General features: G+C 36.7%; 1 protein-coding gene across 1 annotated transcript; it reads right to left on the reverse strand.

Moving 5' to 3' along the window:
• Nucleotides 1-6,246: 6,246 nt before the first annotated feature.
• SAMTOR (S-adenosylmethionine sensor upstream of mTORC1) lies at nt 6,247-56,744 on the reverse strand. Its single transcript, XM_080936409.1, has 5 exons — nt 56,530-56,744; nt 45,033-45,174; nt 22,880-23,050; nt 11,138-11,252; nt 6,247-9,686 (listed from the first exon to the last, which is right to left on the reverse strand). The coding sequence occupies exons 1-5, from the start codon at nt 56,681-56,683 to the stop codon at nt 9,057-9,059; spliced, it is 1,212 nt and encodes a 403-aa protein (XP_080792535.1). The 5' UTR covers nt 56,684-56,744; the 3' UTR covers nt 6,247-9,056.
• Between the last annotated feature and the right edge of the window lie 15,345 nt (nt 56,745-72,089).

Below are 72,089 nucleotides of genomic sequence, written 5' to 3' on the forward strand. Positions count from 1 at the left end.
ATGATCTTTTGCCATTCAGTGTAGCACTGGTTATAAGTTTCTCATATACTGCATCATTACTTTGGGTTACACATCATCTGTTCCTAATGTGTTCAGAACTTATCATGAAGGCATGTTGAACTTTGTCAAATGTCTTCTGGGAATCTATTGATATACTTACATGATTTATGACCTTACATTTACATATAGGGTGTATTATGTTTATTGGTTTGCATATGCTGAACTAATATTTTATCTCTGTTATGAAGCCTGATTGTTTGATATATGATCTTTCTAATATGCTTCTGAATTCTGTTTGCAAGTCCTTCTGAATTTTCATTTTATTGTGTGTGTGACCTACGGAGTTGAGAAGAGGGTGCTAATTACCCTGTAGATTTCTGAGAACCAAATTATGCCCCCCTGGAAGAGCAGGAAGCATGTCTAACCACCACTGAAACATCTCTCTATTCCCTTGTTGGTAATTTTGCACCAATGTTTATAAAAAATTGGTTAATTGATTTCTTTTTTTTTAAACCCTAAGACAATCCTCTTATAATTTCTTTAAAAAGATTTGTTTATTTATGTGAGTACAATGTAGCTGTCTTCAGACACACCAGAAGAGGGCATCAGATCCCATTACAGATGGTTGGGAGCTATCATGTGGTTGCTGGGAATTGAACTCAGTACCTCTGGAAGAGAAGTTGGTACTCTTAACCTCAGAGCCATCTCTTCAGCCCATTGCTTGATTTCTTAATGTGTAGTATGTTTATCCAGTTTTGCCATCAGGATAATACTGGCCTATAGAAAGATTTTGGTAGAGTCTCTCCATTAAGTTTTATGGAACAAATTGATTCCTGTATTAGACCTTACTTAAAAGTATGAGAGAAGACATGTGTATAGCAAATACTTTTAGTCCTAGCACTCAGGAGGCAGAAGCAGGTGTGGATCTCTATGTGTGGAGTCAGACTGGTTTACATAAAGTTTAGGCTAGCCAGGGCTACATAGTGATATCCTGTCTCAAAAAACAAGAACAACAAACAAACAAAGTTTGATAAAATTAAACAGAGAAATCTTCTGGTTCTAGGCTTTTCTTTTTCTTTGCACAGAGATTTAATTACAGCCTTCTTCTTATTGTCCTAATAGGCCAGATTATTTATAACACCTGGGTTTAATTGTGGGCAGCATAGTGTATTTAGAAATTCATATACTTTTCATAGGTTTTCTAGCTTTTTAATGTGTAAGGTTTCAAACAATTCCTCAATGATATCCTGGATTTCACTGAAGTCTGTTTTAATGACATACTTCACCTAGAATTTCCTCTTCTTTCTTTTTGTCATTTTTACTAAGGTTTGGTCAATCTTCTTAACTTTTGCAAAACACTGACTCTTTGGTTGACCTTGTATGTTGATTTTTATTTCAATAACCTTTTCCCAAATTTGCATTAGTATTGTTATCATTATCTGGCCATCTCCAGGGTTTGGGGATTAGCTGCTTCTTGTTTTTCAGAGCCTTGATGTACATCATTAGGGTATTTGAGATGGCTGTTCTGATATGAAAGCTTATAATTATAACTTGTCTTCTTAACATTCTCTTGGCTATGTCCTGGAAGTTCTGGTAACTTGTATTTTCTTTTCTGTTTGACACTAGGTATCTTTACATTTCTTCAGATTTCTTCAATGACATACTATTGCTTCAAATTTATTCATTAAACTTTGATTTATGACTCATAACATGAACAATTTTGGAGGAGGTACTATGTGCCACTTAGAAAAACATGTATATTATTTGTTGGGTAGATATCCTGTATGTACATATTAAGTTCAGACAATTGATGGTGTACTTTAGCCTTTTTAAAAACATTTTTTTAAATTATAATGCAATTACATCCTTCCCACCAAAACCTCACATGTAACCCCCCCCCCACACACACACACTTTGCTCTCTTTCAAATCATAGCTTTTTTTCTTCCTTTGCTGTCATATACATATGGGTATACCCTGGAAAACCTACAACTGCCTTTCTAGACCAGATAACCCCTAACTACTTTCTCAGTATATGTCCTTATTCACAGATAAATCACAGACAATTCTCAGTTCCTCATTAAGGAACTATTTCTTTGCAACAGATGTGAGACCAGTACAGAAAATAACTGAAGAGCTCTGACAGACCTGAACATGACAAACACAGCTTTAGCAGGCCATGCCCTTGCCCATTCCTAAACCACAGATTACATTCCTAAAGCTGGCCACTAAATTCTATTTCTTTATTAGCCACTTCTTCCTCTTGGGCTGATTACCAACGTCCAGCTATCAAAGTATTGAAGTCCAGCAATTAAAAGCTCATTTTTTGATTACACTTAATTAACATGCTCAATCAAAACCAATTAACTTACCCTACCACATAGTTTCCCTTTATAAACTGCTATCGGCCTATGGACCATGTCTGTCTTCTCTCTATCCAGAAGCAGTTCTTTTTCCCCTGGGGTAAATATCCCTTCCCCTTTTCTGTTTATTCCCTTTCTCTTCTCCCTTTACCTCTATCTCCTGTCTACCTTATTCCCTGTCCTTTGTCCTTCTGGGGTAAATACATCTCCTTTGTTCTGAAAACTTGGTTTTGTTGTGTCTTATCCTGATTCCTGTTATTTCCATCACAAAGAGTCAAAATGCAGTTTCGGAGAATAGTTTCCAAATGCCTCTGTGAGCACTATGTGCATGTAGTGCACCAACATACATGGAGGGAACCCCCCACACCCACAATTTATTTGCTTGTTTTTTATTTATTTAGTGACTTAAGCATGCCTATTGGTTGTGATTTGTTTGGGACTTGTTTAGGATGACATTTTGGTGAGACCTTATAGATTCATTTTTGGTGAATAAATGTTTACAAATATTACATTTCTTGGACTCTTCTTCCTTTATACTTAGTGCCCCTCTTTATCTCTTCAGATTAGTTGTGATTGGAAATCTACTTTGTCAGATATGGGGATAGTGGTGTCTGTTTGCTTGGCAATTTGACTCCATCTTTTGATACTAGATTTTATATGTCTTTGCTAGTGTACTTCATCAAGGTAACAACAACCAGATGGCTACTGTCTTGATCCAGAAAGCTCTGCATCTCTTTTAATGGTTAACTGAGGCCACTTAAAGATTACTGAAAGGAGCCTGCTAATGTCTCATGATTTGCTAGGTGATGCTCTGGTTTTTTTGGATTATTGGTACTTCTTTTCTTTCTCCCTTAGTTTCGATTGCTGTGTTAGACATAAATGATTCACTCCTGGTACTTTTTCATTTGTTCTTTCCTAGAGTGACCCTCTGATGTGTTCTCATAGAAGCTTCATTCTTCCTACTGTCAACAGAGAATACCTTTCAAAATTTTCTGCAACACTGGCTTGGTTATTATGAATTATTTGACATAGCATTTGTCTTGAAATTTCCTTATATGTACATCTGTTTTGAAAGTTCGTTGGGCATATCATTCTTGCTTCATACTTTCAGAGCTTTAAAAGAAACCCCATTCTGTGTTTGTTTTTTTTTTTTTTTTTTAGTTTTTAAGATTGCTGATTAAATTCCTGAAATCATTCTGATACCTAGCTTTGTATGTTAGTTGGTCATTGTTCTATTACCACATTTAGTATTTCATTTTTTGACATACTGATTGTGATGTGTCAGAGTTTCTTCTCTTGAAATATGTATTTGGGATTGCAAATGCCTCTTGTGGTTGGATGTCTACTTCATTCTCTAGGTTCGGGAATTTTTGCTGTATTTTATTTAAGAGCATATTTATTTTGATTTTAATCTCTACTTTTCTGTTACATTCAAGAGTCTTACTCTTGAAGGTGTCCTAAACTTTCTGGAAATACTAGTCAGGTTCTTTAAATTTTTCCCCCTATGCATACCTGTAAAATATTATTTCCTTTCCCTAAAACTCATTCTTCTGCATGGTACTGTCTGTTGATATTTTCTGATGCTTTTTATTGACCATTTCTTTCCAGTCACTTTGTTTGGTTCTTGTTCAATAATGTCCCCTCCATATTTCAGACTTTCTTCTCCAGTAACTGTTTAAAGTTCATTTTGGAGATTATCCTATCAAAGTCTTGGACAGATTTTCTTAGTTTGGGCAAGTGTCTGATTCTTTTATATGTTGTTAATTCTCTTACAAAGTAAGGTTCTGAATTCTGTATTAGGCATTTCAGCTATTTCTGTGATTTTGGATTCCATTATAGGGGAGTTGGGAGTTTGTGAATGTTTGTAGCTGATAGCTGTATATTGTATTTCCTTGTTGTGTTTTATAGATCTGTTTAACTGGGTTTTTCTTCCAGTCCTAACATTCCATTCTTCTGAATCTATTCGGTTGTATTCTGGGCATCTTAGTGAAACAGTTATGCACATAAGGTTTAGAGATGAAGACTGCTGGAGAGTGGAATTGGTTCCTAGATGGGATAGCTGAGATGATCTGGTCATAGCTGGGTGATGGCAACTTGCTGCTCGCCAGGGAATCGAGATGGAGTGGAAACTCTAGCCCAGTCATGGATTCTGACATTTCAAGAGCTAAAACACTGCTGCGGAGCACCACAGGAGACAAAGCTCTGTCCCTCTAATGAACTGAAGCGAAAACGGATTTCTATGATGATCCCTAACTTACAAACATGAAAATAAACTCTTTTAAAAAGTAACACTAAATTGGATTTTATTTCTGTTAAATACAAAGTATTAGTTATAAATAACAGGAATATTATCTCAACTAAGAAGCTAGGTGTGGTGGCATATGGCTGCAATTCTAAGTTATGAGGCTGAGGCCAAAGAATTCCTGGGAGTCTGACCTCATCTTAGACTACACAGTTAAGATCTTACAACAGAAATCAAATCTCAAAACATAGTGAACTTCTGAAATTGTGAACCTACTTTAGGACAATGCACTCTATTTTAAGATACTACATTCTAATAAAAGCTAAAGGTAAATAAATTACTTTATGATTGTTTAAGAAACCTAGCACTAAAGGAGACTTCATTTATAGGGCCTAAAAGTAACTGCAATTGTTGCTGTGGTAAAATTTCTACTCTCTGAGCATTGCCCAATGTACACTTCCACTAATACCATGGGATATTAGTGTTCATAGTGGAACATGTGACTTTCTCCATTATTACAGATGATAATATAAAGGTGAAATGATTAAGAATTATCATTTCTACCTGTATTATCTAACAATTTGAAACATTGATAAGAATTGGCTTTTATTTTATTTTTTAATGTAGTGCAGGAGACTGAAGCTAGGGCCTTGTCTGTGTTGCACACATTTTCTGTTCCCGAGCAATCTTCCCATCCCAGACCTTAAATCTACACTGCACTGACTGCTTACTGAGGAGGGCCGCTGCTGCACTCAACCCAGACAAGTGTGGGAAATGGACAAGTCCTCTAGTGCATTCTCAGTTCTTTTAGAATCAGAAAACCTGTTTAGCTTGTGCTTTTCTGGAATGGCAAGGATTGCAATTTGCTGAATAGTGGTGTGTGTTTGTGTGTGCGTGTGCACATGCATCTGTGCATGCATGCATGCTTGCACATGTGGTCAATGTTTAAAACCTTCTTCCTCAAAACTTCTATTCCTCCCTGGGAAATAAATAAAGGATTTTAAGTAATGCATAAAACCTATAGGATCAATAAGTCATCATTACTCACATACAAAGATACTTTTCATTCATATATATATATATATATACATATACATACATACATATATATATATATGTATATATATATATGTGTATATATATATATATATATATATATATATATATATATAATTTCATTATGATATATAATCTCCAAGAAAGCTAGACTATCACTTCAATACCTGCTTCCCAGCATATGGTACATGGTAAATACAGACAATTTACCTGAAAAAGTCTTTCATGAGAAAGCAGAATATACCCTGAAGGGATGTATATCCTTAACTATAATAATTGTGGCCACATTTCATTTGCTTTGTGAACCAATTACATATGGTGGACATAATGAGAATGTCTGCTGCTGTGTCATAAAGAACACAGAGGCATTTGTTAATGGGAAGTCACTTGCACTCTCTGGATCTGTGGGAATGAACTTATGAAGGGACACGACCAGGTGAGATGAAAATTTCTAAAAGTCAAAATCTAAATTATTCCCAACAATTCAAATTTTAGCAAAACACACCAAAGATCAAAAGCTCTTCATATACAAGTAACAGACAAAGAGTATTAGAAAATTTAAATTTTTTAATAAATGTGCTTTGTTCACAAAATGTGAAAAAATACATCAAACACAAACGTACATTTTCAGGTACTCGGCCTCCAGCCACTTTGCAGCTACGGTGAAAGCACTAGATCTGTTCACGATCCTGATGAGCCCAACTAGCCACATGATCATCTGGCTTTTCTTTCTTTCCTTCCTTCTTTCTATCCTTTCTTTCTTTTCATTCCTTTTTTGTTTTTGTTTTTTGGATTTTCAGAGTCAGGGTTTCTTTATATAGCCTTGATGTCCCAGAACATGCTTTAAAGACCAGGTTATGGCCTCCAGGTCATAGCGATCCACCTGCCTCCGCCTCCCACGTTCTGGGGTTAAAAGGCTTAAGCCATCAGCACTCAGCCCAATTATCATGTTTTTGAAATACCAAGTTATTCTGGAGAAATGGTGTGAATGAGACAGGAAGTCCCTTAAATTATCGATATCCAGATGAAATAATTTTAGCGTACCTATACAATATTTGAAGGACCTATTAACTCCACTGGGTATTACTTATATAATCTGACCTCACCCCACAATGACTGCTTATATTTCAACACTTACACATTGAACTGGCCTTGTGGATATGTATTGGTGTAAGTTCTAATTTGAGTAAGCTGCATTTACAGTAAAAAAACGACATCAAATCAAATTAATTTATACTAAGTAGTAGTAGTTCTTATAAAGAGATTTTTAAAGTACTACTTAACAAATATCATGCATACCTGGGACCAAAAGCAGACTCAATATCAGTAAACAATCAGAAGAATTTATAGCACCAACATTTTTGCTGTGACATAAAAGTTGTCTCAAAGGTGATACCTAGACTAACCTTCCTAAGTACTGTTTCATTTTCTTTCAAAGCAATTTCATTTGGTGTATTGTTTCCTTTGCTCTTAGGATTTTAATGAGTAACAAAACAAACAAGAAAACAGTATGGTAAGAGAGACGCTACCAGAATATAGTTTTGTTTTATCCTGAACACAGTGCCTTTTCAATCTTTTGTTTTATTTTCTTTTGAAGAAGTTTTAGCAAATCCTACAGGCATGCGCCATCACAACCGGCACTGAAGAAGTTTTAAACCATTATCCTGTAGTGCCTAAACGAAAGGAAACTCTAATAGTGACTGGACTATGCGTTACTGAAAGGAAATGAACATTTTCACGTTCCTTATGGCATATTTGAACAACTAATGTTTATTGCATCTAGACAACTGGCTTTTCTAAAGTTAGTCATAATCAAGTTACTTTCATTAATTTAGCATGTGAAACTGAACATGAAATATTGGATACATACAATGAACACATATCTTAAAGTGTAAGCTTATGTATTTCTAAATAAAATTTGACATTCAAAGTTAACTATAGCAATTCACAATAAGCACAAAACATCCATTTTACCAGAGTAAAGAAGTGCAGTTTATGAAATTTAGGATCAACTATTGAAAATGCAAGTTTCTTTTAAAAATACATATGCACACACACAACACACACATACACACACACTCCCACAACATTAACCATGAAATCTGAAAGTGTGATATTTCAGTGCAAAAACCTCAGTATGAGGTAATTTTAATGTAATAACCACTTGAAAAAAATCCACACAGTGGCACTCTTTAAAACGATAGTTTACATGACACATGACAATTGCTGGCATGGACAAGACAAAGTGGACTACATGTTCATAAGTGTTTAGACTTGTCTTGTCTGGACATAGATTTCTAGTCAATCATTTGCTTCTAACTCAGAGACGCAGAAAGGCATGTATCAATGTGGAAAGGGAAGTTTCCCACAGCCAGCTAATTGTTTATACTGTCAAAGGAACCTTTCTGCTAGGGCTTTGAAAGAATTAGGATGACAAAGGTCAAGACCATTTTATGCAATTTTCAGTAGAGGGTTAATCTCAAAAGTGTTAATGAAATTCCAGACTTGTAGTGCAGCGCCACCTGAACGGACAGGTGAGGACCCTATCTGAGTTGGTCACAGCAGAAAATAAACTTTTACAAGTGCAAACCCTTTCACAAAGGTGTTCCAGGTCAGTACTGAGTATTATACACTGCTTCTTGCTTAAACAGAACATTCTGTAAATGCAGCCTAAGTTTTAAAAAAATAAAAATTAGCTTTCACAGGTAAATATTCTGAACACCCAAGCCTAAATCATTAAGAACGTCATAGGAATACTACTTTGGCAATGGTGTTTGCTGTTCTGTGTTAATTAGAATACACACTTTGGGAAATATCTCTTCCAATATCTAATGTTTCTGAATGAGCTTAATATAAACATTTGTCACCAATTTCAAAAAGTTCAGGAATACTGGATTGTTAGATGAAACTGAGTGGAAACTGTTTTCTGCAAAGGTAACAATTTAAAGAAAAGACAGGTGCACCACAAACAACGACACCAGCCTACGTGTGACATATTCAACTTGTGAGTCATCAAAGTGCAATCTACAGCTTTCTACACGTCTTAAGGTTCCTCAGGACAAGGGCGGAAAGTCAACACTAAACTGAATAAGGAAATACATAGTAAATTAGGCTTTACAACAGCACTAAAGAGAGAAAAGGTACCTTTTAAATCTTAATGCAAAATGCTAATGTAACAGTGGCTTCTGCTAAGACAGAAGTCACTCTGCATGAAACTTTAAGCTTCCTATATAAGAATAAATTTTGAAATCCAGAAGTAGAAAAAATAGCAAACTCTGTAAATGTTTGCATTTCTTCTGTGCAAACCAGGTTTTAAATACTGAGTTCATGTTAGTATTCTGATTAGTGTAAGCATTTACTTTAGGAATCTGGAATGGAAGGGCTTTAGCTTTTACATCAGCTTAAAAGTAAGATGGGATCCTCTAGCTCATAGAATGGGATGGAGCTGGCTTGACTTTCTCCAGAATCGGAATCATAGGGAGCTTCAGGGAGCTCTGTGAAACCGTCTGCTAGTTGTTCGTCTTCTATATCTGATCGGACATAGCAGGAAGGGTTGGAGTACTCCTCATCATCTACACTGTTGAAATCTTGAGGAATATATAACATCCCTGGATAGTTCCTACTAACCAAGTCGCTTGTGGTTTTAAGGGAGGTTTTTCTAAAAGCCATGAGATGCATATGAGAAAATTTGGAATACTTGAAGCGCTTAAAGCCCAGGGATTCTATAGCAATCTTCCAGCTCTTCATCATCATGGCGTGCCGGTTCTGATGGGAGGAATCGGGAGTGATGATGAGCAATAAACCGTTCAGCACTAACAGCTCGTGGGCTTTCTTGCAGCAAATCCATCGCTGGTAGGGTGATGGAAAATAGGAAAGAAGGAGAGAAAAAACAACCACATGAAAAAGTTCTCCCGGAAGAGAATCAATAGGATTTTTCAGTTGCTTCAGAAAAGCATCTATAGCGTCTTGTGCAAGTTGGAGTGGCTGCTGAAGCTGCAAGTTCAGGAAGTCACACTTATACACACTCTGTAAAACAAAAACAACAACAGAGAAGGTGAGAATTACACAGGGTGATATGTATGCCAGTGATCCCAGAATTCAGGAACCTGAACTAAGGACTGTATGTTGGAAGCCAGTCTGAGTGACATAGTGAGACCCTACCTCAAAAAAGAAAAAATAGTAAAATAAAAAGAATGCCAAAAATATGTACACCTTAATACACAAGATTCACGCCATGATATTTAACATCTCACAGCTTTTATATAGAATTCAGCGTTGATTACTTATTCCTTCTAACTCTACAAAGATTTTCATTTCTTTCTATTTACTTATTCATTTTTTATTTACTTGAGACAAGGTCTCCAGTGGTTCAAGGCTAATACTAGGCTTCTAAACCCGTCTTCTTTTTTCAAGTGTTGGGACTGCACATGTGTACCACCATGCCCTGTCCTCAACTAAACTTAAAAAACGTGAGCAATTAAGTCTCCCAAATTTCTAATCATCATTCTGTTCATGCAAACAAATATATATAAACTCTCTCACACACCACTAAATTAGGGCTAATTTAAAGCTCTATTTAAAATTGATCCTTATTTGAAATTTAATTCGAGTAGGAACATACAAGAATAATTCATTTCTAATGTTCCTCACATTTGTGTTCAGTTTATTATCAATAGTTAACCAAGTAAGCACACACACACACACACACACACACACACACACACACACACACACATGTCAAGTGCTGTGTTGCAGTGACAGAAGTGTAAGCGATGAATAAACTTTGTATATGAACAATGATGCTAGCATTCTTTAAAGGTCAGTAAAATGTTCTTTACTGTACTAAATCCAAACATTTAAAAATGATAACATTATTTTTACGCTTAAAAACCTTCTGCCTTGAAGCATTTATTGCATATTAAATTTAATTAATGCCATCAAAGATTAAAGAAAACACAACAAAGGGATAAATATGTCAGACACTAAACTCTACAGAAAAATGGCATGAGAAAGCATACAGGGTTTAGGTGAAGGCTTCATGGGTAAAAGCACTCACCATGATAACCTGGGGACCTAAGTTTTATCCCTAGAATTCACATGAAAAGCTGATGCACACAACCTAGAACCTTAGCACTCCTAAAATAAGGCGGAAGGCTAAGACAGGAGACTCAGTACAAAGGCAGTCGTCTGTGAACCTAAGCAATGCAGATACACAGACATCTTTGTAACCTTCAGTTTTAAATTACAATGATTTTTATGACAGCATATTTCCATATCCTGCCTTCTAGATATACAGAAGGTACAAACCAAAGGAAATAAAATATGTTAATACTGGTTAGCTAAATGCTAAACATATCAGAAATGACTTGCTAGTTGGTAGAAAGTAAGTATATTTTTGCTATTTTAAGAATGTAAAGATTGTGCTTTTCCTTTTTAAGGATACAAGTTAAAAACAGTCTGTAAATAAAACCACATACCTCTACAGCAGGTACAATATCTATGCCAACAGTTAGAAATTCTTCAAACTTCAAAAATGGATTAAAGCAGCTGCCAACATCAAGTAATCTGATCTTTCCTGAGGCTTGAAGCAACCTAAAAACAGGGACATGGTTTAAAAAGCACACAGAAAGTAACACATGTGAAACTCCCATGCAGAAAGAACAGTTCGCCTGTAGCTTATATGCTCTGGAAGTCTTGTCTTAGGTAGGCTTGAAGAAATGCTGTTGATGTTGGTATGTCTATGCGTTCCATATTAAAGGAGAAACGCTTGCGACTTCCATATACTACCATTTCTACTACCTTTAAATAAGTATAGGGCTTCTGAGAACAGCAGTAAAAGGTGAGGCCATGTTTTCTATTTCTTGAACTGTTTTAATGTCTGGTATATAGTGGAGTCTAACAGCTGCTTCTTCATTTAAACTTCTGTAGAGTATCCCAGCAGGAAGCCTCTGAGAGCACTCTACACTTACAGAGAAAAGTAAAGACCAAACAAATAAAAACAGAAATAGCAATTTATTATTGTGAAAATATTTTTTTCATAGCCAAGAACCACATATTAGAATTTGAGAACATTTTGTATAAGAAAGAATGAACTTAACTTAATTCTAAATAGTCAATACATTTGGAATTTCATTTTAAATCAACAAAAGGAAAACAATTAATAAATAATAAGATGGAATTCTTTACAACACTGAATTTTCTTATTGTTTATAAGTATTTATAAGTATTCTTCATTTCCAAAACAACAGAAAATGTGATAGGAAGTATAATCATGAGTTCAGTACAGAACTATGAAGTAGACAGTCATCTTTGTTGGTCCCAAATTCAGGCTGAATAAAAACATTAAAATAATATGACTGTTTCAATTTTGAACAGGTGCCATTTTAACTAATATAATAATTTTCTCTACAAAATTTATGAGTACACCCTGAGTAAATCAAAAATATAAACAATTATGTAAAGGCAACATTTTTTTTAAGGCTAAAGTGTAGAGATTTGTCTAGCTTTGTTCTGCACCTTGGCTACTATATGGTTTACAATAGCTTTAAACTACAAATTAAAAAATGGTTTTTCTTTTTAGAGAAGAAATTTAATAAGTGGATTATATATTCAGCTAAGACCTTGATATACTAACACTTAATTGAAATAAAAAGTCATCTGTTCCATTTCAAATCATATATAATAGACTTCTTAACTATAGTACACAACACTATCGAGTATTTCCATGTTAATTTTGTTTCACATGCACACACACACTCACACAGCGTTCACTTGGAGAACTTGCTAGTCCCCTGTAGTCCTATAACCTTATTCAGGTAAATTTTTAAAATTACATTACATTTATAAAAATCTGTTGAGTTGCTGGTAATCACAATCTTCAAATTGATAAAATATAACTACGTTGATAAGTTACTTATGAAAGCTATACACTTAATGATACATGCATAAGACTTTTCTTTATATGTAAACAATAAGACTATTATAAGGGTTATTCAAAAAAATCCCTCCAATACTATAAACAATAAAGAATATTCTTGAAATTAAATATGTTTAATTCTTCCATACAGTTACACTCCTGAGAAATTGGCCATTATTTCTATAAGAATAAATTGAACAAAGACTGTATTATAAGACTTGGTGCAGGAACATACTTCACAATTCTGTGAACCACTGTGGCTGCTTTGATTCTGGCAAACTTGCAATTAGGTAGCGAGTTTTCATCGGCTATGTGAAGCACAGGAAACAACTAGGGAGGAAAAGAAAGGCCCTTCAATAGCCAGAGGAACAAGAAGGGCAGACGGATGACTTAAGACCTCGTGGGGTACAAACAGTATATAGTTCCAGATCCTATGGTGGCAGTTTAAATAGCAGTAGCTATCCCTCAAGCTTCATGGCAGACGATTTAGACCCAAAATATACGAGTCACTGATGAAATTGGGTTATACAGTACAATCTAAAGGTCCTGTTAGATCTGAATTCTAGATTTCACAAGTGTTTAAACTTTTACAGGCTCAAGTGATCTCTTGATCACACACACACACACACACACACACACACACACACACACAGTGGATTAGTAGAGATTTTCATATATATGTATGCATGTTTTCCTTACTTGATTTTTTCCTTCCTATCAAAGTTCTTCCAAATAATGTTAACATTTTTTTCTTCAAAACAGTAAGGTAACTAGCAAAGTAGGGATCTTATAAGATACAGTATTTGGAATTTAGAGTTCATAAATACAAAGACCCACAACTGGACAAATGGTAGGGAATAAGAGAGCTTAGAAATCTGAGTCCTAAATGAGATGTCTCCATGGAACTCTGTTGAAAAGGAGGAAGAAAGGCTGTAGGAAGAAGGGATGAAGCGCACCAAGGAACCCGACAGCCTGTTGAAGCACACACCGGGCCTGCACAGCTCTAAGCCAGAGAAGGTCCCAGTGCCAGGGTGAAAGAGAAGTGGACACGTGTCTCATCCCTAGCCTAGAAGCTATCTCCAAATGATAAGGACTTTCAAAAGAATATTAGTCGTTTCCAGTGGGGTCTCTCTGGGTATACAAACATCCCATAAAGGAGGGCCAATGCCTAGCAGCAGATGACCAAGACAAACAAACTCAATCGTATTTTTGGAAGTCTGTGTGCGTGTGAGTGTCATAAAGCTTCATGTGACTGTAGTTTTTAAACCCTATAGGTCTTTTTGCTTCTATATTATAGCTTCCAGTTTTTTGTTTGTATGTGATTTCTGTGTTTGTGGATATGTGTGTCTATGTCTATATGTTTCCTGTGCTCTTTTTTCCTCTGTTCACTTATTCATTCTATACTATTTGTTTGTTTTTCTTTCACTTACTACTACTATTACAACAACAACAACAACTACTACTACTACTACTACTACTACTACTATAGATGCCTATTTATTTTCTAAAAGAGACCAAAAAAAAGGGTGTACATTTGACTGGGTAGGAAGATACTGGAGGAGCTGGGAGAGAGAAAACCATACTACATTGTACATAAAATCTACTTTCAATAACAAAAAACTGGAGTTTATGTTTTACCCTACATACATTATGTATAATACATTTTTAGGGTCTTAAAAATTAAAATAATGCCAAAGATGATGCCTTATTTGCCATCTTTGTGGAAATAACAAAATTTATGGTACTATTTAAAGCAGTGTATTGTCCAACTCTCAGTATCATTTCCAGATTGCATAAATGAACATTAAACTCTGTCATGAACTTTATGGATTAGAGAATGTGTACAACCTATCAGAAACACATTGTTTATAGTAGTTTAAAGTATGACAGGTAATTATTTGTCTTCTGTTGAAAATTCTCCTTCTAGCCATCCTACTTTTCACTTAGCTCCTAACACCGAGAAAACCATCTCTCAGGGTATTTTTGAGACTGGATCTCACTGTACAACTCAAGCACTGAACTCATCACTGTAGAGCACCAGGACCACAGCTCACAGCTGCATGGTGTGAGCTCTTGGCTTTAAGAACAGTGTATGAAAAAAAAATTAGAGCACAGAGGGGCTGGTCCCTTTGTCTAAAAAAAAAAAAAAAAAGAAATCTGCCCCACATTTCCTCCTCATTATGGAAAATGAACAATTCTAGTCCAAAATCTAAGACCTACTGAGCTCTGGACAAAATGCCTTGGGTGGAAAAACTCCATACCTGTCTTCACACGGTGAGTCAGGGTCAAAGGCATCATGTTTTTACACATATGGTAACAATTACTTTCCAGGCTGTGTGTTTCATGAAACAATGCAGCTGATTCTCACCTGCTTCCCAGCTTCCCATCTCACGCTACCTCCCTGCATGCATATATAATTCCTCCAGAAAAGAAACAAGTCCAAACTCCAAAGCACAGCTGTTCCCACTTAGATTATTTCTGAAATAACATTCTAGAATGGGTAGAATGTAAACCATGAAATATAATCTGAAACTTTCATTTTTTTCCTCTTCACTTAGCAGAAAAGAACTGCATATTGTATATAAAGTTAAAATAAGAACAAATTAGTTTTTCTACAAACATTCATTGTTACTATCTAAAACAAACCATGTATCCATGTCTTGTTTTTTAAGTAGCATGTGGTTTTCTGTTTCTTCTTTGAGTTAGTCTTGGGCACTGAATTCAGGGCTAGACAGTTGTTTAACCACTGAGTTTGCTCTCCACTCTTATGAATACTTTCTACTTGCAAACTACTATGTATATTATTAAGCAACCAGAAACAGTAATACAAAAATATACATTTGAAAAATTAAACATAATCTAAGATATTTATAATTTCATATATATTTCTTTTCTTTATTATTATATTTTCTTTTAAAAAAATACCTGTTTTTCCAACTTTCCTGTTACCTAGCAGAGAACAGGAAAACAGTAGCACTTAGCATATACTACTGTTTTGAATGACTAGAATAATTCCATCCTTATATGTTCTAGTTGCTGAGGCTACTTAATATTTCACTTATGAAATTTCTGCTCTTCAACTCTTAGCTTTTTTTCAGACTTATTGTCTTTTCAAATACTTTTGCTTATTTTTGTGCCTGCTTTTTACACACACACACACACACACACACACACACACACACACGGGGGCGGTGGGGGGAGACCGTCTCCAGTTTTGCTGGCTTAGAAAGAGTAAAGCCGTCTGTCAGTCACAATGTCCATTCACCTCTATTCTTCTATCCCCCAAGTCCTTCTCCTTAGTGCTCCTTATGCCTGAGTTAGGTTAATGGCACTTTGTACGTTACAGACATGGTTATCGGAATTTGTACAGTTCAATCCAGGGCACTTCTAAAAATAAAGGACAACTAGCAAACGTACAAGAAGACTGCAAATATAAAGCATGTGATCATTCCAATTTTAGGCGGAGTAGCAAATGAAATAAATTATAGTACCACTAATGGGTTAAGTGCTCAGCCAGGTAAATGTCTTACTTGACTTTCCCTCTTAATAGCCGAGTATGATTCTTTTCACTGCTTTTGGGATAGGAGCATGCTCAGTATACTCTAGCATGAAACATACTTGTATACTTTTTCTGAAAATCAGTGTTAAGTATATGGCACAAATTTTAATATTCTACATAGTACTATTATTTATTGTAGATTCCCAACAATTTTCTTATGAATTAATACTATAAACCCTTCTGATGAAAAATGAATTATATTTATCAAAATACAAACGATTTAAGAACAAAATTTTAAAAAGCATAAGTATGTTCTATGGCAGTCTATTAAAACAAAATGTGTTTACTGAGGTGCAATACTAATAACCATATCCTACTTTAATGGCAAGATAGCACTCCCTCGTGATAATTCATGCTTGGGTGTATCATGTGACTGTAATAACCTTATAAGCTTATAACTCTACGGCTGGATTAAGGGAGCCTCTCAAGCAAACACTTTCTCAGTTCCACAGTCTGTGCCTCTAGGGAATGTAAGGAGAGGCTATTCATAAGCCACAGAACTTCTCTTAAAGTTTCATGTTTTCACCATCAATTACATTTTTATGGACTAGTGCAGCACACACACACACACACACACACACACACACAACCAAAACAAACAAATGAAAACTATAAAATAGTTGAGACTAGAAAAACAATTAGCTTTGTATTTTGTATCATTTTATACAACTCCTGTTCAATTCTGTAATCTATACTTACATCTGTCTTTATGCCTGGATTTCATTCTTTCTTGTAACCTGATCACCCTTTCTTCGTCTCTTTTCTAGATGTTATATAGACTAGGATCTACATGAGGGAAACTATGGACTTCTTTTGAATTTGGCTGACCTATCTTAGTGTTATATATTCTCAGTCCATCCATAGATCTGCAAATGTCATGATTTCATTTTTCTTTATAACTGAGCACTATATCATTTTGTATGCACACAACACTCTCATTATTGGTTCTTCTACTGAGGGGCATCTTGATTGTTCTATTTCCTTGAACAGTAAGTAGAAGAATGACTAACATGGTTGTGCACATATCTCAGTGATAGGGTATGGAATGTGTTGATTATTTGTCTAGGAGGGAAAGAGTTGGGTTATGAGGCAGTAAATGAATTTTTTTGTGGCAGTTGATTTGATCAGATCATTTGATGACAGTTATTCTATGTGGGATGAAGTAGAAGCTCAAAGTTCCTTTAAGTGTGGTTTCTGATAACAAGGGTGTAGTTCTGAATGAAGAAATTTGGATGTGCACACAAGGCTGGATCCACAGGCTTCAAACCTTGGCCCCAATCCCAAGTCCACACAGGTGACCCTGGTCAACCCAAAGGGACAACAAAGAAAAGAAAAAGACAAGAGACTTGACTGTAGAAAAGAGAGTAGTATGAAGGGGCAGGGTGAACAGGAAAGAGGGGCAGAAAGAGCTACCAAAATGGATCATACATATGTGTGAAAGAACAAATGTCCAAATGACAAATTCAATAAACAAAAAAATTTACAAATGAAAGCAGTCCTCGTGGGGAAATAAGTAGGCAAGAATTAAAACTGTAATGCTGTGTTTTATTCTTCCTTCAACCCAATTCTGTAACCTATACTTACATCTGGATAGCAGCCTGAGAGCTAATCTCTGTTTTAGTATTTTGTTAATGTGATTATGTTAACATTCAAGTATTTATTTAGATGGCTCTGGATAATGAAAAAACAAGTCAGTACACATACAAACAAATAATACGTGCTTAGCCGGCTTTGTAAAACTAATCTGTATTTTCTAAAGATGTTTTCCTAACCTTTTCAGTTACCATCACCCTGGTAAGCCTGCCATTACCCTGCTGACCCCACCCCACCCCAGATGGACTCCAAGTCACTAGAATTTAGCTATTACCCTTAAAATTCTACAAATACCTCAAGGTTGATGACCTCTTAGTTATTAGAGCCAAGAACAGCCAATTAGTTTGTATCTTACTGGTGAAAACAAACATTATTTCAAAAGAAAACACAGAAGAATCCATTTCTCAAATTATTTTTTTACATTTTATGTAAAATGTCACTAGCTTTATGTTTACATTGGATCAAGTTAAATTAAATTTCAGTTACCAAAGTAATAATAATTTTAGGTAGTAAACCTAAATACTGGTAGGAAGATAGTTCTAAGAATTATATTAAGACTTTTATACACTGAGATTAACAAGATGTTTAAATCATCTAAAACTCTTACTAAGAGGGTACATTTATTTTTTATGTTCCTCCAAACAGTATTTATTTCAGTAGAAAATACTTTGTAGCTGTGATTTTCTTTAAAAATAACATATTACAGATATCTGGACAACGGTTCTGGTTCATGATGATTTCCCAGCTGAGTCGTTACTCAAATGATATTTGAGTTTGTAGTCTCATAGCACTTATTCCAACAACCAATACTGAGTCATTACCAGAGAGGTCAGGACTTTGGAACTTTATTTCTTCTTATTCTTAAAACGTAGCTTGGAAAATAGACAGAATTAGTCTTTAAACTTATCTACTCTTTGATTTTTTCATATACAGTCATAGGATATATTTTTAGCTTACAGCCCACTGAGTGAAGTTGTTGTTACCAGGATGTTCACAGACCCAGGGTATGGATAACCTAAGACAGGCCCTGCCTCTCAAGATAACCCAGTCTCCTTCCACAAGCAGCACCTACTATGAACAGCTCTTGGGTAGGAGGGCTTGTGAGTCACTCTCCCCATCCATGCTGGAATACGACTGCCTTGATCTTGTGCAGCCAGAGATGCTGGGAGTTCATGAGAGCAATGGTCCTGTCACATCCAAAAGACATTCATAACAGTCCTTTTCTTATAATCTCCCATGGTGTTCCCAAAAACTGTGGGTAGGGACTGAGCTAACAGAAGTCTCATTTAGAGCTCATAGCTCCATAGTCACTTCTGATCTGCATTTTGTTCAGTTGCAAATCTCAGTCAGCCACGATCTGCTTTGAAGGGTGTGATGACTTGAAATTGTCAACACAAACTGCAGTCACATGGGAAGAATCTCAGTTGAGAAAATCCTTCCATCAAAATTTTCTGTAGGGAAGCCCGGGGGAGATTTTCTTATAACAGTCTTAACATTCAAGAGCTCACATACGCTGGTCAGCACTAAGATCCTAATACTTAAGTGGGTAAATGAAGTAAACATGTAATTCTTAAAAACCAAAATGAGACATAAAGAGCCTGTACAAAGCTATTACCTTGGTTGTTGACAAGGTCACAAGCCAAAACAGTATTTTCATTTTGTTTCTCTCTTTGGTTTTTTGAGCTAGGGTTTCTCTGTGCAGTCCCGAACTTGCACTGTTGGACAGGCTGGCCTCACCCAGAGATTTGCCTGCCTTGCTACCCAAGTGCAGGAATCAAAGGCATGTACGATCACCAACTGGCTTCAAAACAATATTCTTGTTGCATAGTCACAATGAATATATTGATAATGAGTTTCTTCTCTTAAACTAAAAATTAATTTAAAATGGCTTCTTTGGAAAAAGTTCTAAGACCAAACCCAAGTTCCAGTTCCTTGTTCTTATTGTGTATTTTGAAAAGTAAAGTAGTATCACGCATGCCTCATTTCTGCCATAACACGCACTCAAACTCCACAGAACATATTTTACTTCCCTAATCATGTACCATGTCCCTTGTTCTTTATTTGATTAATTTACTTCTTACAATATATGTACACACACACATTAATACAAGGAGTTGTCAGTTTATTCTAGATTCAATATAGAGAAAAAAAAATCACAAAATATGAAAACACTCAATGCTGGTAAGTTTACGTAATGAGTACTTACTGAAGTCCACTCAGCAGTCGTGGTCAAGAGCCTAGAGCCACTTACAGTGGCCCTGTGTAGGCAATCATCCCGTCTTCTCTCACATGTACTCTACTTAGTAATAGATAATCAGATAGGAACACCTGTTTTCCTGAATATCTAACAGATTCAAACCATCATAGTGAGGTACACACACTGGTGACATTTTTATGAAGAACACTGTGCAAAAATGAGTGTTTTATTGGCACAGAAAGTGTACAAAGTCTGTATGGGACACAGGCTTTACTGTATAAAAACAAATGCCCACAGAAAGCTTGGAAAGAAATATACGTAAAATGTAACCATGTTTGAAAGACCATTTCCCTTTTACTTACCATCCTTATATACAACATTTTCACATCTCCGTTTAATTGGTAATCAGGAAAATGTGTGATAGTGATTTGAATATGATGTAAGTACTACGGATATAGGAGGTTAGACAGTGCTGATGCGATGGTCTGAACGGTGGTCTCCACAGGCTCATATATTCGAATGTTTGGGTCCCACTTTGTACATTTTTTGGTGACAAATACCGAGGTGAAATCACCTTAGGCAAAGTTACTCTAATGCTTAAAGTTACATAATGTAAATTCTTACCTTTAACAATCATATTTAGGAACTTTCCTCTAAATAGTACAAAAGTATAGTTTCACCTTTACAATTAAATCAGAAGATATATGACTATGGTAAATGCTGATTGTAATGGTTAATGTTGACTGTCACTTGGGGGTCTAAAATCTCCTAGGAACAAGCCCCTGTGTGAATCTAAAGGGGATTGTCAAAATTAGGTTGGACTCTGGGAATACCTTTGATAGATTATCTGATTATTTAATTGAGGTGGGAAGGCCCATCTGATTTGTGGGCACTACCACGCTGAGCTGTGTTCCGGACTAAATAAAAACAAGAGTTAGTTAGGCACACTAGCACTCACCCCTCTCTGTGTCCTTACGTGGGTACAGCAAGGCCAGCTTCCTTGAGCCCCTACTGCTGTCTTCCCTAATCAAGATAGACTGTACCCTTGAATTGGGAGCCAAAATAAATCCTTAAGTTACTTCTGTCCTTCATTTTGTCACAGCAATGAGATAAGTAACTAAATACATCAACAAATATATTCTTCAAGAAATAACGATACAGTTAAAAAAAAAGTCATGGAAAATAACCATTCTAAAAGTTTCAAAGGAGAGGCGAATAGGTTGAGAGATGTCTGTTATGAAAACAAGTTGAATGCAGGCAAAGAACACTGCAGGTCTGGCCGCGTGTCCTTTTGCCATACCTGCCTCACCAAGAGGAAACCTCGATTCTTCCAGGTCAAAGCTGGCTGTGAAATGGGCTGGATTGGTTTGGACTGTAGGGTGGAAACTTTACAGAGTATTCTCAGTAAACAGGGTAAACTCTGCTTGGAACAAACAGTGACAATCAGTCGGTAGGCTAGGCTTGGGTCGCTATGCTAGTCTTGGTCAGGCTGAGCTTCAAACTAGAAGATAAACCAGAAACTTTGGAAATAAAATAGATACAGAGGAACCAGATATGCCTGCCACAAGACCATGGCTGAAGAGGGACTGGCAAAAAGTGAAGGGTGGGGCTGTTTTCCAAACTAATCACATTTCATACGTCCTCCACATTTAACTCTTACATAGACAGGCAGAAGATGGAAGTTATGTGGCCCAAGTATTAGAGTACAACTTTTCCTCTATCAGTGTTTGGCAGTACCGGGGACTGAACTGTAATAGGCCCTGAGACCTCAGCACAACCGACGCCACAGAAGTGACATTCAGGGTGAGAGACTCTACGTGGATAGCACCGCCTGCCAACACTAGAATAAATGACTAGCCTGTCGAAGACCATCTCTAAATATAGCAACCCTTCTACCTGAAGTTCCGGAACACGGTTTTTATGTCTGAAAACTCATCCGAAGAAAGGCTGAGCAAGGATTCTGAGCACCCAGTGTGGGCCCTAGCTGGCTAATAAAGACTTTATGTTGGCTTAACGTCAAGTCCGAGCAGTCTTTCCTTCCGAATCCCCCCAACAGTGCCCAGGGCCTTACAGATGCAGGCAAGTGCTCTAGCACTAACCACCAACTTCCAAATATTTATGTCATGACACCTAAGAGACAAGATGTCTGATGAGTCATTAAAAGCTTTGTAACAATCTTAAAGATGACTTACTCTTTTGTAGTGAACTAATCAATGATGTAATAATTTTACATAGATGAAATTACTCATAACTAGTTAATACTAATACTAGTTAACACAATATAAGGTCAGAGTAACCAAAAACATTGCTATGCTGGTATCAAGAGTTCAGCTTACTCAAATATACCTACTCAAAATTAAGAGTTTAATTTTGCTGTTTCCAGCATTTATTAAGAATATTCCTATAACTTTCAAACAATTAGTAAAATATTATATGACACAGAAATTTATTCTGACATTATGATGATACATAACTTTAATACCAATGATTAACTGAATTAAAATTTTCATGAATTTTCAAGTTTTATATCTATTTGCATAAAGGTAGATTGTATACATACATTTTTTATTCAATAATAGCATGATGATGGTTTGTTAGTATTAATATTATTTATTTATAATTTTAGTGGCTAACTACTTTAAACAGTTTTCATGATTTTGATTTTGTATAGATTCATAATAATTATAACATTAAATAAACCATTATTTTTTAATTTTTAGTAAGGACAATATATGCTGCAGAAAGTTTTCATATACGTCTTAAAATTATAAAATAGTCTTATACTTAAAGATATGATAAATTTGTCTGTCTCAGCCTTCCCTACATCAGAGAAGAAAGTAGCCTGCTACTGTTACCTGTCACACCATTTACACTGTATTCTGTTCTACTATACTACTCATGTTAGCATAGCTCCCTGGGGGACATGTTGACTGAAATAGATGAAATATACTTACTCAGTTATAAATTCAGGGCTTGTAAAGCTGAGGTTTGTTAGAGGTCCTTCAAGTTTAGAAGACTCGTGCACGGTTAAGGCTGGAGTGGTCTTAGTGGCGAGGACAGCTCGTTTTTCATCTTTCTCAAGTGCTTTTCTCTTGCCACCATTTTGGAAATACTCTCTGCAAACACTAAAAATCAAAATATTTTAAAACATTAGATGTGATGAAATAAAATGAAAAAAAACCCTAAAATAAATAACCCTTCATTATTCACAATGTAAAACTTTCAAATTAAAAGGTCCTATTTTTAAAACCCAAATATTACAGTGATAGCTATTCTTGGTTGTTAACTTGATTACATCTGGAATTAACCCAAGTGGCTGGGTTTACTTGTGAGGGATTTTTTTCCACTGGATCATTTGAGTTGACAAGACCAACTGTAAATCCAAATCTTCTAAGGTAGGAAAGACTTTAAAGCTGGACCGACTGTCACTTCTGCTGACTGCCTACATAAAGGATGTGGAAAATGAAAGCACTTGCTCTTTGCCTGCTTGCCCTTGCTTTCCCTGGCTCGTTCCTTAACTGATGGTCTTTGAGCCTGTTTCTTCAGGAATATGCTGAAGTCCAGCTGAGACATCCAGCCTCATGGACTGAACAACTACCAGACTCTTGTACTTTCTGTTGGGAGGCTGCAATATTTGAGCACACAGCCTGTAAGCCACTCTAATAAATCCCATTTATTTATTTACTTTTATTGTTTGCTTGCTTATTTGTTTATTGGCAGATGATAGATATTAGGCAGATATAAAGAGATGATAGATTCATCCTATCAGTTCTGTTCCTGTAGAGAATGCTGACTAATACAATTACATTATAATTTCAAATACATTATTATAAAAATGTTAAATAGTTAAAAGTTGCTTCTATCTTTTGCCATCTCTTTCCCCATCCATTTGTCAGCTACAAGCCTAGCTCAAGATTTGCAACCAATGACCCCTGATCAATCAAGAAAATACAATACTAAACATTTATGTAGCAAACTCTGTTGCACCCAATTTTATAAAAAAGCATACAAATGGAATTAAAACCACAAAATTAACACAAACCCAGTAACAGCAGGTGACTTCAAAACCTCCCTTTTGCCAATAAATAGGACATCTGGACAAAAACAAACCAAGAAATCCCAGAATTAAAAAACATTATATCAAAAGGCCCTAGGAGATACCTATTGAATATTCCACTCAAACACCAAAGAATATTTATTCTACTAAGACACAGGAAAGCTTCTCTAAAGTAAACCACATGCCAGGACACAAACCAACCTAAAGGAATACAGAAAAACTGATATAACCCCATGCATCCTATGTGGTCATTATGAAATAAAATGCAAAACTGACAGAGAATCAAACTCTAGGAGGGGTACAAACTCATGGAAATTAAATCATTACTGAATGATGAGTGGATCAAAAAAAAAAAAAAAAAAAAAAAAGACTCAGAATGAAATCAAAATATCCTAAAACTAAACAGGGACAATAAAACCTATGGGGGCAGAGTAAAAAATAAATGACTTTATGGAACAACTCAAAAATTTGGAAAAACAGGAAAAAGTGAAACTCAGACCCAACAGGCAATAAGCAATAACAAAAATTAAAGTACAAATTAATGAAATAGAAACTTGGCCCACTAACCAAAAGAAACAGATGACCTATATTAACAGAACCAGAAATGAACAGGAAACATTACAATGGACTCCAGAAAAATTCAGAATGTTACAAGGAAATACTTTTAAAAAAATCTGTACTCCATTAAGTTGGAAAGTCTAAAATGAATAAATTTTCAAGTTATCAAACTTAGACTGAGGAGAGATCTGAAGCTTAAACAGACCCAGAACAATATAGGAGACTGAAATTCTTCTTTTGACTAAGAAAATAAAAAGCCTATTGACCACGAAAAATCCAGGCACAGATTCAGGGGAGAATTCTACCAAACTTCTAAAGAACTACAACTAATATTTCTATTCTTTTGTACAAAGAGGAACATTCCCAAAATTTTCTATGAAGCCTGTGTTATCTGACTGCCCACACCAGGTAAAAACATAACAGCAATGAAACCAAATTAAACAAATTACAGGCCAATACACCCAAACAGCACAGATGCAAGCACCCTCAATAAAACACTCTTAAGTTTAGGGGCATGCCCATGAGTAGTTTGGTCAACACAAAACAGTTTCTATGGCTTCTCTTTTGTGAGTTTTTGTTTCATTTTGTTATTTTCTGGTCTTACTAATTTTTTGTTTGATTTGATTTTTTTTGTTTGTTGTTGATTGTTTATTAGTTTTGAAGAGGGAAAACAAAGTTGGGAGGGTAAGGAGAATGGAGGGGAAATAATATAGTCAAAATGCAAAAAAGGTCTTGAAGGATGATAGACTTTACTGAATTCAATTTTTTCATTATAGCTGAGATCACATCTATATACTACTTGGGGAAAGGGAAAGAATATGATTAAAATATACTGTGTGAAAGTAAATTTTAAATGAAAAACAAAGATCACTCACCAAGATCAAGTTAGCTTCATCATGGCAATGTGGGATAGTTTAACATATTTAAGCCAATGAATATAATAAATTGTATAAATGTGTTTAAAGACAAAAACCTTATGAAAGTCTCAATAGGTGCAGAATAAATCTTGACAAAATACAAAATATATTTCTTGGCATTGTTATTTTGCTTTTTAAACAGAACACCACTTGGTATTTATAGTCATAAAATAATCAAAAGTCCATCACCCATGGTGTTTTTTTAAAGCATTATTATAATGTACTCAATCCACCAATTCACTTATTTTAGCACAAAGTAATTTGCAGCTTGTCAGCCAACATCCATGATAGTGTATTTCATAAAACTGAATGCAAGAAGAAAGAAGTGTAAGAAAGTATAAGAAAGTTTCAGAAGAATTTTCCATAGCTAGTCATCTTCCTTGGTTTCTCTGTCATCCATAGTTGATCGTTTTGTCACAGTATCATAGCATTTCCACTTGTCTGGGGTATAAGATGCTATCCCAAGGGGAAGAAGAGCTGAGCAGCATGCTGTTCCCTAAGATTGATTGTCAGGCCCCAGAGGAGTCTTGTTAGCATCAGGAACATCTAGCCAACAATGGGAAAAAAACAGCTCTCTAAAGGCCAACATAAGCACAATCAACAAGAGCCCAGGCAATGTGGGAGCAATGTCCAGCTATCCCGCCATAGCAAGCCTGCATATCCTAACACAGCAGATGCACTAGAAGATGACCTTAAATCCTGCAAACCAAAGGAAGAGAAACACACACACACACACACACACACACACACAAAAGGAATTCACAATCGCTGTTCACTAATATTTCTCTACATCAAAGAACTCAATTCCCTAATAAAAAGACAAATACTAACAGAATAGATATGAAAACAGGATCTATCATTCTGCTGCATACAAGAAACACACCTCAGCAATGAAGATAGACATTATCTCAGAGTAAAGGGCTGGAAAAAGGTCTTCCAATTAACAGACCGAAAAGCAAGCTAGAGTAGCCATTCTAATATCTAATAGAAAAGACTTTTAACCAAAAATAGTCAAGAGATGGAGAAGGACACTTCATGCTCAAAGGAAAATTCCACCAAGATGACATCTCTATTCTGAACAACTATGCTCCAAATACAAAAGCACCCACATTGTAAATTACACACCAAAACCCACAAGTTAATAGTGGGAGACTTCAACATAACACTCTCACCAATGGGCGGGTAATAGAGTCAGCAACTAAACAATATTAAACTAACACAGGTTATAAATCAAATGGACCTATCAGATAGCTACAGAACATTTTACCCAAACACAAAAGAATATACCTTCTCAGCATCTCATGGAACCTACTTGAAGCCTGACCGTATAGCTCAAAAAGGAAACATCAACAGATACAACAAAATTGAAATAACTCTTTGTATTTTATCAGAAAACTATGGATTAAAGCTGGAATTCAACAACAACAGAAATCTAAGAAAGTTCACAATCTTATGGAAACTGAACAACTCTTTACTGAATGTGCACTGAGTTAAAGAATAAAGAAATCAGACTTTCTAGAATCCAATGAAAATGAAGGCTTAACATTCCCAAACATGAGACACAAAGAAAGCAGTGCTAACAAGAAAGTGTCTGTCATTAAGGGCCTTCATACAGAAACTGGAGATCTCTTACTAGCAGTTTAGTAACACACCTGAAAGCTCTAGAACAAAAAGAAGTAAATGCACAAAAGGAGCAGAAGAAGGAAATAAACTCAGGGCTATAATCAACCAATTGGAAACAAGGAGACAATACAAAGAATAAATAAAACCAAGAGTGGGTTCTTGAGAAAAATCAACAAGATAGAAAACGCCTTAGTCACAACTAAAACGCAAATCCAAAATAGCAAAATCAGAAATGAAAGGGAAATATAACAGACACTGCGGAAATCCAAAGAATCATTAGGTCTTAGTTCATAAGACTACTCTACAAAATTAGAAAATCTAAGCAAAATGGATGATTTTTTGATAGATATCACTATAGTTAAGTAATAAATCAAGATCAGATAAACAATTTAAATAGGCCTATAACCTCAAAAGAAATAGAAGCAGTCGTTAAAAATCTCCCAACCAAAAAAGCCCAGGGCCAGATGGTTTTAGTGCAGAATTCTACCAGACTTAAAAAAAAAAAAAGAATTTAAGATGAATTTTCCTATGTATATTGATGCAAAAATATACAATAAAATAATTGCAGATTGAATCCAAAAATACATCATCCATCATGATCAAATAGGCTTCAGCCCAGGGATGTTAGGATGGTTCAATATATGAAAATCCATCAATGTAACCCACCATATAAACAAAATGAAAGAAAAAAAAACACTGAAAAGCCTGTGATAAAATCCAACATCCTTTTAGGTTAAAAGTCTTGAAGAGGTTAGGGAAATAATGTGCATACCTAAACACAAGAAAGGCAACATACAGCAAGCCAACAGCCAGCATCAAATTAAAGGGAGAAATGTTAAAGATATTCCATAAAATAGGGACAAGACAAGGCTGTTCAATCTTTCTGTATTTACTCAACATAGTACTTGAAGTTCTAGCTAGAGCACTAAGACAGCTAAAGGAAGCGAAGAGGCAAAGTATCATTCTTCACAGATGATATGACAGTGTTCATAGTGACCCCCCAAGACGCCCCCAGACAACTGCTACAGCTGATAAACACCTTCAGAAAAGTGGCTGGATACAAAATTAGCTAAAAAACTCATTACCTCTCTTTATACAAACAAAGAAACAACTCCCTTTACAACAGACACAAATAATATCAAATATCTTAGAGTAACTCTAACCAAGCAAGTGAAAGACCTGTATGACAAGAACTTCAAGTATTCACCAATCCCACATCTGACAGAGAATAATATCTAAAATATAGAAAGAGCTCAACAAATTAGAGACCAACAAACCAAATAACCCAGTTAAAAATGGGGTGAGGTAACCCAGATCCAGACATGCATGGCAGGTACTCACTTATAAGTAGATGTTATCCATAATGTACAAGATAACCATGCTATAATCTATAGATCCATAGAAGTTACATAACAAGGAGGGTCCAAGGAATGCTGCTTGAATCTCAGTCAGAAGAGGTAGGAAAACCGGCATTGGAGGTGGATGGATAGAGGGAATTGGTTGAAGAGGGTGTGATAAGGGGAATCAAGGTGGGGATCAGGTGTGGCAAGGGTGGCGAGAGGGCTGGGAGAGAGAATGGAAATCTCTGGATCAAGGTGGACATCTGGGGTAAGAGAAGCTCCCAGGAATCTATAGGGGTGACCCTAGCTGAGACTCCTCACAGCTGGTCTGGAGACTGAAGTGTACCACTTCTTGTACCCAGGCAGGACTTCCAGTGGAGGGAAGGGACATCAGCCCATTCACGTTGGATTCAAAATTTGTCCTACCTACAAGACGTACAGAGATAAAGATGAAGCAGAGAATAGGGGAATGTCCAAGCAATGACTCACATATTCCACAGGAGAGAGCCAATGCCTGACACTATTAATGATACTCTGCTATGCTTACAGATAGCAGCCTAACACAACTGTCTCCTAAGAGGCTTCATCCAGCAGTTAATGGAGACAGATTCAGTGACCCACAGCCAAACATTTGATGGAGTTCAGGGGTCTTAGAGAAGAGTGGGAGATAGGACTGAGGGAGATGGAGAGGTCAAGGATACAAGTAAAATATCTACAGAGACAACTAACTTGGGCCCATAGGGGCTCAGAGACTGAACCACCAGCCAACGAGCATGGATAGGCTGGATGTAGGCCCCTTACACATTTGTAGCAGACATGTAGTTTAGTCTTCATGTGGGTTCCCTAACAGTTGGAGTGGAGGCTGTCTCTGACTCTGTTGCCTGACTCTGGATCTCTTTCCTCTACCTGGGATGCCTGCTCTGGCCTCAGTGGGAGAGGATGTGCATAGTCCTGCTGTGATTTGATTGGCAGTTGGTACCCATGTGGGCCTCCCCTTCTCTGATGAGAGGGATGGAAGTATTGGGGAGTAGGTTTTTTTGTGTGGGTGGGACTGGGAGGAAAGGAGCGAGAGGGGCATCAATCAGAATGTAAAGTGAATAAATTAATGAAGAAGATAAATAAAATAAAATGGCTCAAGTATGTGAGGAAACAAGGTCTTGTGTGACCTTTGTGCACATTTAAGTATATTTGTGGTTATATGCATATGTATATATATGTATATATGTTAACAATAAATATTTGTTTATATAAAAGGTTGTATTTATGTATGCAGATACATATACATTCATATATACACACATGCAACTATATATATGATTATTATTGTTACTTATATACTTGTGCCAATAATAAAGAAAAAGAAGCTATCAATTTGAGTGGAGAGTATGGGACGGGTTGGAAGAAGAGGATGGGAGAAGTTGAAGGGAGAAAAAAGAAGGGATATAACTACATTTAGTTAAAATTGGAAACAAAATACAGTAAAAGATATCAAATACAGGTAAGTTTGAGAACTGTGTAACAGTTTTTATAAGTGGTAAGATTACTACATAATATAAAAAATTAGTAGATTGTGTTTAATGCCGGAGAATGTTTTTCAGGATAGATGCAGATAGTACATATGTGTGCTTAGATATATGCTTACACATGCACATGTTCCCTTTCACCACTTAGATGTCAGGGCTTCAGGCTACATTGCTGATGTGACCTAATGAACAATTATAAATTCTCTCCTCTGGTTTGATTAACACCCTTGAGTGGCTCAAATACTCAGGAAGACACTAATTTTACCATTTTGTAAAAGGTATTACAACGGATACAAATTAAGAAAGAGATAAACAGGAAGATGTGTGTGGGAGGTATCAAAAAGCTTCTTCAGGAAATCCAAAAGAAGAAACACTGTAGAAACTCTCTGTACCCAGTCCTTTGAGTTTTTATAAACATTTCCTCACATACCCATGATTGAACCCTATAAAAATGTGGTTAGACAAAAGGGGCATGATCTAATGCTAACACTGTGCTGAAACAAAGCAAGGCCTTCATCCTTTTTGAAACATTCTTCCCTCCAGAGCAATGAACACAACCCTTCCAGAATGAGGAGGGTCTTTCCGCACACTACAAGATGGTACCAACAAGAAATGTCTTCATAGGCAACTTGTAGGCAGAGGGTCGGGGAAATTTTGAGTGTTTCAGTGAGCTTTTAGTTTTTAATGGGTTGCTTTGGAGAAGGAGTGTGAACCAGGAGCCTCAGTTGAAGACACACAAACTGTAACATTGTATCATACACTATAAAAGGGTAAGTTTAAAGATACAAAGATTTGAACAGTTCAAAACAGAGGCCTGAACTATTATGTGGTAATTCAAAGAGTTTCTAACAGCAATGCTAATGACCACGAAACTACTATTATAAGTGATTTTCGGCATTACTCCTGCTAAGACAACCATTTCTATTTGTTTCAACTTAGTTAGCATTAAAGACAAAAAAGGTGAATCATTTTAAATTCACATAATTAAGTTTGCTTCAGGATGCTATCCTGTATCCAAACTGATTACTAGCACACACTGGTCGATGAGATTCTTGATACTTACTGGCTTTCCTAATAGTTATGTTATGAATATAGGAGGAAACCATACATAGATATGTAATGGGACAGTGAAAGAAACAGAGGATCAACTCAAATATCTATTAACCAGTGAAGCTAAGAAGTATGAAGATGTGTAAATATATGAATAATGACTATTAAAAATTTTGTGCTTATAATTTGTTAAAAAGCAAATAAAAATTAATATGTTAATCAGTAAGTAGATGTAATATGAAATTTTTTTTCTTTTTAGATTCTAAAGCCAATTATTATTATTATTATTATTATTATTATTATTATTATTATTATTATTATTATATTTTATACCATGAAATGAAAATAAACAATTTTTCTCTATAGACTGCTTGCTATTTAAAAATATACATGGCAAAACAAATTAAAGAAATAATTTGTTTATAACCGATATTGTTCCTAATTTAAGGAGAGTAATGGATAATGTTAACCATCAACCTGATAAATTTTAGAATCATTTGAAAGATGGCGCCTTGGGGTATTATTTTAATGGTAACATGGTGACCACTAATAAAGGAAGACACATCTTGCCAGTGGGTAGGACTGTTACCCCAGGCAGGAGCTTTTGAACTCTATAAGTAGAAGAACCAAGCTGAACACTGGAGAAAACATTCATTGTCACCCCCACCCCCCACCCCCAGGGATGAACTAAAACCTATTTAGTCCTTAGACCATGAGAACTGTTTTGTAGCTAGAATGTGGAAGAGTTTGAAATTCTAGATTAGAAAAGTCAAAACATTATCTATGTGCCTCCATACAAGATATGTACTTAATAAATATGCAATTAATTATGGATGCCTTTCTGTTTCTAAACTGAATTAGAATTAAAGGCCAAAGCTGTGTAACGGGTCAGCAAGATGACTCAGCTCTTAAAAGTGCTGTGGCCCAAGTTTAGTGTCTGAATCCTTGGATACAGGAAAGAAATGTCTCCCAGCTGTTGTCTGCTGATGTCCCCTCTCCACAACTCACCACTGGGTAAGGAAAGCAAGGCAGACTAGGTTCATGAAGTCATACATAATGGGAACTAAGGAACCCTGAAGCAGAACCAGCAGCAGCCGAAGAGAAGTGAGTGTTGCTCTTTTCTCGCTGCTGTGATAAAATACTCTTAACAATCACATGGGACAAGTTATTTAGGGAGAAAGAACAAGAGTGGTAGTTCACAACAAATACTAGCTAAATTCCAAATAGGCAAATATATAAATACAAAAAATCTGAAATTTAAAAGTACTAGAAGAAAATAAGTAAATAATAAATAGAAATTTCTATCATCTGCAATTCAGAAAATTCTTCTAAATATAGTTTAATTGGTATAGCAAGGAAGAACATTTATAATATATAATATAACATTTCAATACACTGTCAATACTTACAGTTCTACTTTATGATATTTAACAGTGACATAGGTATCAAACACTGATTATGTTGTTTTACCCCAAAAAACCAATAATCTCAAAACTCAGGAAAAGTCAGTTTAATATGATCGTGAACACAGGAAAAAGCCAATGCTCTATGAAGATTGTGAGGAGAAATTTTTGAGTCATTTAAGGGAATTTCTCATTCAGACTTTGAAGTGGATAGATAAGACCAAAGGCAATCTGTCTAACAGTTAAAGTGCAGATCTTGGAATATACCAGACATCAATACTGTAGGAGTCAGTTCCTTGTAACCAATCTATTACTATACATCCATACGTAGGTGTAGGTATGTGCCGTATACACATATACACATATTGCTTCTATTTCTCTGGAAACATCTAATATGATACTGAATGGCATAATCTCCACAATCAAGTAAAAATACAGGAAACCATATGTAACATGCTACCATCTATAGGTAAGAAAATGTAGGTGTTAGAGGGCAAATTAACGTAGACATTATGGAAATCAGTGTGGTGGTCCTCAAAGAATGAGTCATCTACCACCATATGAAATGACTGTATTTCCTACTGCATGCTCACTGCTACTCTAGTTGCACTACCTCAGATGTTAAAATACCTGATAGATAACAACTAAGGACTAAATGTGGTACCTATATACAACAAAAGCTTCTTCAGCTACAAAGAAGATGAAATGATAAAAATTTCAGGCAAACAGATTGAGCTGAAAAACATCTCACTAAGATCCAGAGCGAAAATGTTCTATGTTCTCATATGTGGATATTTGCATCAAATTTTTTATGTGTGTATGTTTAACTTGAAGTACCTGTAGAATCCAGAAAACCAAAAGGAGTTCATGGCTGGGGAGATAAAGACTCAGGCAGAAGGCACAACAAGGGGGATATGAATAGGAAAACGGAACTGGAAGGGACATTTACATAGGGGGAGGGGGCTGGGAGGGCTGAGGTGTGAAATAGCTGACATTAAGAATGTTTGAAGATTCATATGAAACCCCGTATTTTATAAGATATATATATTCCATGTAAGATGTAGTATAGTTACCCTCCACAGGGGATTCTTCCCAGAAACCAGCATGCCAAATAAAGAGTCTAGTGATTTGTGTGAGACATATGTGATTTGTGTGAGATAACTCTCTGGAAGTGTTAGATAGTGGTGTTCCAGAGAGGAACACACAGCAGAGGTTACTGTCTGCTCTGATCACGAGAGCTTGAGGGTAAGATCCTACTGCTGAAGAAACCACACTTTGGTCACAAGATAGGTAAATCAAATTGTAAGTGACAAAAGGATCCTCTGTCCTGGTTGACTTTCATGGCACTAGAAGCTGCCATGTAGGCGTCTGGGGGGCAAGGGAAGAGCTACCCATGGGTGCAAGAGTGGCACAAAGTCTGTGATGGTAATCAGCTACTTTCTGATTAAAGGATTTAAGACTGTTCCACATGAGGAAATCCATGCCCAATACTGTCACTCTAACCAGGAATCCATACTTGGGGAGCACCCAAGCCACACATGTGAACTTACTATTATAATTCCGCTAAGTGGACATAATATCAAATTACAAATAGCATCATAATTTTCTGTCTATTGCTATGATAAACACAATGACCCAATGTACCCTGGGGAGGAATGGTTTATTTCATATTACATGTCCCAATCACAGCCAATAATAAAGGGAGTCAAGGTACTAGGTAAAGGCAGGAATCTGGAAGAACAAACTGAAGCAAAGGATATCAAGGCATGGTTCTTAATGGCTTGCTCTCCATGTCTGGCTCACTCTGCTTTCTTTTATAACCCAAAACCATCTGCCTAAGGGTGGTACTGCCCACTGCTCTGGGATTTCCCAAATCAATCACTTGTCAGGAAAATGCCCCAAAGACTTACCTTCAGGCCCAGCTGATGGAGGCATTTTCTCAGATGATATTCCCTCTTCCCAGATACTCCTGGTTTGTGTTAAGCTAACAAAAATATCTATCTAGCATGTCTAGATATATGGTAATCTTACGCAGAACTTTAATGTGAAACTACTAGGCACAGGACCTTGCCCTGGTGGATATAGCCTGGTACACACCACTGGAATAAATTGATGTCCATATTCCTGCAGCTAACAACTACAAATAGATGCTTAGTTAGGGGCAGGGCCCTGGGTCCACTTCCCTCTCTCAGAGTTAAGATCCCACCCTGGCTTGAACCTGTGCAGACCTAGTTTGCTCTGCTGAGTTATTTGGTAGCATATTGTTTCTCGCTGGGGTATTTTGTCTGTTCTTCCCATCCAACCTCTGGTATCAGACAACTCCACTAGAACTCTTTCATATATTGTATATATAATTTAAAACTGTTTCTATGTAGTAGGTTTTCAAATGTCTTTCAGTGAGAGAACCTCAAGGACAAAAGATACCATAGAAAACATTGACAAAACAGTCAAAGAAAATTAAAAAATGCAAAAAGCTCCTAACCCAAAACATACAGGAATTTTGAGACACAATGAGAAGATCAAACCTGAGAATAATAGGTGTAGAAGAGGGTGAACATTCTCATCTTAAAGGGCCAGTAAATATCTTCAACAAAATTATACAAAAAAATTCCCTAACCTAACTGAAGAGATGCCCATAAACATAAAAGAAACCTACAAAACTCCAAATATATTGAACCAGAAAAGAAATTCCACCGATCACATAATAGTCAAAACACCAAATGAACAAAACAACAACAACAACAAAAGAATATTAAAAGCAGTAAGGAAAAAAGTCAAGTAACATATAAAAGTAGACCTATCAGAATCATACCAGACTTCTCAACAGAGACTATGAAAGCTAGAAGATCCTGGGCAGATGTCATCCAGATCCTAAGAGAACACAAATACCAGCCCAGGCTACTATATCCAGCAAAACTCCCAATTACCATAGATGGAGAAACCAAGATATTCCATGTCAAAACCAAATTTACACAAAATCTTTCCACAAATCCAGTCCTAAAAAGGATAATAGATGAAAACTCCAATAAAAGGAGAAAAATGACACCCTAGTAAAAGCAAGAAAGTAATCTTTCAACTAACCAAAAAGAAGACAGGCACACAAACATAATTCCAACTCTAACAATAAATAACAAGAAACAACAATCATTGGTCCCAAATATCTCTCAACATCAATGGACTCAATTTCCCAATAAAAAGACATAGACTAAGAGACTGGATAAGTAAAGAGGACCCAACATTTTGCTGCATACAAGAACTGTACCTCAGTGACAAAGAAAGACACTATCTCAGTGTAAAAGGCTGGAAGATAATTTTCCAAAGCAAATGGCCCTAAGAAACAAGCTCGAGTAGCCATTCTAATATCAAATAAAATCAACTCTTAACCAAAAGCTGAATAAAAAAGATAAAAAAGAAGGACAATTTATACTTCTCAAAGGAAAAATCCACCAAGAGGAAATCTCAATTATGAGTATCTATGTTCCAAATGCAAGGACACCTACATTCATAATAGAAACCTTACTAAAACTGAAAGCACATTGCACCTCACACAATAATACTGAGAGACTTCATCACCCCACTCTCATCAATGGACAGATTATGGAAACAGAAACTAAACAGAGTCACAGTAAAGCTAACCAAAGTTATGAACCAAATGGATTTAACAGACATGTACATAAGACATTTCATCCTTAAACAAAAGAATATACCTTCTTCTCAGCACCTCACTGTATGTTCTCTAAAACTGACCATATAATTAGTCACAAAACAGCCCTCAACATATACAAGACAATTGAAATAATGCCATGCATCCTATTAGATCACCATGAACTAAAACTAGTTTTCAATAACAACAAAAACAACAGAAAACTCACATGCACATGGAAGCTAAACAGTGTTCTACTCTATGATAACTTAGTCAAGAAAGAAATTAAAGAGTTTTTGGAACTTAATGAAAATGAAGGTAAAACATAACCAAACTTATGGGACATAATGAAAGCAGTGCTAAGAGGAAAACTCATAGCTCGAAGTGCCTCCAAAAAGAAACTGCAGAAAGCATACACTAGCAGTTTGATAGCACACCTAAAAGCTCTAGAACAAAAAGAGGCAAATACACCCAAGAGGAGTATAGAGCAGGAAATAATCAAATTCAGAGCTGAAATCAACCAAATACAAACAAAAAGAACTATACTAAGAATAAACAAAACCAGGAGCTGGTTCTTTGAGAAAATCAACAAGATTGATAAATCCCTAGCCAGACTAACCAGAGGGCGTGCGCGCACACACACACACACACACACACACACACACACACACACACACACACACACAAAATCACAAAGTAAGAAATGAAACAGGAGACATAACAACAGAAGCTGAGGAAATTCAAGAAATCATCAGATCCTACTAAAAAAGCCTATACTCAACAAAACTAGAAAATCTGGATGAAATGTATAATTTTCTAGACAGATAGTAGGCACCAATGTTAAATCAGGATCTGATAAACCATTTAAATGGTCCCATAGCCCCCAAAGAAATAGAAGCAGTCATCAAAAACCTCCCAATCAAAAGATAGGAAAAAAGGGGGGGCAGATATGTTTAGTACAGAATTCTATCAGACCTTCATAGAAGACCTAATACCAATACTCTCCAAACTCTTCCACAAAATAGAAACAGAAGGAACACTAGCCAATTCCTTCTATGAAGGCACAATTATGCTTATACCTAAACCACACAAAGAACCAACAAAGAAAGAAAACATCAGACCAATTTCTGTTATGAATATCAATGACAAAATACTCAATAAAATTATTGCAAACAGAATGCAAGAACACATCAAATGATCATTCATCATGATCAAGTAGGCTTCATCCTGGGATGCAAGAATGTTTCAATACAAGGAAATCCATCGATGTAGTCCAGTATAAAAACAAACTCAAAGAAAAAATCCACATGATCATCTCATTAGATGCTGAGAAAGCTTTTGACAAAATTCAACACCCCTTCATGTTAAAAGTCTTGGAAAGTTCAGAATCCAAGGCCCATACCTAAACAGTGTAAAAGCAATATACAGCAAACCAGTAGCCAACATCAAACTAAATGGAGAGAAACTTGAAGTTACCCCACTAAAATCAGGGACTACACAAGGCTGCCCACTCCCCCTACCTATTCAATATAGTAACTGAAGTCCTAGCCAGAGCAATTAGACAACAAAAGGAGGTCAAGAGGATACAAAGTGGAAATGAGTAAGTCAAAATATCGCTACTTGTAGAAGATATGAAATGACCCCAAAAATTTCTACAGCTGAACAACCACTTCAATAAAGTGGCTGGATATAAAATTAACTCAAACAAATTAGTAGTTTTACTTAAAAGATGAAAAGGCTGAGAAAGAAATTAGAGACATGACACCCTTCACAACAGTCACAAATAATATTAAGTACCTCATTGTGACCCTAACCAAGCAAGTGAAAGATCTGTATGACAAGAACTTCACGTGTCTGAAGAAAGAAATTAAAGAAGATCTCAGAAGATGGAAAGATTTCCCATGCTCATGGATTGGCAGGATTAATATAGTAAAAATGGCCATCTTGCCAAAAGAAATCTACAGATTCAATGCAATCCCCATCAAAGTTAGAAAGAGCAATTTGCAAATTCATTTGGAATAACAAAAAAACCCAGGATAGTGAAAATTATTCTCAAGAACAAAAGAACGAACTTCTGCGGGAATTACCATCCCTGACCTCAAGCTGTATTACAGAGCAATTGGTACAGAGACAGGCAGATACATCACTGGAATAGAATTTTAAGACCCAGAAATGAACCCACACATTTATAGTCATTTGATGTTTGACAAGGAGCTAAAAACTTTCAATGGAAAAAAAGAGCATCTTCAACAAATGGCACTGGTCCAACTGGAGTTCAGCATGTAGAATACAAATTGATCCATTCTTATTGCCCTGGACAAAGCTCACGTCCAAGTGGATCAAGGACCTCCATATAAAACCAGATACATACAAACTAATAAAATAGTGTGGAGGAAAGGTTAGAGCACATGGGCACTGGAGAAAATTTCTTAGACAGAGCACTAATGGCTTATGCGCTAAGATCAAGAATTGACAAATGGGATCTCATAAAACTGCAAAGCTTTTGTAAGGCTAAGGACATTGTCATTAGGACAAAATGGCAACCAACAGAATGAAAAAAGGTGTTTGTCCATCCTACATTCAATAGAGAGCTAATATCCAATATATACAAAGAACTCAAGAAGATAGACTTCAGAGAATCAAATAGCCCTATTTAAAAATGGGGAACAAAGCTAAACAAATAATTCTCTGAGGAATATGAAATGACTAAGAAGCACCTAAAGAAATAATCAACATCTATAGTCATCAGGAAAATGCAAATCAAAACAACCCTGAGATTCCACCTCACACCAGTCATAATGGCTAAGATCAATAACTCAGGTGACAGCAGATGCTGGCGAAGATGCGGAGAAAGAGAAACACTCTTCCACTGTTGGTGGGGTTGTAAGCTAGTACAACCACTCTGGAAATCAGTCTGGTGGTTCCTCAGAAAATTGGACATAGTGCTACCTGAGGACCCAGTTATACCACTGCTGGGCATATAGCCAAAAGATGCTCCAACATCTAACAGGGACACATGTTCCACCATTTCATATCAGCCTTATATATAATAGCCAGAAGCTGGAAAGAACCCAGATGACCTTCAACAGAGGAATGAATACAGAAAATATGGTATATTTCCACAATGGAGTACTACCCAGCTATTAAAAAACTATGACTCCATGAAATTCTTAGGCAAATGGATGGGGTTAGAAAACATCATCCTGAGTGAAGTAACCTGATCACCAAAAAAAAAAAAAAAAGGTACACTCTCACTGATAAGTGGATATTAGCCCAAAAGCTTGGATTACCCAAGATACAATTCATAGACCACGTGAAGCTGAAGAAGAAGAACAAAGTGCAGATTTTTCAGTTCTTCTTAAAAGGGGGAACAAAATACTCACAAGAGGAAATATGGAGACAAAGTGTGGAACAGAGACCTAACGAAAGGCCACACAGAGATTGCCCTACCTGGAGATCCATCTCATATACAGCCACCAAAAGCAGAGGATACTGCTGATGCCAAAAAGTACTCGCTAACAGGAGCCTGATATAGCTGTCTCCTGAGAGGCTCTGCCAGATCATGACAAATGCAGAGGCAGATGCTGTCATCCAACCACTGGATTGAGAATGGGGTCCCCAATGGAGGAGTTAGGTAAAGGATTGAAGGAGCTGAAGGGGTTTGTAACCCCATAAGAACAACAATATCAACCAACCAGAGCTCCCAGTGATTAAACCACTATCCAAAAAGTACACATAGACAGACCCATGGCTCCAGCTGCACATGTAGCAGAGGATGGATTTGTTGGGCATCAACGGGAAGAGAATCCCTTGGGCCTGCCAAGGCTCGATGCCCCATTATAGGGGAAGTCAGGATGGGGAGGTGGGAGGGAGTGGGTTGGTAGGAGTTCACTCTCACAGAAGCATAGGGAATGGGGATGGGATAGGGGATTTATTGAGGGAAAACCTGGAATGGGGATAGCATTTGAAATGTAAATAAAATATATCTAATAAAAATAAATAAATAAATATAAAGTTGATATGGATTTAAGTACGAGTTGTGGATTTAAGAAACAAGCAAAAGATTGACCCTGCCATGATAACCCCTGCTATTAAAAATTATACTTAAGAGAAAGAAGCAAGAGAGTTGTGAGTTTCAAACACACAAGTGGGTTACACAGTAAGCTCATAACCCAGAATAAATATGTGAGTAAGACTCATCTCTATTTCACCTGGAAACCTTCAACGATATTAAAATTTCAGTGCTATATAATTGTAATATAAATTACATTTAACTTTTTTCTTTTGATAAATGTAAGAAATCAATATTACTTTCAAAGTTAGTAAGGAATTCAAACACTATTGAACAAAATTTTGCTTTCATTTAAATATACTTAAAATTTTATACAAATGTGATATGTGAAATAAGACTGACTTATTTACTCTGCTAAGATTTTATTAGTCATTTAGTTGAAACTTTATAGTGAATTTTTTATAAGAATAATTACATTTCAAATGAAATATGAAGTAATCAATCACTAAAAACACAATGTAAATGTACAGGTATAATTTCAATAAAGCACTTTTATGTATATACCCAAAGATATAAAAACATACTCTTTCCTGAACAATTTGAACACAGTTTAAAATAGCATGTCATTTTCTCCCTGGATGCATAGCTTCTGGGAGAAAATTCTTCTGTGTAACCACACCACCATTATCATTAGGACAATTATCAGTAATCTTCTAATTTACTAAAAGCATCTAGTTTATAAATTCAAAATTTTTTCTTATTGTCTCTGGAATGAACCTTAAATTTTTGTCGTGGGGGTCACAGAACAGCTTCTAGAGGCTCACACATTTGAATATTCCACAATTGCTCCACAGTTGAAGGAACCCTTTGGGAAAGATTTGTGAGGTGTGGCCCTCTTGGAGGAAGTGTGTCACTGTGGGCTGTGCAGGGATTGGAAGTCATTTCCCATTAGCATGCTCATGCAATACTCTAGATATCTCACTGATTTTTCTTTTGCTTCACTTTTTTTAAATTGGTATCTTATTTTATCAACAACTGAGAAAAATGCTCTAAGGTTATTTTCTCAAATTTCCTTTATAATTTTCTCTATTTTTGCTCATATATGTTTGTAATGGTTATGCTAAGGCTTCCTCTGCTTGTTTTAGCATATAATTTATTTGCAGGTCTGCTCTTTTTGATTCCAATCCATTTTCTTTTGCCCCATTCTGTGTGTGGTGGTTTGTTAAACACTGCCATTGTGCTTATAAGACACCACTGAAAATATTTTCCTCAGAAAGGACATATTTTTTTCCTCTCTCCATTACAGGAGGCTGGAATAAAAGAAGGAACATGTGGCTGCATCACAGTGATTGGTCTGGAATGGATTAAATTAGCTTATTAGCGAGCATCAGTTTACATTTGGTTTCAGATGCTCTGAGTGAATGCTCTACACATGTGCTGAGAGACAGCTCTCAGAGCAAAGAGCAGAGATCCTTCTCCATGTTTTCACTCCATCCCCAGCCCACCATGCTCCTGCGGTACAGAAACCAGGAAGAAAGTATGAGCAATTATACCTCAAGTTTAGTTCTTTAAAAATTCCAACCTGTCCGTATGGTAATCATCGCTTAAAAAAAAAGTTTGCCACCTCAGGGTCCCAGTCCTCTCTCAGAAACATCCCCTATCCAGGAGAGGCCTATTGTTTCTGTCTTCTTCATTCCTTTCAGCCACTGTGCACCCTTTCTCCTTCAGACTTTGAGAAGAATAATTGTTTTTATATTATAATACCACCCCCAACCCACCCATAATAACATAAGTTGAAAATTGTTGTAATCATGTGTATGCTAATCTTAAAGCAACTTTGCTATATGGCGTATTTAACATTCATTAGACTCATGTGATCGGTCCTGTTGGTCCCTGTTCTTGTTTGTTTGTTGTTGTTGTTGTTGTTTGGTTGGTTTTATTTCTGTTTTTCAAAACAGGATGTCTCTGTGTAGCGCTGGCTATCCTGGAACTCAGAGACCTGCTTGCCTCTGCTTCCCATGTGCTGTGATTAAAGGAGTATACCATCATGGCCACATACCTGTTGGTGCCTTTTAATCATGTTTTCAATATTATTTATTTCTTATAAATTGAAATTGTGTCTAGAGGATTGTTACAAGTCAAATATGCTTTACAAAAAAAAATCTTATAAGTTGACACTGAATCTGTATATTACGAACAGGTTCCTGAACCTTTATAGTAAATTCCACCAATTGGTTAAGGTGGTGCCTGCAGATCCTGAAAATATTTATTTATACTTTTCCTTTGTAGTTAGTAACAATGCATAGAATGACATTTTGGCTTGACAATCAATGTGATCTTTAATAGCACTTGAACTAAACTTACTTCTGTTTAGTAACGATCACAGAGTTAAGGTATTTTAAAGGTGTATCATTCTTTAATACTTAGTTCCTGTCATCATTTTCTAAATCAGTGTTTTTCTTTATAAACAGATCTCAATTATATATTCTCCAAAGCTGCTGTGGTGTGTTTATTTAAGGTTCTTCTGTTGAGCAATGTTTACAGTAGACAGTGTGTATGTCATTGTGACCCGAGATGGAGATGCTGTCCGGATCAGGGTACTCTTATGTGTGCACTGACCCCACCATGCAGCCATTCTGCTGTGGCTGCTGCTGCTTTGTTTCCTAGGGGAGGGTGGGACTCATATAATTCCATCTGGCCAATGAGAATCGACCATTCTCATTCTCATTCTTTTTGAGCAATTTACTTCTACCCAGTATAAAGTATAAAGTAAGGCTTTACTTTCCTTGCCTAAGGCCTACAATCTAACTTTCAGAATCCTGTTTTCTTTTAATGGAAGGTAGAATTTAAACTAACATAAGCTGAGCAGCTGGGTGTCCCTTATGTTACATCAACATTGTTCTTTGTGAAGAGAATTAGAAACACATGAGAGAAGGAGGCAGCTAGGAAGAAAGATCAAAGATCCTTAATGCCAAATGCCCCAAATCCAGTACTTATTGAGCACTGATGTCACACATACGAAATTCTCCACATTTAGGATCAAAATATTAAAAAGACTGCACACACTGGAAGCAAGACAAGGGAATAAAAGGTTTGATGAAATTGTGTATCAAATGGCTAAATCAGCATGAAAGTATTTTTAAAAACCAAACATGGAACTGTCATATGGCACTGCTACACCACTCTTTTGCATGTATCTGAAGTCACAAAATACAAAGATAACCGTGTGTTCACATTTGTTGCTGTACGATTCACAGTAGCCAAGAAACAGAGTCTGTTAGGATGCCCACCAATAGGTGAACAGAAAAAGAAAATATTGTGCACAGACATAAAAATCATGGTGTTTGCAGGGAAATGGATGGGATTAAAAATTATTATGGTAACAGAAAGAAGCTAGACAGAAAGAGAGATCAACCTAGATTTAAGATTACAGGTAAGTGTATGTGAGTGAATAAGTGTGTGCGTGTGTGTGTGTGTGTGTGTGTGTGTGTGTAACTCCATGTTTTTTGATGTTGTTGGGGTGTGTCTTTTTGTTTCATTTTGTTATTTGGCAATTTGTTGTTTGTGTCTTTTTTTTCTTTCCTTATTTATTTTTTAGACAGGGTCTATGTGTGTGTCTTATTGGTTTTGTTTGTTTATTTTGATCTTCATTGTGTGTTTGAGAGAAACAGACAGACAGAACAAAATATATGTAGGGTAACAATCTGGAAGTAGATGGGTAGAGAAAAAACATTATCTAAATATATTGTATAAACTCTTTTAACAAAAAAAAAAGGGAAAGAAACAAAACAATATGAAATAAAGAATGTAACACTGTTGAGCTTACACAAACAAAGGATTAAAAAAGCAGAATTCATATACTTGCTGTGGTTAAATTGTTTAAAATGTTTGTCCCTTGCAGTGAATTACACTGTTCCTTATGATTTCAAAAGATATTATAAAAACAAAATTTAAATTAAATAGACTTGATTTGGGTGGGTAAGGGGATGGAAGAGTTGGGTATAATAAAAATAGATTGTATAAAAAAACTTGTTTCAACAAATACAACAATTGCAAAGGGATTAGTTTTAGAGAGATGTTAAGTCCACTGGCTGCTCTTCCACAGGACCCGAGTTCAGTTTCCACTATCCATGTAAGTCAGGGTACTCACAACTGCCTGAAACTTCTGCTTCAAGAGACCTAACATCCTAACATCCTCTTCTGTGTTCAGGCCTGAACACAGATGGCAAATAGACACATATACACACAAACACACACACACTGGTGTAAAAAGGAAAAATTTGAATGAAAAACAGTGTAAGATAAAAACTACAGTTTTGTTGAAAGAGAAAAAAAATTTATCTGTCATTAATGCTACTCTAAGTAACCCCAATAAACTCACCGATTAATTTAAAAAAAAACTACAATTTTACAAACAAAACAGTGTTTTATTTCTGAAAATTCATTTTAAAATTCAGTCAACATAAGAAATCTTCTAATTTCACCACACTGATAACATTAGTAGCAATAATATTCCACTTTCTGACTTCAACATTAGAAAGCATACTATGAGAAAATAAATATCCAGTCAACACAAATGCTGACATACCCCCAAATCACACATAAAGAATTTAGGATTTTTAAACTGATAACATATTTTTAAGCTTAATCTATTCATTTTTTAATAGAATCCAAAAGTATTATCTTATGAAGTTTTTATATTATGAGTGAGTCAGCTATCATTGTATTTTATGCAAGTCAATACTTAAAGTATTTTAAATCATATTTTATATAAAGTTTGGACAACATTAAGCATGCGAAGAAAAGTATGTTCAGTAAGAAAGGTAACTGAAATAAAACTAGACCAAATGAGACACAAAGAAAAAGAGGATCTTAAAAGTGAGCTACAAATTACTTGGAATATGTATACTTCCCATTCCGGTATAATGAACTATAAGTCATTTTACATTTTACCAAAAGTACCAGTTTTTAAAACACTCACCTACAACACCATTCAATGCGACCTTCACCCTCACAAGTCTTTGCCCAGTGGTTATCTGCCAAGTTTTTCATTGCAACAGCGTATTCACAAAGTGTTTCTGCATCTTCACAGTGTTCTCGCCAGATCTTATCAAAGTCTCCCACTGTATAAAAAAAAAAAAAAAGAGAAAAAAAGAAAAAAAACCTAAATTAACTTTTAAGAAAATGTGTGAGCTAATTTTAATAGTTTATAAAGAAAGTAATCAAAAATCATCAATTAAAACTTAATGAAGTTTTAAATATTGCTTTACAACTGGTGATCTGAACAATCAAAATTGACATTTTAAACAGATTGTAAATTTGTTTAAATTTATAAAATTGCACGCACACAGACACGTACACTACACACACACACTCACACTACACACACACACACACACACACACACACACATAGGGAGGGGGTATACAAGCTATCCATTCATAAAGCAAATCCTTGTTGGCAGGGCACAACTATGTCTGGAAATTCAAGCATTCATTTTCCTAGTATCTTTGCTATACATCTAGATATATTGTATCTTTAAATATTTTAACTCCTCTGCCCCACCTATTGTGCTTGGATCAATGCATGCTACAAGCCTCTCCAAAGTTTGGAGCTTTTGCCAATGTTCTAAATAAAAACTATAAGCAAGTGGCCAGAGGAGACATGTTTTACTCAGTAAAATGTTTGCTTTGCAAGCACAAGAACTTGAACTTCCAATGCCAGAAGCCACAGAAACAACCCCAGCACGCTAGTGAAAGCTTGTCATCCAAGAGATGAGGAGGGAGAGACACGTGGGTCCATGACTGGTCAGCCACCTGGTCCAGTTGGAAAGTTCCAGTGCAGAGATACACTTCCACTCCAAAGACGATAAAAGTATAAGGTGGATGGTAACTGAGGAGTGACACTTCAAACTGTCCTCTGTGTTCCACACATGCACATATACACAGGTTACTATACAACTTTTACTTTTTAGGTTTTAGAATCAATTTCAGATATCTCTGTGAAGACTGATAATGACTGAAGAATAATTTGGCCAAAGTTTATTAGCACAACAGGGTGAAGAATTAAAGTTATCTGAGTACCTTGGCTCCCCATCTTTAAAGAAAGAAATTGAGTTCTATCACACAATATCTAATTCTAGGTATTTATGTAGTAACAAAATATACATGTACAAGAAACAGCCAACTGTGTAGTTAATTATATTTAAAATTCGTTTTCAAACAAGATTAAGTTTCTCTTTCTCTCTGTAACTGAAAATTGCTTAAATTTAACAATCAACACATTTATTTAAATTTGAAACTGCCAAATAATTTTATTTACTGACTATTTAAGTTCCACAGACTAGTAAGTACTGAATTGAAAACTTATTTATTACCTCTCCAGTTTTGACTATCTCTCTAAAACCAATTAAGGGCACAAACATATTGATAATACTGTTCAGTTAAAATGACTATGGTATCAATAAATTACAGACTGAAGACTGATTTTAATTTCAAAGCAAATAAAAACTAAGGGTACAAGAGTGTTATGCCCTTAACTGATTAAACATTACTAGATTAATATTTTCAATAGTCACTAATATTTGTGAAGGGACCAGTCTCTTAATTTGTTACACACCAAGTTAGCATTATTTGTCTCCTTAAAAAGCATTCAATTTTTTCTGAATTCTGAACAATATATTTCTTGGCACATTTGTCAGATGCAATGGTTTGAGACTACAGAGAGGCCTTCCAGCAACACCCTGGCCAGCCTCCTTCTGTATACTCATGGGTACTCATAACATTACTCTTCTTCAATTTACCCATCAGTCATTGCACGAAATCATTCAATACGGTATACTGTAGTTTTAAAAGTGCTTTATTATTTGAGTTCTACATCTTAAACTTTAAAAGGCTCTTTAAAGTTGTTTCACTACCCTATATAACATACATTATACAGAAATACTTCAATGAATTATGTGTGTTTGTAAATTTGAGTCATTTGAAGAACAATCCATTATCAAATCTTTTCAAAGAATTTGTATGTGCTGAAAATGGATTTAATTCCTGAAAGACCTGATTTACATTCTACATGGTAGATAAAACTTAAAGACTTGGATACTTGTACTTTATTTGGAAGAGAGCTCTAAACCATAACAGTAAGGGAATGGGAGACAAGAAGAGAAGGGAGGGGAGAGGAGGGGACGGAGGGGAGGGGAGGAGAAAAACAAAGAACTAACCACAGTACAGGAGTGTGCTAGAGACACTGCTGGTGAGGATTCTACATCTACAATGCTACAAGATCTAAAGGGCATCTAAAGTACAGGAAGCCTGAGCACTAACTACCCTGTTTCCCATTAACTGGGGAATGAGAAAACGTTGGGTTCAGATAAGCACTTACTGAAGAGGGACATAATCATTGAGGGTGCCAACAGTGCTGAAAAGGCAACAGAAAGATAGTAAGTACTCAAACTCTGCTCACAGATGGTGACTCTGAGCTAAGTTTGCCCATTACATCTGAGAACGGAGGGTAGTGACGTGAGACAATACTACCCTTTACTAAAACTTACCATGTCATTTTAAACTCTGAAACATGATTTACTCTATGATTAACAACTAGCTAAGTTACAAAAGAGTAAGTTGTAGAAATCTAATCTACAGTATAGTACTATTTAGAAAGTAGTAAAGTTTTTATGGTCACATACAACCAAATTACTATTATGTGATAGATGTCAGATTGACTGAGGAATCATTATATAAGGTATATTTTCATCAAAATAACAAGGTATATACCTAAAACTTATACAATCAATCTCTTACCACGACCTCTTCTTTAATTACTTTATACATAATAAATACGTGTCTGTGATACACACACACACACACACACACACACACACACACACACACACACACACTATTGGATCCACTTAGTGCTGCTCTTATGTATGCATTTAGTGCTGACAACTTGGAATTATATAACATACCAGGGGGGTTATTTCCCATTTATATATCGATAATAACTCTTGGCAGCTTAGTCCATAATTGATGATATATTACTGATTTTTAAATGATCCTATATTATCCTAAGTATATAAAACTCTGAAAGATAACTATAACAACAGAATGGAGCAGTGAGTAGAGAGAAAAGGAAGAAAAGGAAATTCTGGGAGTGATGGAAATATTTTTGTATTTTATGGCAGCGATTTCACAAGTGCATAGAACTTAAACATTCATGGAGTTCTTCCACACATTAAATGGAAAGATCTACTGTGTATAAACTACATACATGTTAACAAACTTAGGTTTTAAAACTGATGTACAATGAACATAGCAAATGCTACGAAATTAAGATAGTATCGTGAATTAATCTATGGATTAAGAATATAGTTTCTTAACTTCAAGGCCAAATTCTCAAAAAGAAACAGTTCAGGGACCTAATACGCATGTAAGTCTTCACCTTTTAAGGAATACAGAGTGATCCTAGTTGTGACTTAGGCATACTGCCAAATATGGCCACAGGTGCATAATCTCTAGAAGATCAGATTTCCAAAGTTAAGTTCAAGGACTTTTAAATGCTATTGCTTAAAAAATGAAGAGATGAAACCGAGGACCGAATGAGGAAAAGTTATGTTCGAATCACCACATCACACTTCATTATTTGCCGAGTTTCAAGTTTATGAACATTCATGAACATGAACAAAGGGTTGCACCAGACAAACTACAATGACTATACAGACCGAAAACAAACGGGCTTTTGTCAGTCAGATGCTGCTATTTAATCTCTGTAAGTGCATTATCTGTTAGGCTTTTGGTAGTTGTTCTAATCTCAGTTGGCCAGTGGTCAATGTGCATTTCATTTAATGGATCTAGAGTATGAACTGTTTATTTACCCTAACACTTTACAGATAAATCCACTATATTCATGGCTCAGAAACAAGAGCCTATAAAAGCAAGGTTGAAGAGCCAAACTCCACTGAAACAATATAAAACATCATGAAGGTTGGGGCAAAATGGAATCCAATTAAATTTAAAGAGCAAATGATACATGGATTAACCCTAATATCTACAGGTTCAATTTTACTCATAGTTTATCTAGGGGGCTGGAGAGATGACTCAGCAGTTAGAGAACTGACTGCTCTTTCAGAGGTCCTGAGTTCAATTCCTAGCAACCACATGGTGGCTCACAACCATCTGTAATGAGATCTGATGTCCTCTTCTGGTGTGTCTGAAGACAGCTACAGTGTACTCATTCACCTAAAATAAATAATGTTTTTTAAAGAGAGAGAGAGAGAGAGAGAGAGAGAGAGAGAGAGAGAGAGAGAGAGAGAGAGAGAGAGAAACTTCATCCAAACTACAAAAGTCTTTGACTACTTCCTGTAAGGAAGACAGTATAAGAAATCAGGACCTTGTTACTTGTTTCTTCTTTGTGAAAAATAATTTATGTACATGTCTATGATTACAAAGATCACTTGATTGGTATAATATCAAACTTGCAAATAAAAGCTTTCCAGAACTTAATTTATGTAAGGGGGGAACTGCTACATAAGTGGGAAGAGCACTGCTTAGACAAATCTTTAAGGCATGAGAGAAACAGTTTATTCTAAACGGCCTGTGACAGACATGAATAAAGCTGCACTTGAGATACCAGAAAGCAGTACACCAGTGCTTCTCAGATATTATAGTTTTAATTATTATAAACTTGGCTTCCAAATTTAACAGAATGATAAGCAGAAAGCATAAAATTTTTATTTGTGAACTCAGGGTATACAAATATAAATAAATATATAAACAACTACCACGCTTCTATATAAACATAGATATTACATCCATTAAAATATTTCTAATTTCTTATAGGCTAAAAACATCTTCAAAGAATTGGAGTGAGTGATATAAAGGGTAAGCAGGGAAGAGTAGTGGGAGGAAGAACAGATTTCACTACTTCCAATGAAGCAGAACTAGTTCAGCACAAGTCGTCAAGTGCTGCAGCACCTGTGCTCTCCAGTACTTGTAATGGTAAGTGTATAAAGAGAGGGACGATCAGAATGGCTCGGATCACTAAGTGGGGTAAAGCCATCAATCTACTCGGTAAGAGAGCATGTCTACTTGCTGCTCCTATACACGAATCTTCAATCTATGTGAGGGATGATGTTAGACAGAAGGCAGTTATACTGAAAAGACTAAGCTAGGAGGTAAAGAGATAAGAAATCCGCATGCCAACTGTGGTCTACACAAACACAGGCATTTATTTATATAGAATCTGTGCTAAACATTCTAGGAAACTAGCCTAAATGACTATCACTATTCTGTAAAATTCTAAGAAGCCCAGAGATTTCTAATTTTAAACCAAAGTATTTCAAGATGAAATGAAAGAGACTGTCTGACCTATCTTTTAGGAACCATTATCCCCACCCCCCTCCTCCTCATCACCATCATCATCTCTATAGTTATGTTATATAGCCCAGGCTGGCCTCTAACTCTTCAACTTCATGCTTCAAACTGTTAAGTGCTGAGACTAGAGTCATGTTCCACCATGCTTGACCAAAACCTAGAATTTTCAATTGTCAAGAAAACAGCATGGTTCAGCTTCCTGGGTATCAGTACCCCTAGTTTCCAGATGAATATTCTAGTATGATACAGAAATGGGAGTGGAATGGCTCAAAGAATGATGCTGAGGAGAAAAGCAATCCCCAATGCTGTCTTAGAGGCACACAGGTAGGACAGCTGCAAACAGCACCTCTGATATTCATATAACTTGAATATGGTTAGGATCCTGCTAATTAAAGAAATTGGCAAGAACTAATTTTAAAAAAAATGTGAGCTCCAAAGATGTTTCATAATAAAACAGGAACTTCTTAATGCCTTTGTCAGTGATTAAAGTCTTAAATGTGAGTGTTCTTTCAACAGCACGGTACGATTTTAAGTTAATTTGTTATATGTGACTAAGAGTTTTCATTTTATGACAGAAAAAGTATTTCCAAGCACTGGATGATTCTAAATTAATATTAATGCTATAAGAGATGGATGTGACAGGGGCTATGTGAAGTATTTGCCTGTATCATTTAGATATTAATATAGATGCTTATTCTTACTACAGAAATACCAAGAAGCCAGCAAAGGGATTTTTAAAAGGGAATAAAAAGACAATCTTATATATAAAATTAATTTATGCATTAAATCTATTAAAGGGGACATTGAAAGACTACTGGTAAGAATATTATCCTTAAAAACAAATAACTCTTTCTACAGTAGTGTAGCCAAAGTACGAAGTGTAGAAAAATCCCTAATTTACTTAGCTTTCTCATCTGACATGTCCCTTCTTCATATAATTTTATCCTAGAAATGAAGCATTGTATAGGTAGACAAGAAATTTAAGACACAATCAGAGCTCCTGACATGGGTCCATTCTTTTACATCAAACTGTCTAGTTTATGACAAAATAGCGCTAGTTCAGTGTTCCACCTGACAAAGTGGGAAGACAAGTAACAGTTAAACAGGTTCTAATACCCAACTGACAGAAATGTGTTATGGAGGCCTAAGAATTTGTACTGTAAAGAAAATACTGATGCTCACTAATGAATAAGAAACACCACAATAGGGCTGGAGAGATGGCTCAGAGGTTAAAAACAATGACTGCTCTTCCAGAGGTCCTGAGTTCAATTCCTAGCAACCACATGGTGGCTCACAACCATCTGTAATGGAATCTACTGTCCTCTTTTGGTGTGACATTCGATACAGGAAGCTACAAACAGGATACACACACAAACCCTGCTCTTAGGCCTATGTTGAGAATCAAAAGTATGGGTGAATTCATCCTTACCTACTGCTGGCTCCAAGCCACTGAGCACATCACAGTCACTCCTCTTGGCAGTGTGTTTGTTTATGTACTGCCCTCCATATAGAAGGCCTCCAGTCTTCTACTTCCAAAGAATCCATCCACACGCACTGTCCCCATCCTTATTCTAAGCCAATTTGCCCGTCTACCTTGTTCTCACAGCACTCTGACTCAACCACATTTCTTAACTGGAGGCTTAATGGCTGCCTACACTTTCCCAGCCAAAGACTCTTACATTATTGTTGTCTTTTCCTCTTTCCTTTATGAAAACTTCTTATTCTACCCTTCAAAATATTCTTATATTTTGTCTCTCCATCATGACTGTTTCCTATGTCTTTATCAACTCTAAATCAGACAAGCGTTCAGAGCCAGCTAACTGCCTCTTCCCGATTACTTCCTGCTATAACCCACTGTGCTTCCCTTCAGCACTCTCCCTCCTCACTCCTGTATCCTCCATGGAGTCCTGACGTGAAGTGTCATAGACGGCTACATCCGACAGGGCTCCAAAGATAACACCTAAAATGGACCCAAGGGTAACACCACGACATTTATTTTTTTGTTAGTTTTGCTTTTAGCCAGTTAAATAACCAAAGGACTTTCATTTTATACTTTTGTATTTATCTTTTCAACTACAACCCCCTTCCTCGCAGAGATACAACAGATGCATAATGATAAGATCAAATAGGGAGCAGACACTGCACACTTACCTTGTGCTCTTCCCTCAGTCAACAGCACCCGTGCTCCGGCCAGTGACGATCATTATATAGTGTTGCTAATATTAAATCAAATTATCCTCTCATCCCCCCTGCAAAATACAGCTAAGGCTAACTTAACTAGACTTTTGATGGAGAGTCTACATATTTAAGCGAACAAGCAAAGATTCTCATATACATGTGTGCATGCATACACACTTTTTCTGGTTCTGTATCATAATGGGTACTAACTAGGAGAAAACATTAGAGGAAAACTGTGAAAACTTACTTGAAAATAAAGTAAACAAAAAGAACTGGCTCAAATTATATTGGGAGTCATAGAATTGGGCAATTGATTAACACAGCTGTGGAGAAAATACTGAAAGGAAAGCTCAAGTTAAAATGGCCCATGTTCCTAATTTTTAAAAGCAATTCAAATACTGTATTTCATGCAAAACATCAATATTATAAGTTAAATCCATTCATTTTTAAGGCTGTTTTAGTTTTAGTTTTAAATTATTTCTAGTTTAAAGTCACCATTTCCCCCACAATTTTTTTTGTCTCAAGTATTTGCTACAAAACTGTGAGAAGTGGAGAAGTGGCTCCATTACAGAAGAGCCTGCCTTGAGAGCAGGATGACCTCTACCCAGGTCCCTAACGTCATCAAAGACCAGGCGCAGGACCGTCCATAACCATCTCGGAAAAGCCCATCTGCACTAACCACTGAGCTCTCGGTTCAGAAAGAGACCCCCATCTCAAAAAATAAAGTGGACACAACTGATGGAGACACTGAAGTTGACCTCTAGCCATCACAAGTATATGCATACACACACACACACACACACACACACACACACACACACACACACACCAAAACTACAAGCAAAGCAAAAACAAAACTGAAAATTTACATGGCTCCAGTTTAGTTCTTAGTCAGATATACTGATCAAGCAAATGTGACTGATCAACAAAGTTCTTGTTTAGAAAGCAAAACAAAACTGGGTCTTTCTTATAAATAAACTGTCTATACACCTTCCAACCAAATTAAAATACTTTAAGTTGCTGTGGAAGTCAAATTTCAAAATTCTGCACAGCAAAGATATTAAACACCTGTTTGTGCAAGCATATAAACTCAGTCTGCATGTCTCTTATCTACAAATGGCTGGACATGTTTATTATCCCCTCAGATAAACAGTACCATCTCAAACACTGACCACCTCGTTCTCCTTTCACTCACACAAACTGGCATGAGACCTTTGAGTGGTGACAGAAGGCAGGCAGTGAAGTGGAGCAGTGTAAAAGACTGGTTACAAGTGCATTAAATACACCTACTCACCTCTGCAAACCCCTTCCCTACCCAAGCCTGCTCAGCACTGTCAACACCAGCTGGACAGATCAGAGCAATGGAGGAAAAAACCCTCCACAGCAGGAAGGTCCCGTTTTCATTTTTCTTTCTGTTACATTTCCAATCCACTATCAGAGACATAGACACAGAGAACTCTATTCTTTAGCCTTGTTTGTGTTTTCACTTCTCAGTAATTGCTGTTTCCCTTTTCACTCTACCCCAGTGCATGTTTCATTGCCAGAGCATCCCTGAAAAAACACTTCCCTTTGCCCCATTCCCATAGACAGCCCATACCCATCAATTTACATCCTTTTTCCTTGCTCAACTTTCAGTCTTACTTCCTTATCTTCACTTTCTTTTACAGTCTAACATTTATGTCACCAATATGAGGATAAGAGATGAGACCTCTATTTCCTATAAAATAGTACACACTAATGAACTACCGCACTTTCAGGAAAGTTACTTTGATCTTTTTAGGACTGGGTCCACTAATCTACAAAAGAATTAAATTTGGGGTACACACTAAGTCTGGCTTATATGTTTCCTGCCCCTAATGGAGATGCAGAGACTATAGATCTGAGATAAAAATACAGACAATTTAAGATCAGCCATGTTTGAAAATCATTAATGAAAATTGTGGCTTCTTAATAGTCTCACATTCTAAGATTTTTAGGTAAGATTTTTACCACATTCCCTGGGGGAAAAAAACTATTATGAGCATATAGGATACATTTATGACATTATGACCATCAATACAATACTATGCCCCCAACATAAAACACCTAAGTCATTGATGGAATTTAGGGCATTAAAATGCCAACAGAATTGCTTTATTAAAATGCTTAGACTGTCAAGGCATCTCTACCTGCCCACAGCACATCTCAGATAATTTGTTTCTGAAGTACATGCATTGCTTTCCATTCTGGTAATTTCTAAGTATTAATCCTCATTATGAACCTAGTGTCCCCCTAGATAGAATTTGGCCTTAAAGATATGTTTAAACATGTGAGACTAAGCATGCATAAACAGCAGCTTAAAGAGATAATGACACATTAGCAGTGTGTTAAGTGGAACCTATTCGTTTATGAATAAATGAATAATGAATAACAATGAAATTATTACAAAAAGGTTAAGAATAGAAACTGAATTACATACTAGCAATTTTCTTTTAAAGGATGTGCCATAAATTTGTACAAGAATGGCATGATAAATTGAAGAAAATTGGGTCTACTTATTTCTTCATTTCTTCAAACAACATAAAAACCAATAGAGAATGTCATTATGTAAGTGCATTTTGTGACTATCAAGAATGATGCAACTGTTGCTATGGTAACCACTCATTTTATTGAATTGCGGTTGGGAATTAAAGTATTTTTCAATAAAAAAAATTCAATACTTCAATATGCTTGCCAAGGCTCTTCTATTGGTACCTATCAAACAATAGCTATTAGCCATCTTTGGGGATATCAAATGGCCTCTATTAAAAGCTAGGGCTAAGTTGTCAAGGAAAGAAACTTTGAATAGTGTTAAAAATAAAACGCATCAACGACACTCAAAGGAAGATAGACTTGACTGAACTTTCAGAATAATTAAAAAGTGTGCGTAACTGAAAAGTGACATGATCTCACAAGTCTTTGTTCCTTCATTGTCATAATTTCTCCTTTAACCTAAATTATTAACCAGTTAAAAGGCTGACATTAGAACGCTGCTGAGTTTTCATTTTGCAACTAAGCTAAAGAAAAATCCACAGAAAGTAGCCCATTTTAACACTTGGGATTTTTTTCCCCAGAACATATGAATTATAATGCAAAGCATCACCTTCCAAATCTTATAAAGTTGCTTTGTTTGTGAGCCCTCATTTACAAAACGCCAGGATAACTCGTAAAATCCAACTACAGACACGGTTCTGGCAGATGCGCACAACAGAAAAGCTGCCTTCGTGGAGGAGGGGGCTGCACCTATGGCCCAGCTTCGATGGCATCCGTGTCTTTCAAAGTCTCTTTGGTTAGGGACAATTCAAAACTGCACAGGATCTTAAGAACCTGCCCCGGATCTCTTCCTGGACTGCCTCCACAAACTTGAAGATGGAGCTGCGGTGGAGGAGAGCTACCTGCCACCCCTTTTCCCCCCTGTTAAACATGGGGAAGCACCTTGAGATCTTCTGTGGGCCTGCTGACTTCGCAACCCCGGGAGCCCAGGCAGGGGAGGCCTCAGCACGGCCTTGTCAGGGAGCGGAGAGGAAGAGGGGCTGTTGCCAAGCGGGCTGAACAACAGGCTGGTCCAGCGCACAAGAGTGAGGGATAGCTTCGCCCCTGCCAGTCGCTTTCCTTGGTGGCTTTATCCGCCCCCCCCCCCCGCCATCCCCCGTCTACGGGTCTTACCTGAAAGCCCCTCCCTCCCTCCCTCTGAGTGTATGCTCGGTGACAGTGGTCTCAGCCCACCGCTGGGGACAGGGCCTAGGCGGGTGGCGACTGCCCATTAGGGCTCTGTGAGCCCGATAGCAAGAGGCCGGCCGGTCGCGGCCTGGGCAGACGTGCCGCCCCCGTGTGTGTCAATGGTGGCCTGTGGGGCTGGAAGGAGCTGACCCAGTCGGGGGACGCGCCTCCCCTCCCCCGCTGCCTGTTTACCTTCGCGGTACTTCTTGCGGAGCCGCCGGTGGACGCTCTTCACCACCCCGGACAGCTTCTCCTGCTCCAGCTTCCGCTCCTGCTCCCGGGGCTGCGCGGCGCTCGGGGGCCGCTGTCCGCGCGCTGCGCCTCGGCCACCGGGTCCCGGCTCCATAGCGCTGCCGCCGCCGCCGCCGCCCCTCGGGCCCCGCGGTCTCTCCCCGGACGGAGGAGGTGGGGAAGGAGGAGGCAGCAGCAGAGGCAGCAGCCGGAGGAGGCCGAGGAGCCACAGCTAAGGCCTCGGGGGCGGTATCTTCCCGAGAGCGCAAGGTGATTGGTGAACTTCGGAGGGCTGGGTAGAAATGGAAAGGGCCACCAACCAATGGGCAAAGGGCAGCGGCGGAGCGCCGGGTTGTTTGGGAAGGAGCAGCTGAAGGAGGCGGAGAAAAGCACTGGGCTCCTTGCCAGGCCACGCCCCGGATGCTGTGCGGAGAAGCCCAGGCTGCCTAGGGGAGGAGGCCGGTGGTGTGGGGTGCGCTTGCGCCCCAGAGTTTTTGCTTAGTTTGAGCTTCATTGTACGGTCCAGCTTTGGCACGTCTCCCAACTTCGCAATCCACTGTAAGTTTTGACGTAACGCGGCCGTCCACCTGAGTTCCCGCTGCACCCTGTTGCACCTATGCAGATTCCCTTCAACTAGATTACCTTTGAAGATTTGACTTGAAGTTTTACACTTCTAGGTGCCCAAACTTGGAAGCCTTCTTTGGGGTCAAGGAGAGATCAAACTACCAACTCCGGATGTAATTTCCTTAGCTAACCATGGTTAATGCCTGGCATACTGCTGCTGGACTAAAGAAAAAAAAATACTAAAAAATAATAGGAGATGTGGGACAACCAAGTTATAAACACTGAAAGGCCATATTGTCTTTCTGTACAACTTCTGTAATGACCATAACAGTGGGTAAACCTACATTTGACTGTAGGTCATCTCAGAACCCACAAAGAAGTCTGCTCAGGCGGTCTCTCATAGTACTTTAGACCGTCCACTAGTGCAGACAGAATTCAGTAAATGACTCCTTTTCCACCTCCTTTTATTTGGGCACAAAACTATTAAGGGGATGTGATTTCTGACTTGTTTAAGAAAGATGGAAGCCGGTTTTCCAAAAAGAGACTTCAGTTGCTCTGTTCTGGTACCTACCGGGGCTGCTGGAAATGCAGCAGACAGAGCTGGGAATGAATTCTATCTGATTGCGCACTACCTCGACCTTACAGGTTGGTTACATTACATTGTATAGACATTGTTGCATTTAAACTTTCAAATCAATGACTTTGTAATATTAGTAGCATTCTCTTTATGTTACTGTTGAGTCCAAAGGAAACTCTGTTTCCCCAAATTCTGGTGGTTAGACAAAAAGCCACATTAGTATATCAAAGTGCACGCTGGCCTCCAGGCTTCCTCAGCATCCCAAATACCTGTACACATCTTAGTGTCCAAGGCTCTTCTCTGCTCTTCTGACCCCACCACCAAACTTTCTCCGGCTCAGGGGCTTCCTTTCCCCAGCATCTCATTCTCCTTATAACCCTGCTATTTCAGCTCTGTATGCTCTTGGTCTTCCTTTCATACATATCTCTTCTCTTCCTCTGTACTCTGTTCCTGCTTCTCTCTTGGTCAGGTATAGTTTGCTGTTGATTCTCAATCTACCACTTTTTCTCTGCTCTGGATTCTTCCAGATGCCTCTGCCTGCTCTCTCCTTCATATCTACAATACAAACCTTGCCCTCAACCATGGAGTGGAGAGGCTATGTAGTGTTTATACAGAAATGATTTCATGTTACTTCCTGGGTTAAAACGATCCTGACGAACAAAGTGTTATACAAGCTTTCTAGATCACAGGAGCAGAAATATCATAGTGAAGAAGTGGAGCAAACACAGACAGAAATAAACAAACCTTAGAAGAACTAATTACAAACATGAAGTGAAATTACAAGAAATAGCAAGGAAGCAGCAAGTATTGTAGCCTCACATGGGGAAACTTTATTTGGGAAGAAAAAAAAAACTTAGATTTTTTAGCTTTTTTTTTTCCTTTGCCACCTTTAAAAAGGAAATATTAAGTTGGAAATATTTGAAAGCTATGTGGTAATTCATAGTAAAGTTATACCATGTTATTTGTACTAAATATTAGGATTTATTTGTTTAATGTGAATTTTTCCACTTCCATCTAGGTAAGTCTAATCATATATTTATTCATGTATCTTTATTTTTACTTATATATGCATGTTTGTGTTTGTGTTTGTGTGAATGTTGTATCCTCTGGGGACAGAAGACTGCATTAGGCTGCTAGAGCTAGAGTTACGATATGTAGTTGTGAGTCACCAGAGAAACTGGGAACTCAGTTTGGGTTCTCTACAAGAACAGCAAATATTGTTAACTTCTGATTCAGGATTTGTTGGTTTCTTTGTTTTGCCTTTTCAAACTTTGTTTTATACTACTAGCAGATGAATTTTTAAGACCTCTGAAAACAGTGGATCTTAACTTTCCTAATGCTGGGATCTTTTAACATAGTTCCTAGTGTTGTGGTGGCTTCCAACCATAAAATTATTTTTATTGCCACTCCATAACTGTAATTTTTCTGTTAGGAATTATAATGTAAATATCTGTGTTTCCAGTAGTCTATGGTGACCACTGTAAAAGTATTATTAGGTCCCAAAGAGTCACAACATTAAAAGGTTAAAAACATTAAAGGGAATTTGAGAAATAAAAAAAAAAAAAAACTACTCAGTTTTACCAGTGAGATGAAACAACATTTTTTCCTTTGCAAGTATGCATTAATTTCAAATGGGATGTTACTGAAATGGATAGTTGGTAATCTATTTTATGAATAACCTATTATTTTATTAGTTAATCCCTAGTTACTTCACATTTTTGTTGTCTCCACTTTTCTCTTTTACAAATCACACTACATATGATTAATATCTTGGCATGGTTTTTAATTTGATCATATATAAGATATATCATTATATATTATGCTATAATATATAATATTATATATAATTAAACCCCATTAAAGTCAAATTTCTAATTCAAAATTTCTAATTCAAAAGGTCATACCTATTGAGCTTTTTGATACCTGTTGTTAAAATGCCTTTTTAACATGGGTTAGGAGTTTATGTAACTTCTAGCAATAAAGGTGGATATTTGTTTTCCTGAACCACTATTTGCTGATTATTCATAGGAGTCTTTTTAAACTCCATCTTTTAAAATTATGAGGAAACTTTTTGCTGTTTCTTGAGTAGTTATTCTGTCATAAAATAAGTTTAACATATTAATATAAGGGAAACAATTATAATAAGCAATCATTTTCCAAGAAAATTGACAAAAACTATAATATATTTTTTTACTTCTGGCTTTCTTAAAAAGAACTGGAGATTGAATAGTTAAATTTTACTTAAAATTTGCATGAATTCAGATTGAGCCTTGGCTTATATATCCTGGAAAATACCAAAACTGAGCATTCTTAATAAAACATGGCAAATGATCACACTATGAAGGAAGTTTACAACTACATTTCTCCAGCCTAATTGGTAATACTGGGCCAAGCTGTACATTTGCTATGGTAGAAAAGGAATAGTAATACGTTTTTTTTTATCTAATTAAAATAAATGTTCTAATTGATGAACAAAAGCATTTGTTGTACCATGTAGGTTTAGTGTCACAATGAACAAGCATACCCTGTTGCCTGATCATGTGGAAGGAATGAGTCTGGGAGGTGTGTCTCTAATGCCCTTAGCAAAATGGTAAATATTGTGACCTTCAGGACAACCCTTAAGGCTGTGGGAAAGAACTCTAAAACACTAGTTCAAAGATATTTAAACACAATTTCTCAACTATGCAAAAACATAAGGATGCAATATGAATTTGTATGAGGGGCATCACAGACCTAAAGGAACAAAGGCAGCTGCACTTTGAACCAGCTTGTCAGAAAGCTACAAAGGAAGGAGATAAAGATATTTATAGGATCCCACCCAGCTAAGTTTATTGTTTGTGCTTACAAACCACACAGGTTTCTGCATTCATTTGCCACATTTTTTTTTCTGATAAGTGTACTTGCTGTCTTCTAAGAATCAAGAGGCTAAGTTCATAAAATGCTAATTCATAGAATAATCAAAAGGGAATCTAAAGTAAATGATTGAATTGATTTGTAAATAGAAGACTGGGCTTTTGGTCTGCATGAGATGAATTAGCAGAGAGCAGTAGCAATTTTTTTAGAATTTTTTTTTCTAGAAGCTATCCAGAGAGAAATGCTTAGAAAGCAAACACAGATATTTTAGAATATTTTCAAACAGGGTTTCTGACTTGATTGTAAAATTTATGGAGGACAAAGACAACTCTTTTATAATTTTTCATACCTCTTTAATAAATTTTTTTCTACCAGCTGCCTAGAAGAGAACTGCTTGAAGAGTGAGCACAACTCTTTTAGAATTTTTTTTTTCTAGAAAATCCAAGAATTTTTTTTAACAGGAACTTTCTGACTTTGGTCAAAAAACCCTTGAGCTATCCAGAGGGCTTTAAAATGTTTTTTGCTTGTTTTTCTAGTAAGAGAGAGCTGTCTTTAGCAGAAAGCTACCACAAGCAGACTACCTATCCAAAAGCTAACTACAGAGAACAGTCTAGGAAGCCATCTTGTACAGGCTATGTGTTCCAGAAGCTCATAGATAGGGTTGATTTGGGGGTGGTCCAACTCAAAGTCCTGGATCTGGGCCTAGGTGGTAGTTGAGTTGATCAGCCTGCCAGCTCTCCTGCATCTGCACCACAAGTGTTAGCTCTGGAACACTGCCCCAGCTAGCTCATTCAATGCTGCAGTTGGCAGGGCTCAGGGTCAGCATTTCTGACTCCTGCTTTCATGCCACCAGAGCCAGCCCTACCTTGCTGCCTATTTAAGGTGCAGGGCCCACTCTCCCAAGTGCTGCGCCTTCCAGGGGCTGGGCCAGCTCTCCTAGTCCTACACCCTTGGGATTGGCTCACTTGTATTTCTGCCATCAGAACCAGCTCCACTGTGTTACCTGGGTGAGGTGTAGAGCTACTCACCAGAGTGGGAAATAAGAAATCTTTAAATGACCTAAAACATTTATATTATATTTTTGTTTATTCTGATGGTGTTGTCCGCTTCATTTGGCCTCCTTTATTGCCAGATTTTAAATATTTTAATATTTTTAATATTTTAATGTTATTTAAGAAAAAAATCCCTATTTTAAATTTGTGTTATAACTCATATAATACTATGTATCAGTAGTGTAAAGCCGCCTCATTAGGTAGTGCTATTATTACTTTCCAAGTCAGAAAAAAAAGTCAGCTTATGACTTTAGGAAATTCCGTTAAATGAAGACAAGATGTGTGGCAGTGTCGTTCAAGGGTAAAGCCTTTCATTTTGCAGGGAAACTTGTTAAGGCATAAGATATAAAATAAAAGTAAAACAATGGGATATTTTAGGACAGGATGTTTATAAGAAGGTGAAACGACAATGGGGTGTTCTAAGGGAAGATTCCAATGCTCCATCCTATAGAACAGTTCCTAAGACAGAAAGTAAAGAACTTAAAGTAGCTTCAGGAAGTCTCTGAAAATGATCAGATTCACTAGATCGCTCAGTTCCTAAGAGTACATAAACAGCAAACGCTGCGGAGTCACTCTCAGACATGCCCAGCCACCTGAAAGAAGCAGAGACCAGTGGAACTGCGTAGAAGAAACAGAAACTTAAGCCAACTCTTTTTAACCCTGAGATTCACTATTGTTAATCATAAACATTTGCAAGGGAAAAAAAAAAAAAAAAAAAAAAAAAAAAAAAAAAAAACGTTCCACCATTTCAAGCCAAATTAGAAGCAAGTTTTATTAAATACTCACCAAGACAGATTTTGATCAGGACCACTCCCTAGAACTTCCAGTTGAGTATTCCTGAGACATGGTTTGCAGAGGCTTATATAGACAATCCCATAGGCACTGTACTTTCCCATGAGGCTTTGTTCTTTTTTTTTTTTCTTTTCTTTTTCTTTTTTAAAGAACTACACCTCTCAGCATCTCAGGAGCTTACCCAGTCCTTAGGAAGGTGGAGCTTACAGGTTACTTTTAGTTATTACACTATACTACCTGGAAAAGTCACTCTTCAATCTGTTGAGCTGCCTGCAGGCAGCTGTGCATTCTGGATTTCCTGGTTTTGTGACCTTTCACACATTCTAAAGTGGGTTTTGGTGATGTAGTCGCCCCTTCATTCCTGCTCCTGTAAGTACCCCTCACCCGTATAAAGTAAGCAACCCTAATAAAACTCCTTGGTTCACAAAACAGACTTTTGTGGTTTCTTGGTTGGTTTCTTTTGATGTTATGAAACACCATAACCAAAAGCCAGTTTAGAACCAGGAGGCAGAGGCCATGGAGAAGTACTGCTTGCTGTCTTGCTCTTCATCCGTTCCTTAGCCTGCTTGCTAATAGAATCCAGGACCACAGTGGGATGGCCGACCCACAGTGGACTGGGTCCTTCCCCATCAATCACTAATTGAAAAGGTTCTACAAGCTTGACTACAATCCCACCTTATTTTCTTAACTGAAGTTCCCACCTCTCAAATAACTGTAGCTTGTATCAGGTTGACATAAACCTAGTGTCGTAGATGGTATTCACACTTTGGTCTGTCTCCTGTTTGGGGTGAGTCACAGGTATCTCCCCAGAAAAAGGCCATTATACAACAATAGAAAAGCAAAATGCATATTGTTCTAGAAATAACTGCTTATTACTTGGAAAATTTTTACTCATCCATGCAAAATTGTAAATAAGTATAAATGTTTTGTCTAACTTGAAATTGCAGAAGCATCACTAGTTGGGAATATTATAGGAAAACTATATTTTGTGGATTTTGTTTTTGTTTTCTGTATTTTATTTCAACCTATAGAAACTTTCCTTAGAAAAATTGCCTTCTTTTCTTAATATGTTGATAAAAAACAAACAGAATGAAAACATACTCAGTGTAAGAAAATATTCTACGGACATGTTTTCATTCAGAAAGGCAGATTATAATTTTAAATCTCTATTTATTGAAATATGAGTATTTCCCGTAAATATTAAGTTTATAGTTTCTTCATGTATCTCTGCAGTTCTAAAACTTATTTTAATTTAATAAAATGAGTTTAATTTGGGGTATGTATATGTGCATCCACCTGTGGATGTGTTCATGAGTGTATAAGTGAGGTGCCAAAGAGACCAGAGGCCTTCAATCTCCTGGAGCAGGGGTTGCAAGCCACCTAACTTGGCTGCTAGAAACTGAACTTGGGTCCTCTTGAAGAACAGTGTTCCTAACCACTGAGCTATCTCTCCAGACCTGCTTTTTCAGTTCTTAATGTATCTTCAAAGTAACACAAGCTACTTGTTTCTCCAGAGTTCACATGTAAAACAGTATTAGGACTAACTTGAAGTACATTAAGTAATCACTATTAATTACTACCAAACTTTAGGTGCAACTATTAAGTTTATAACATTTTGTATCATACTAATTAAGTATATTCAATAATCATGAGTGAGATAATTTATAGGAATATATCCACACAGAAAATGGCAATAGCTTATGCCATAAACTGAGGTATAAGACTGAGAGATCGAAGCTAGGTCTGGTGTACAGGTCTCTAATAGCTATGCAAGAGGCTGAAGCTAGGATCAAGAAGGATCACAAATTCAAGATCTGCCTAAGCTACAGAGTGAGCTCAAGTGCGTCCTAACACACTTAGCCAAAGCCAATCTCAAAGTAAAATGGTGACATGTTAAGAGGAGAAACATCTATAGTGTAGCAGTAGACCATCTGTCTAATGTGAGGAAATACCCTGAGTTCAAAGAATCCATAGCCCCAGGGACTGGTGAGACATACACTCATTGCCTTTAGACCCTTTCTATTATTCACAACTAAGGACTTTCTTATTTCTCTCTATTAAATGTAAAGTGAAGAGTCTGTATCTGAGTAGTATTTCAGCTTACATGTTTATTATTATTTCCATCATGATTCAGGGGATAAATGCATCTTATTTTGAGGTTCGTCACACTTAACATGTCATATATGCACATTTAACAAGTTAAATATACACACACAACCTTCATGAATAGGTAATGAAGACAAATGTTCTATTAAACAATCATGAACTTGGATAAGTAAAAGGCTTCAGTGAATTTTCAATTTTTATTTTTAATGCTATATTGACGATTATATTAATTTTATGTCATTCTAATAAGGCATGAGATAAATTTAAAGACACTGGCAATGTGAAAGCCCTCTTACGCCTCCCTTTCTACAATGATTTTGTGACTGACATTGACTTTGAATTTCTTTGAGAGATGTGTCCAGGCTGCTCAGTTCCTTCTGGGTTGCATCTTTGTTCTTGGGGAATTTCCAACATAAGGAATATAATAAGAAACCTCCCCTCCTCTAATCAAACACACTTGAAAGAAGTGTACATTTGTATGAATGGAATACAAGAAAGCAGAAGGTTGAGGGGATAGTTTGTTCTGTTAAGGAAGCCTGTGAATGTGTAGGTCCTTTGGGTTCCAGTGATGAAGTTCTATCTCTTGCTGCTTGACCTGTGAGCTACATAAAGAGGAACCCAGGCCTTCCCAGAGCACTTGCTGTGTCTTACTTAGATGCTCCTTGAAGATGGGGTCTGGGGAGACATTCTAGCTCTGCCTCTTTGGTTCTTCAGGATATGTGGAGCTGCTTACCATATTGAAATAAATGGTATTTTAGATTTTGAAATAGCTAGAGAGAGTTCTACTTTTTGTACAGAGAGGTCCAGTGAAGAGATACAGTGCAAGAAATTCGAGGGAGCTTAACTGAGCTTTTGGTGTAACTCCAGGCAGATTGTCACCTGATGCTGTTTGATCAGCTGCTTTGCTATCATCTGACATGGCACAGATTCGTCGTTAAAAAGTAACCATTGGCTGTAATTGCTTTAAAAGTAAAATATTGTGATAGTTAATGGAAATAGGTGGATATAAATGTTCTAAGGAGCCTTGGAAACTAAAATGTCCTGGATGCAGAAAACCTGATTTATGTTTCCCTTCATTAAACATACATTGTTCTACTCTTAGGGTTTAATGATTGTCATGGAATCATTTTTGTCTTTTCCTATGAGAAATATGTTCCAAAAATTTCTGCCTACCTCAGAAACTATAAGTTTGCATATATCCAACTATAATTACCAGACTTTTCTTAAACTTGACTGGTATTGCTAAAAATGTTTTCCTTGTAAAATAATTAGAATTTATTCCCTTTTAGAAAGTCATATTAAAATTTACTATACCAACATACACGACATTTCCAGTTTACTAGTGATTCTATAAAATTCTTCATTTCAAAGCCAAACTCCCAATAAGTTTATTTTATTTAATTAAAGCTGTATTTAAACTATGGCCCATAATCCAAAATATTAACAGTTTAAGTCTGTACAATTTATCTAAAGATTCAGAAAATCCATTTATGTATATAAATAGATAGATAGAGAGAGAGAGAGAGAGAGAGAGAGAGAGTTCAGCAGTGAAGAGCACCTGTGAAGAACACTCTCTTCTACATACATGTGGTGCCAGATACAGAAATAAACAAAAATAAATGAAGATAAATATAAAATAAAGTCCTACCAAGTGTTTTGTTGTTATTTGAGACATTGACAAGCTTATTCAAAAGGTCAAATGCAAATACAAGCAAAACAAGAGCAATCAAAACAAACAAAAGCAGAAGGTCCAAAACAATTTTGACAAAGCAAAATAAAGTAGGACACATTTAGTACACTAGCACATTAATTAAGGTCATGTGGTGTCGGCAAAAGTGTAAATAAATAGAACAAAAGAGAAAGATCAGGGGAAAAATGGGTACATGTATATATATTCCTGAGTTTCCCATCAGATGCAAGAACAATTTTAGTGGTGAATAGACTAACTTTTAAAAAGCTATGCCAAACTAATTGGACAACCATTTGAAAAAAATACTTCACATTCATGCCTCATTTCGTGGCAGAAAGTATTCAAAACGAAGGGCAGGTTTGAGCATAAAACCTAAAATTGCAAAACCTCAGAAGGAGAATCTTGAGAGCTTCCTGTAATTTGAAGAGTATTTCTAGATATAAAACAAGTACAACTCATGAAAGAAAAAAGTATGTCGTAGACTCAATCAAAGTTTAAGACTTGTGATATTTGAACAATATACTAAGGCAGGAAATTGGGCCTGTGAGTAAAAGAAAATTATGTCATATGCCTTGTAATTGTTTTTATCCAGATGTACACACAATCATAAGAAAATAAACAATTTACATTAGCCAGAGAGGTTGGTACATTTTGGGTTTGTTTATTCATTTAATGTATATATTTATTTGCTTTTTTATTTGGGGCACTACAAGATACTGTTATACACCCTTGGCTAACCTGTAACTTGCTATTTAGAGTAGACTGGTCTTGAACTTGCAGTAATCCTCCTGCCTTTGCTTCCAAGTTCTGAGATTACAAGCATAGGCCACCATGCCCAGCCTTAGTTCTTTTTAGATGTTTCTACTTGGAATGATATACATCTTGAACCTTAAAAAAAAAATGTGTTAGAGAAAATGCTTATCTGGGTTACCAAAAAGGATTTAAATTAATCATTAAGCATAATGGTATCAGATCCCTTCTTTTATTATGTCTTTAATCCCCCCCCACACACACACACTTTATAGCTCTTGGACTTTTTCACTTAAGAAAAAAAATATTTAAGGATGTTTAAAATCAGTGAGATCAGCCTATAAAATAGACAAAAGGAGTTAGCATGGATAATGAGTAGAAGTGTTTATTAAGTTAATTGTTTTCTTCTCTAGAAAAAGAACTCTAGGCGCTTTGACAGTGTTCCTTTTCTAAAGCACATTATCACAGGTAGTGCTGTGACCAGCACTTCACTGATTTTTGTCCTCAATAAAACCTATGCTTACCAACCGCTGTTACCACTTGGGAAATAGGAAATGTGCCCCTGCAGTAGGGGCGAATAGGGGGTGTGAATAGGAACTCGATTAGCATACATTGGATTTGTACATCAGCGAATCCAATTTAAAAAAAAAAAAAACTTAGCTTACAGATGTACTGGCATCTTCGAAAATGGTTTCTTTTCAGGGCACTGCAGAGATTTCAGTTTGAAAAAGTTTCTGAACTTTTAACTCAAGGTAATGAGCTAGTTAATGGAAGACTGAGTTTCGTGTAGGAAGCAATTACCTCGATTGATGAGGAGCTTGAGAAAATGAGCCCACACTTTAATGAGATTGGCAAAAGGGTCATGTGTCTGAGAGTTTCGATGGAGTGAGAAGGGAGGGTGCTGGCAGAAGCCATTAGAGACAACGCCACACAAGCCAGCAGAAACAAAGGTGAGGGGGAATACCATTGCAACTACTTTTGGGAAAGGCCACAAAATTAATTAATTTGCCCAAATGTAAGGCAACTCTGGAAATCTATGACTCAGGAGTCCATGGTTTAACTGGAGCATTGCCAGGTTCCACTGTCTCCCTATCAAGGCAGTGATAGAAATGGATTTGAAAAAAATACGTCATTATAAACAGATTGATGGTTAATGTAGTTCATGCACAGCTTTTGCAAACGGCATGCCTTCGGTACGGCTTTAACTTCTCCCAGGCACTCCTCAGCATTCAGTGTGAGCTGACTTCCAACTCGAGCCCTCCACTTACATAGTTTTGGTGAAAGGTCAGCCATGATGTGCTTTTCGAATTCCTCCGCCTCTTTGCTCCCCAGAAGAATCAGGCTCTGGTTACCAGCTTCTCTCTCATAAACTGTCCAGCCTCCTCAGGCACAGCGCTTCTCCGCTTACCCCGTTCCCATTCCTTTCTATCTCTTTTTTATCCTTCCCATAGTTTTACGTTTTTTCCTGCAGGATTTTCCCAGAGCTGTCATCCTTGTTTCTTCTGCCTGATATTCCGAGTGATCTCATGCAAGCACCAAGCTCCAACTAAGGTCTCTGTAACTCTCAAACACTGACTGAAACTTTCCTTGAATTTCATACCTGACATTGAGTTCACCATAGCCCAAAGTACTGGAAAGTGTTCTCCTCAGACCTTGTATTTTATGTTCTCATTTTCCATGCCCTACCCATCAGCAGCCCTGTGTGTTCTGCTGATTAAATAAGTGTCTTGAAACTATCATTTCTTTTTTTAATTGGTTATTCTCTATATTTACATTTCAAACGTTATCCCTTTCCCATCTCCCACCCCTTGCTTCCATGAAGGCGCCCCCTCTCCCACCTCAGCACCTTGGCATTCACCTACACTGGGAAGTGCACCTTCACTGGACCAAAGGCCTCTCCTCTCACTGATGCCAGACAGTGCCATCCTCTGCTGCATATGTACCTGGAGCCATGGGTCTCTCCATGTGTGCTCATTGGTTGGTGAAGTTATCATTTCTTATCCATCCTCTCTTGCTGTGCATAGCCAGGTACTGTTCATTCAATCTCTGCAGTGGGTTTGCTATCTGTGCCTTCCCACCATTGCTATCATCTGTGTCCTAACATGGAATCTTCTTATGGTTTTTGCTTGGGATTTTACATTGTGGCTTCTTAATTAAACTTACCCCTCATAATCTGGTAAATCTCTTTTCTGAGTTTCAGTATTGTTTCTGGGTTATCTTTTCTTAACTGATGAATTTGATCATGCTACTTCCTTGAATATGAAATGAAAGTTGTGTCTATAAGAGGGTTTTATCCTTACATTCTACCAGTATGATCTGTTACATCTTCAGATACTAATAATTAATGAGAGTTGGCCCACAAAAGCTTTGTTTTCAAATTTCAATATTTTTCACTGCTTTTTCCTGCCTCTACTATTCACTATAGCTTCCAAAGACAACAAAACATTTCTTATGTCTATGTCTCTGTTTTAGTCCTTGTTGTGGGGTTCTAATAGAGTATCCTGGACTTGAAATTGTGTAATAAGATAGTAGAATAAAGATTCGTTTTCTATCATACATATATGGCCTCTCAGCAAGTCCTATTGATTTTCTTCAATAACTGTAAACTGTTTACTAACCCCTGTTCTTGTCAAGCTCTATTTCAAAGCCTTGCTTCTGTCTTCATTGTCTGTCTCTTAAATTGCAAAGACATCTTTACAATACCCTAAACCTATGTTAGGTTCACTATTCAGTCTATTTTATACAGAGGAGACTGAACAACCATTTAAGTATATAAAGTGTATCTTCTTGCTTAAAACCATTAAACCAATTAATATTTCATTTCATATAGTCTAAACTCCATGATTTCAGATTATGAGTATACGTATGTACAAAATGCCGTAACCTCTCGCAATGCATTTCAAGCTGTGGAATTCATAACCCCACCTATTATTCCGCCTTCAATGTTTTCATTTTCTATTTGAGATCCAGCCATTGAGTTTCTTGCCCTCAGGTCCTTAAACATGTGAAGTTTTTTCCACTGTAAGTATTTTGAATACATTGTTTCTTCTGCTAGGAGTGCTCCACAATTAGCACTTTGAATCTTAGGTTCTGTCTGCTCATTGTTAACATCTCAGTCCAAACCCTTCCTCCCTGCAGGGGGACTTCTGGTTGTATCAAAGAAAACAGTGTCCTCCAACAAACTGAAAGTCCCCTTCACATGACAATCATTTCCTCAGAGCAATTAATTCAGATGACTGTCTTCCCTACCCTTGTCATCTTTCTCCTTCACCAGAGAATAAAGACTTGAAGATGTTTTGTTTATTTAGTTTTGCAACAGTGTACCTGTGTATGAATTTTTGTGATAAATATTGAGTGTTTGCTAAATGTTAATAATGGAAAATAATATTTGTCTCTTAATAACTAAATACCCAATACCTGTGTCTGGGTTGTGTTCTATTATGTATAGCCCCCAGAGCACAACAATGTTTCAAATGAAGAGCCATTAAGGAGCCAGATTTATGAACCATCTTCTAAGCACAAAATCAGAATCTTAGGAAACATCTAAAAAGATAGAAAGGCAATTTTTAGCTCAAATGAGTGTAAATTATCAAATAACTTTATAAAAATAAGCCATTGGCACTGCTGTTTTCCATATCTACGATAACTTTGTGGGATTGGCGATATAGAATAGTTGGTAAAGGCATTTGCTGTCAATCCTGAGAAGCCACATACTGAAAGGAGAGAACAGACTTCTTTTTTTAAAAATTATTTATGGGATATTCTCTGTATTTACATTTCAGATGCTATCCGCTTCCTCCTCCACTCCCATCCTCCTCCCTCTCCCCTTGCCTCCATGAAGGTGTTCCTTCTCCCACCTCAGGACCTTAGCATTCTCCTACACTGGAAAAAATGAGCCTTCACTGGACCAAAGGCCTTGCCTCCCAAAGATGCCAGACAATGTTATCCTCTGCCACATATGCACCTGGAGCCATGGGTCTTTCCATGAGAACTCATTGGTTGGTGTTTTAGTCCCTGGGAGCTGTGGAGGGTTTGGTTGGCTGATAATTTTGTTCTTCTCGTGGGGTTGCAGACTTTTTCACCTCCTTCAGTCCTTTCTCTTGCTCCTTCATTGGGGTCCCCATGAGAACAGACTCCTTAAAATACTTCTCTGACCTGAACACACATGCTACAATATGGATACACATGTACACACAGTAAATACAGTATACTATAGGAATTATGTCATTTTTGTATAAAATCAAAATGTTTTATTAGCTTATAACCCCTTATTCCATAATTATTCACTAATCCATGAAATTATTAATATTCTAGTATATGTCATGCATCAAGCTATAGAGATACAACAATGAACAAAATAGGAAAAAAGTAAAACCATTTGTCCTCTCAAAATTCATAGTTCAATAAAATTAATGCTCCTCTAAAATTCTGATTTAATTTGGCAGACTTAAACTTTGGTCAATAATATTTAAAAAATCACTTTTGGTCATTCTAATATGAAGCTAGACCTGAGACCATCTTGTTTACTGCCTTGATTATATTTTTACCATGAAAATCTTTTTTCTCTACTTGTGACCTATCTATCAATATGTACAAGTTTTTAAAAAAAATCACAATACAGTAGTTAGAACCGAATGTGAGACATGAAATTTGATGTTATAATAATCTTTTTTTGGGGGGGTGGGAATCCACTTCAGCTGAATTCATTTGAAGAAGTGGACCAGTTAGAACCCTCTTCCAATTACAACACAAACTGAAAATTTGAAGGCAATTAGAAAATTAAGAAGGAACAGAAAGTATCTTTGTAGTTTCCCCCTTTCAAGTAACCACTATACTGTAAGATTGGAAAATTCCTCATTACCTTTTGTTTTCTCTTTGCTCTATATTTAGCGTTTGGTATATATAGTATCTGATTGCATGGAGAACTATATATAGTGATGACTTTCATACAGAAAAATCACATACAATAGATGAGTTTTTATTCTTTCATGGTGTTAGAGAATTTAAATTCTATGTGAGTATAATCTAGATTCATTCTTAGAACACCACATTTTTGCACACCATTATGAAGTATAAATAGAACTTTTTAACACCAATGGATGAATATAGACATTCGAGCGCTAATTTAAATAAGACA

Source organism: Micromys minutus, assembly GCF_963924665.1.
Source record: "Micromys minutus genome assembly, chromosome: 23".
In the NCBI taxonomy this organism is placed as follows: domain Eukaryota; kingdom Metazoa; phylum Chordata; class Mammalia; order Rodentia; family Muridae; genus Micromys; species Micromys minutus.

Bases quoted from the DNA above. Each gene is read 5' to 3' on its own strand.
- SAMTOR (XM_080936409.1), bottom strand. From the start codon at position 56,683: ATGGAGCCGGGACCCGGTGGCCGAGGCGCAGCGCGCGGACAGCGGCCC. The intron at 23,051-45,032 runs GTGAGTGTTTTA...TTTGATTTTTAG, and splicing joins CGCATTGAATGGTGTTGTAG to TGTTTGCAGAGAGTATTTCC. The intron at 11,253-22,879 runs GTAAGTATATTT...CCCTGTTTTTAG, and splicing joins AGCCCTGAATTTATAACTGA to GTTGCTTCAAGCCTCAGGAA.